At 38.5% G+C, this 72,089-nt stretch overlaps 3 protein-coding genes and 1 long non-coding RNA gene across 4 annotated transcripts in view; 3 read left to right on the top strand and 1 right to left on the bottom strand.

Annotated features, from left to right (window-relative positions):
* The window catches only part of LOC107819441 (glutathione S-transferase U17-like), a 4,561-nt gene extending 171 nt beyond the window's left edge, over positions 1 to 4,390 (top strand). Inside the window, exons 1-2 of the mRNA XM_016645551.2 lie at positions 1 to 200; positions 3,797 to 4,390. The exon at positions 1 to 200 is cut by the window's left edge and continues 171 nt beyond it. Coding sequence (XP_016501037.1) covers positions 1 to 200; positions 3,797 to 4,165 — 569 coding nt within the window. The 3' untranslated portion in view covers positions 4,166 to 4,390. The remainder of the gene's footprint in view (positions 201 to 3,796) is intronic.
* Positions 244 to 3,851, bottom strand: LOC142164248 (uncharacterized). The gene is made up of 3 exons (XR_012694958.1): positions 3,711 to 3,851; positions 1,854 to 1,921; positions 244 to 780 (listed from the first exon to the last, which is right to left on the bottom strand). It is a non-coding gene; the product is annotated as an uncharacterized LOC142164248 (long non-coding RNA).
* A 35,021-nt stretch (positions 4,391 to 39,411) lies between the features above and the next one.
* LOC107819439 (uncharacterized) lies at positions 39,412 to 46,236 on the top strand. The gene is made up of 4 exons (XM_016645548.2): positions 39,412 to 40,412; positions 43,420 to 44,031; positions 44,784 to 45,078; positions 45,818 to 46,236. Exons 1-3 carry the CDS (start codon positions 39,822 to 39,824, stop codon positions 45,075 to 45,077), a joined length of 1,497 nt encoding a protein of 498 aa, XP_016501034.2. The 5' UTR covers positions 39,412 to 39,821; the 3' UTR covers position 45,078; positions 45,818 to 46,236.
* An 11,734-nt stretch (positions 46,237 to 57,970) lies between these two features.
* LOC142164006 (uncharacterized) lies at positions 57,971 to 58,732 on the top strand. Its single transcript, XM_075221169.1, has one exon. The coding sequence runs from the start codon at positions 57,971 to 57,973 to the stop codon at positions 58,730 to 58,732; it is 762 nt and encodes a 253-aa protein (XP_075077270.1).
* Positions 58,733 to 72,089: the final 13,357 nt, after the last annotated feature.

The raw sequence follows: 72,089 nt of genomic DNA, 5'->3' as shown, positions 1-72,089 counted from the left end.
AAAGTGAGCTTCTCCTTCAATCCAACCCTGTCCACAAGAAAATTCCAGTTCTAATCCATGGTGACAATCCCATCTGTGAGTCGCTAGTCATTGTCCAATACATCGATGAGATCACATGGACAAATGGCCCTTCTATTCTCCCTCCTGATCCCCACGACCGTGCCATCGCCAGATTTTGGGCTGATTATGTTGATAACAAGGTACTCTTAAATTTACTTCCATGTTTGCAAATTCGGAATTTATACGTTATGAGTGTACCACTTCATATTGAAAGTGCAAGGGTTGAATTGCACTGGTTGTACTCAAAGTTGCCTCTTTTTCAATCGATTCAGTTGAATAAAAGCTCTTTCATAGTTAAAGAACCTTCTTAAATATCTTCATTTAGACGTTCTTTTCAAAAAGTTTGAAGATTATTGTTTTTACCCGTCACGACCCAAAATTACACATGTCGTGATGGCGCCTATTTCAATACTAGGCAAGCCGACAACCTCAATAAACTACAATTTCTTTTAAGTTTGTAAACATAATATTTAAATTCAATATAAAAATCTCACAAATACTAATATAAAACACTCCCAAAATCCGGTGTCATTGAGTACATGAGCATCTAAATGAAAACATAGTTTGAGGGATACAATCACTGTCTAGAAATGTAAGACAACACAAACAACTGAAAGGAAAGAGAGTCAAGGTCTGCGGACGTCAAGCAGCTACCTCGATAGTCTCCAACAGAATAAGCTTCAAAAAACTAGCAACCGCCGTGTCCGGAAGTACCCGGATCTGCACATGAGGAGCAAGGTGTAGTATGAGTACAACCAACTCAATAATTAACAAGACTAACCTTTGGGCTGAAAGTAGTGACGAGCTCAATAGGTACAGTCCAGTATAGAAATAACAATACAAAAATATAGGTATGCTTTCAAGTTCAATAGTTAAACTCAAAACAAGAAAAATAGATCAACTCTGAATGACATGAGGAATATGACATCTCTATGTCTACACGCCAATGTACATGCCATATGTGATACAACATAATAAAAATCTCGCGTATTTACACTCTCAGAGTACTCAATCACTCATTACTATACGAAAAAATTCAATCCAGGGAAGATCCATCTCTCATATAAGTAAATAAATAAGGCAACTACAAGCCATGGAAAGTCCATCCCAAATATAAACATCAATTGCGTTCGCTGTGGGGGGTGCAGACTCCGAAAGGGCTCCTTCAGCCCAAGCGCTATATAAAGCCAATATGGCCTACTGCGGCGTGCAGTCTGATCCCATAATAATAAAGTCTATAAGGCTTGTTGCGGCGTGTATCCCGATCCATATATATATATATATATATATATATATATATGGGTTGCTGCGGCGTGCAGCCCGATCCCATAACTATCCTCACAATCAGGCCCTCGGCCTCACTTAGTCATCAATCTCTCCAGTCTCTTGGGCTCAAAATGTCATGAAAATCAGCCCAAAAATGATAATATGATGTATCAATAAATAACAATAGAGACTGAGATATGATATGAAAGGAATGAACATGATTGAGTATGAAATTATAATTTAAAGCAATTAATTCAACAGCAACACGACCCTGTGGGTCCCAAAATATCGGCACGTAGCCTAATCATGATCTTTAATACGAGCCTCAGCTCAATTTCTCTAACACGTGGAGGATATGCGGATAATAACATGATTCTTTAATTTTTACAACTCCACATAATTTATTTAAGTAACAATTTCTATGGTGTACGCCCGTCACCTAGCATGTGCGTCACCTTCATACAATTCACAAAACACGTAATTCAGGAATTTATATCCTCAAAATCAAGTTTAGAAGTGTTACTTACCTCAAACCGTGCAATTCTTTATTCCAATAAGCCTTTTCCTCACGATTCGGCCTCCGAACGCCTCGAATCTTAGTCAAAAAGAATTCGATACAGTCAACACGATCGTATAGGAATCAATTCCATATGAAAATGCTAAATTTCACAATAAAATCCAAAATTCAACTCAAAATTCAACAGTGGGTCCCATGTCCCGGAACCCGTCAAAATTTACAAAATATGAACGACCATTCAACCACGAGTCCAACCATACAAAAATTACTAAATTTCGACTCCGATTCGGCCTTCAACCCTCAGATCAATTTTGGGAAAATTTCTATTCGAATCTCCCAAATCATGAAATAGGTGCTGAAAATAGTGTTAGATTCATGAATAACGGACCAAATCAAGTTAAGATTACTTATCCCAGTCTAATTTGTGAAGTATGCCTCTGAAAATCGTCCAAACCGAACTCCCCAACTTTGTTTATGTCAAAAATGGCAAAAACCCTCCGTTTATAGAGCCTTAATGTTTGTAGCACCACAAGTGGCATGGGGTACTGCCTGTGGCTCTGTTTCCAGAATCCCAAAAAATTCTCAGCGCCAGGGCTAATGCCCCATGCTACCCTGGACGCTGGCGAAGAGAAATCTTTTCGGACACGAAAATTGGCATAACTCTCATACGATGTCCGAATTCGACGATTCTTTTTGTTATGCCTCCGAAATTTCAATATGGATCTAATGCTTCAATCAAAATTGAATTTGGAGCCCATTTGCTTAATATGATATCAATTATTCTTGAAAAAATAACGTCGAAATATTCTAGAAATATCCAAATTAAATTCCCTTAACCATCCGAAATTCACCCGAGGCCCTCGGGACCTCAACCAAGTATACTAACAAGTCCTAAAACATCATACGAACTTAGTCGATGCCTCAAATTACATCAAACAACACAAAAAATACGAATCACACACCAATTGAATCTTAAATGAAATCTATCAAATCAAGTCTGATTGACTCCAAATTGTGCACGCAAGTCATAAATGACATAACATACCTATTCAAATTTTCAAAATCGGATTCCAGCCCCGATATCAAAAAATCAACTCCCGGTCAAACTTCAATCTTTCAATTTTCTATTTTTCGCCATTTCATGCCAAATTTAACTACGGACTTCAAAATAAATATCCGGATGCACTCCTAAGTCCGAGATCACCATACGGAGCTACTGGAACCATCAAAATTCCATTAAGGGGTCATTTACACATAATTCATCATTCGGTCAATTATTTTAACTTAAGCTTTAAATCTTGGAACTAAGTGTTCCAATTCATTCTGAAACCTCCCCGACAAGTCAAATAATTATAATTGAACACAGAATAAGCAGTAGATGAGAGAACGGGGGTATAATACTCAAAACGATCGGGCGGGTCATTACATTACCGAAATAAAGGATTTTTTGAAACACAAATAAATTTACGAACAAAAGTAAATAGAGTAAAGCAAAGAATAGAATTGACATGAGATATTTTTATACTGGTTCGAATAAAAAATTGTGTGCCTAGTCTGGTCTAGAAACAGTTTTTACACGGTCAAAAATATTGTGTGGTTTTCTCTCGAGCACCAAAAATCTATGTTAGCTCGAACTCTCCGAAATGTTATTGCGCATGCGTTGGATCTTCCAAAAATGCATGACTTTTGAAAGATCCGACACGCAGACAGCATTTTTGAAGAACCCGAGCAACATAGTCATAATCACAAGTGGATTTTGGCCTCGCTCACCAATAATGAATAGAGGGATGGTTTTAGCATCACTCACCACCCAAAGTAAACATATTAACGTGATTAAACGTAATAGCAACTATGTAATTAGTATTACCTGTGTAAGTCTCTTTTTTCTGTTGTGCGTTATTTCTTATAATTCAAATTACTTCACGCTAACAAAAAGAAATGCATGGTTATCAGTGGTTCCCTTTGATTTTGGAAGTAGGAGAGGCAGTAGAAAAGGATGCAAAGAAAGCAGTGCTACAGAAAATCATAGAAGGCCTATGCCTGTTAGAGGAAGCATTTGTCAAGTGTAGCAAAGGGAAAGATTTCTTTGGTGGAGACAGTATCGGTTATATTGACATTGCTTTGGGCTGCTTTTTAGGGTGGATAAGAGCAATGGAGATGATGTTGGGTGTGAATTTAATATATGAAGCCAAAACACCAGGCTTGGCAGGATGGGCTGAGAGATTCTTGTCAGAGAAAGCTGTTAAGAATGTCATTATGGAGCCAGAGAAACTTGTTGCAGTTTACTGCAGGCCCAAAAAACAAGCTGCTAGTGCTAACTAGAGTATGGTGTTTTTTTGGTTCTTTCCTTATTTGGCGTATCCAGAATTAGGTGTGTAGTTTTTTAGTTGAGAAGATGGATTTTGAAATATATATATATATCGACTTTATCTATGCTTGCCAAACCGCAAATGCGATGTTGGATCCGCCGTTGAAAATAAGGATTATCTAGAAATACCATCTTTGCTTTAGATAATCCATGTATACGTAGGAATTATCAACTTTTTGTTGCTTACTTCCTCTTTTTTGTCTTTGTAACCTTGCTAAACAGAAACTTGGTTGCTTGTCTTATCTAAGAAGAGTTTGAAACAGCCTAGAAAATGTAGAACTTCTGTAGATGCCTAACTGCCTATGGACCCTTTACTAATTAAGATCACAAGCTAAGTGGGGATTGGGGAAAGTTTCATTTTATCATCCATTGTTAATTATTACTAAGCGGGGCTGCAGGGGCAGTTTCAGAATTGGTTATGATAATGGGTTTAGAATTAGTATAGATGGATATTTCCAAAGTTTCAATTATACATACACAGCTCGTGCCAAAAACTCGCACATGTTGTTACCTTCCATATATAGATTTCGGAACCAAAAGTTCTTTTGGACTCAAACAACCAAAATGTGTGGAAAAAAAACTTAGTGACAATTTTATATATAACGCCCTTTTAAAGGGCGCTATACCTTAACGGCCGTTTGCCCAGTTAAGTATAGCGCCCTTTTAAAAGACGCTATATATAAAGCCTTTTTGAAAGACGCTATATATATTATGTGGGCCAACCAATAATTCTTCTGGGCTTAACTGACATAACAATAATTCAATTGGGTATAGCGCCCTTATTTAAAGCGCTATACCTAAAAAACTTATACCCCGGATTGGTTTTTGCCTTATTTAAAGAGGTTAAGGATTTTCTAAAAATCCATTCATAAATATTCTCAAGTCTTCTGAAATATTTCTTCATTAACTTGTTTTGCATTTTGTCATAATATCTGAAAAACGAAGAATAAGGGTTTCATTATATTGGGGAGGGGGATGGGGGAGGATGAGGTTGTGGTGGCGAATAACTCAGTAACCTATAGTTTATCTCCATAGTGTCATGTTAAGTTTCCACTTACAATGGAATAGGATACATTGGTATCATTGTTATGTAAAAGAATGAGTGTGAGCAAACGTTCGGTGAACCTTAAAGTAACCGGAAGATATCCGTATTCTGTCACTCGGCAAGAGGTTGCTTGCTATGCTGAGTTTAACATCGAGGACGATGAAACTCTGAGAGATTTTTTGAGGACTCCGGATGAATACCGGAAATTTCTTGTGATAAAAATGTTGGAAATATACGTCAAGGTTGAAGACATTCGCAATAATGAGGTTACGCAAAGAAGGGATATCCCTCAGTCATCGGGTGGTTATTTTGGAACAGTTTTAGCCGAACAGGTTCCGGCTGAAAGAGTTTGGCTTGATCTAAACTTATCTCCACGGGCGAATGAGGAGCGAGGAAACAATTTCTCTCCTAGTTTACATAATCCACAAGACGAGTGGTAAACTTCAATTTTCCTTTGTGTTATGATGTTTATTTTTGCTGTATTGAATTTGTATTAACACTCATATATTTCACAGGGGGTACCTGCCAAATATGAATTTTACAAGTTATGAACCAACGCCTAGTTAGAATATGCCTAGTTCTGGTGTGTTGGATCATGATGGTCCATCCGGGAGTCATCACCAACAGAATAATATTCATCATGGGATGTCAACACATTACCATTTGTAAGTGAAGTGATATAGCTATATGTAAAGTTTGGATCAATTTTTGTAACTCATTATTTTGTTAGTTGTGCAGTAAAAACAAGCAACTTGAAGGTCCTGTCCTTACTCAATTGCCAGAAGACGACATATTTAACCGGGATCTGGCAGATGCACAGAGTCAGGAAGAGAATAGTGATTATGACAATAATGCCGATAAGTCTGGAGATGACACACCCTTCATTGATGAGGGTGATGATGAGGAGGAAGAGAATGCTGAACCTGATTTGACGAGGGAGCATGCTCCACCCCCGTTAGACTAAGAGTGTACGAGTCCCACGTGCCGTTTCATTCAAGGGAGATTCCCTACCTTGATCACTTTGCCAAGTATGCCGGATGTGGATGCCCTCACAAGGGATATTGACGAAATTCGGACAACAATGTGGGATGAATCTAGAGTAACGGTGTTGTCAAAGGGCATGCTTTTTCCCGATAAAGCGCGCCTAACTAGGGCAGTGCTAATGTACAGCGTAAAAGAGTGTCGTGAGATCACGGTACGTGAGTCATCTCCAGATGTATACAAGGTAGTCTACCATAGATGGTTTACGGGTTGTAATTGGATGTTGCGTGCGAGGAAGAAGAAAACAAATATGTGGGTTGTGGGTAAATACATTGCCACCCACAATTATGAAATGGACATATTCAGTGGGAATCATTTTAACTTGATTGTTGACTTGATTTCTCTTGTCTTGATTCCACACATTGAAACATCCATAAGGTACAAGATCAAAAAGTGTATAACATCTGTCCACCAGAAATATGGGTGCACCATTACCAAAAGAAAGACATTTCTCGGGCGCAAATGTGCATTTGAATTGTTTATGGTAACCGGGATAAGTCTTTTGCATCTCTACCCAGGTACATGGCCGCATTGCAATACTTTAACCCCGGGACTGTTGTTGAATGGAAGCTTGAGCGGAGTCCGGGAATACTAAAACATATATTCAAATATGTGTTCTGGGCATTTAAACCAGCAATTGATGGTTTTCTGCATTGTCGGTCGGGAATATCCATAGACGGCACTCATGTCTAGGGAAAGTATGATATTAAGTTGTTGATCGTCGTTGCAGTATATGCTAATGGAAGTATATTTCCCTTATCTTTTGCTATTTGTACCAATGAAAGCCAAGAGACGTGGACACTATTTTTGAACCACTTGAAAGAGCACGTTATCAAACAACGTTCAGGTATTTGTATAATATCTTATTGGCATGGTGGTATTTTAAGTTCTATAGAGAATTTGCGTGCATAGCAGGAACCGTATGCCTACCACCATTACTGTGTGAGGCACCTGAAGTCCAATTTCCAGAAGGCATATCCCAATAAGGATTTGCACGATTTAATGTGGATGGCTGCAACAGATCACCAAGAGTGTAAATTCAGGAGGCGCATGGAATCTATCAGGCAGGAAGACGAGGGAGTCTATCGTTGGTTAATACGACATGAACTTGACAAGTGGACTTTGCATGTGGATGGTGGCAGAAGATGGGGAATTCTGACTACAAATGTATCCGAGTCTTTCAACGGGTTATTGAAGTCTGCACGTGGATTGCCTGTCACTACCATGGTGCGGATGTCATTCAAGCAGATGGCGAAGAGGTTTGTTGAAAGGGCTAGAGGTGCATCGTCATTGATGGAAATGGGTGTTGAATTTATGCCAAAACCAATGAAAACATTTGAGAAATACAGGCGGCGAGCACATTGGCATTCATATTTATAGTATTGCAAAGAGCGAAATATTTTTTAAGTTCGCACCGCTATCCATCAAAATCAGGGGATAATACACACACTGTAAATGAAGTCAGAAGGTTATGCTCTTGTGGGAAATAGTCCATCTACCACATGTCGTGCTCACATTCCATCAAGTGCTTTCAACATACAGGTTTAGGGGCAACCAACTACGTGGATAAAGAATATAGTGTTGCTGCATACTTAAACACTTATAGTGGGCAGTTGCAGCCAGTGGGTGCTGAGCATTATTGGCCTCCGGAACCATTTAAAATGGTATGTAACAAGGAGTATGTACGTCAACGACAAGTGCAAAAAACAAACGCGTATACGGAACCAAATGGATGTTGGTGATACCATTTATGCACGCAAATGTGGCATATGCTCACAAACAGGATACGACTGTCGTAAATGTCCTTCAGCTGGTTTGGGTGGCGGTGAAAGTTCATCTAATGTGCCCAATTAAAAAGGATACACGTAGTGTTTTGTTTCCGTAATTTATTGTGATAAGTGTATGTAATTGTTTATCTTGCAGAATGTATGAAATAAAATTATGTTTCCATTGCTGTTAAGTCTTATTGATATTTAGCATTAATACTTCAGTACAACAATCTAACATAAACCTATTTAAAAAAAACAATTGTCATTCACCATTATCGTCGTTGTCTGGCACAATTTCAATGCCACTGTCTTTATCTTCTTCGGCAACATCGTGTATGCACACATCGGAACCGAGGGCATCGTAATCTAGGCCCCAATTCACACACATTTCTTGTATTTCATCGCTATCATCAATAAGACCACTTTCTTGATTTCTACAATAATATGTGACTCCAACATCCAACGTCTGTGGTAGAAACTTAGGTAGTCCCTCCCACTCGATAACTATTGGGAAAACAGGATAATTATTGTCTCTATGCAATTTATCATTTTCTAACAAATCCCAGTACTGATCCTCCATTCCTCCCAGGAAGTTAAGATCATCCATTGCATGATGAGCAGCTAGTGCCTTTTCTATCTCTAGAATCTCCTTCATCAAATGTCGAATCACTTGCGGTTCATCTTTGTCTGTGTTTGTTTGGAAGGTTACAGACAGTGCTTGTGGCACAACAAGCCCATGCCAGTGACATAGTACTTCGTAATCATGCCGTTTTGAGTATAGGAGAACCCATTATAGTTTTTCGTCCCAAATTCGCATACATTCAGGCTTTGTAGAATGCGCGTCGCCCTCAATAATATGCCCTACAACTTTGAGATCAGTGTGTATGTTGATAGGCTTATTTTTCAAGGGACGTAGAACACCATACCACTTGTCATCAACCAAGTCAGTGTAGCAACCTAGGATATTTTTTTCAAGGTAGGGATCGATAGTGTTAAGACGTGTTCCATAGGGATCTGTTGAACTACCTTCACCCTATTGCCTCTTTTTGAACCACTTGTTAAATGTTAGTGGCATTTTTTAAATGGTCGTGCCCGCGATCAACAATGGAGCTGACGGGGTCACCTGCGAAGTTCGTGGAGTAAGCTGAAGTCTGAATGATGGCATATCACTATGAGCATGATCTGGCTCATGGAGGTCACCCGGCTGATCAACTCCAACATCCTCAACAGGTGCCTCAATGACCCCTTGTTGGGGACCACCTCCTCGCCGACCCCCACGACCTCGTGGGACACCCCTACCTCGTGAGACACCCCTACCTCATGGGATATTCCTACTTCTCTGGGCATGCCTGCCACGTCGACCACATTCCGACTCCATTAGTGGCCCACGATGGTACTACTCTGGTGCCACATACTCAGCCTTGTATGCTAAGCGCTCATCATCTTGGGCTCGCCTCAATGTCCGGGAAGCCAGATCGGTAACCTACCGTCCATACTTGTGCAAAGAGGTTGCTCCCTCGCCGGTGTGCTGCTGCATCTGCAGTCCCAACTGGTGGAACAGATGTAGGCCAATAGCCTGCACAACATGTAAAATATAAATTATAGAACACTAGGTTAACGTTATAAGTAAGTATACTAAATATAATACTAGTGCCTCGTGCCTCCCGGCGTATAGAACGTACCGACTGCCAGCGCGATAAACGGGATTCCAAATGAAAAGTCGGGTAACGATGCGGTACCAGCCCATATACTCATGCTCACCATCCGGCCGGTCAGGTGGAAGGGGGAGGAATCAGGATATGTCGCTGGTCCCAAGTATCGATCTGCGCCTCTAGCCATGCCATATATGTCTGGTCTACCCTGGAACGATCATTCTGCTGGTAATGTGTCATATGCCAAGCGGGCAGTGGCGGTACAAGCTACGAGCAACCAAACTGGAGAAGTATTCGCTCTGTGGCATCATGCTCCACAATATAGAGACACATCAATGGGACGGAAGAGCTTCACATAATTCGGCCGGTCGAGCAATAATCGGGCAAACCAGCTATTAGCTCATCACTGTATGGCCTCCAAATAGACTATTAAGTAAAAATAGGAAACATGAGTATACGCAACACATATAAAGCCAGGCCAAGTAAACTTATGTATACATTTACCTGTGCGCCCTCCAGCAAATCCAACAAATCCCTGCAATAGGGGAGATTATGTCGAGCCTCGTACTCCTGTCCATATCCTCGCCTATCAACCCACCTCCTAGCTAAAGGGAGAAACGGAGGTGGTGCATCCGGAGCTAAGGGTGGTAGAGGTGGCTGCAACTGCAGGAACTGCTCCCAGGACCAAACCTAATATACAACGTGGACGTAAAATTTAAGGTATATTTTTACTAGGTATGTTATAATAAAGAGAGTATTCGACTGTGTTTTCACCTGCAGCAGCGGCAAAAATCCTGCAACGTCTCGCTGGGTGCCCATGCTCACCCGGTACATCTATCTGTACAAGTAACTGAGAACAACAGCACCCCAGCTATAATGATGTAAATCATCTAGCCGCTCAAGATGATGAAGAAATCTCAAGCTGACTAGGTTCCCCGAAGTGTTCGGGAACAAAACCCCTCCAAACATAAGCAGCAGCAGCAACAACCTCGTGTACCAGTGAATATGAAGCTCCGGTGTATCATCTGTGATGTCAGCGTGCATCGCCTCCAAATGCTACTGGACGGGCATTAACTGTAGACGACTAGCCCCAATCAATGCAGTCTTATCCGGTGGCTGGAAACCGGTGAGCCGCTGTAACATCTCCAGGTACTACAAACCCGTATACTCTATAATGGCATTCGACAAAGCAACAGGGTGTCCATCAACGGGCTGCCCATACAGGATATCCACGTCCTAAAGCGTGATAGTGGTCTCGCCAGTGGGAAAATGGAATGTGTGCATCTTCGGTCGCCACCGCTCTATCAAAGCCGTGATCAACGACCAATCCAGCTGCAGCCGGCCGATCTCCACAATCCTATAAAAACACGTATCCTGGAGGCGTCTGACTATACGGGGATGGAGACGGTGGGCCTCAAGAAAGTCCCACATATCATCTACTCTCCTGGCGCGGAACGTCTGGGCCAGTAACTATCCCTCCCATATGTGGGAAGACCTATGCTCGGCCTGTAGCAACAGTAGCTTTAGCGAGGCAGGTCCGGGATGCAAAGATTGAACCTCCATGTCGACTACTGTAAATTGAACAATATTAATTACATTATTTTTCTTTTTCATTGCTTAAATATATTGCAATACCTTCAATATTATAATTTTATATGTTATTGTTACTATATTGTTAATTACGTTGATACATTTTCAATATTATAATTTTATATTTTATATGTTACTTTAATATGTTAGTTTTATTATTTTATATGTTTATTTGTTACTCACATATTTTTTACTATAATAAAATTAAATAATTAATTTCATAATTATACAAGATTTAATTATTAAATATTTACATATTGGTTCCGGGCTCGATATTTGAGGCCCAGTAGCACCAAGGTATCCTGAATTCTTGTGTTCATGATGAGAAAATATTTTCGATTTATCACTCAACAGGTCTGTTATTTTAAATGTTAGTGTATTATTGTATATGTTAGTTTTATTAGTTTATATGTTATTTTTATTATTTTATATTTTTGTTTATGACTCACTTATATTTTACTATAATAAAATTAAATAATTAATTTTCATAACTATACAGGATTTAATTATTAAATATTTATATAACAATACTTAGTTTGACAAATATTGTTGTTTTCTCATATTATTTTCTTACATTTGTTAGAGTTTGTGTTTGAACTATCAGCTTTTTTGACGTATTTTTGGGTATAAGAGATACTTAAATGATTAATTTCAATAACTACAAGGATACTACGCTAAAGGACACTACATTTTACTACGCTAAAAGTGTACTGCATTACAAATAGGAGCTCTACATTAGACCACAAGATACCACTACAGGGAATTAAAGTAACAATTTATCTATTTTACTAGTCTTTAAGCAAATAAATAATCTAAATCGGTTAAAAATAATAAATAAATTTAATAACAAAACAATCACGAAAATACATATACCACAGTAAAAATTAACTAATTAATATTTTCTTTAACAACTAATAATAATTTCTCTATTTCACTAAATTTTTTAGCACACTAATACTATAGTCCGGATAAAAAATAACAAATTACTCAAATCACAAAACAATCACAAAAAAATATAGAGCACATTAAAAACAACTAATATGCATTTTTTATACGAGTTTTAACAAAAACTAGGTCGGAATACCTCGATTTAAAATTTTTGAAAAATTGAAAATTTAGTGATTTGGAGTCGAAACAAGCAACCCACTCCGAGATAACGCCTTAGCTAGGACGTGAGACCGAGAATCTATACTTTTTGTGCGACCGGTGGGCTCCACTCGAGCTCATTTTGATTAAAAATGGGGGACAAGCATTTTTCGTCAACAATGGGGGGACGTTGTTTTATTTTTTAATGGGGAGGGGCGTTTTCTGTTCTGTGGGGAAGGGGAAAGGGACGACCTTTATATATGTATAGCACCCTTTATTAAGACGCTATACTATAGCGTCTTAATAAAGGGCGCTATACATTCCCGCTTTTTTGCGTTCAAATATAACGTCTTTTAAAAGGGCGTTATACTTAACTGGGCAAACGGCTGTTAAGGTATAGCGCCCTTTAAAAGGGCGTTATATATAAAAATATCACTAAATATTTTTTTCACATATTTTAATTCTTTGTGTCCAAAAGAACCACATTTTGGTTTCGGACTCTCAATATACATTCACCTATGCTACAAAAGAGTTGACTGATGGGAAAGTCGAGTCATTTTCTGGCAATGGGTTAAATCAAGGACTCGAGCAAAATGAAAAACTTAGTAGGTTTTTGGACATAAAAATTATAATTTTTTGAAAAAAAAAAGGTATTTGGAGTTAAGTTGAAAAATGATATTTGAAATTTGAAATTATGTTTGAACATGCAACATTTCACTTGAAAAAATATTACAGTTTTGTGAGCGGGAAAAGTTTTTTGAAAAAGTGATTCTTTGAAAAATTCATTTTAGAAAAATTTACAAAATTTTATGGACAAACATAATTTTGAAAAAAGAAAATTTTGAATTTTTTTTATGGACAAACAGGTCCTTAGTAACTGATGAAACCATAGCATGCAAATCAAATTAGTACTGGTGAAGGGAAATTTAATTTCTCTTCACTAATGTAGAGTTGACTATCAGTACAAATATCAGGGACTTATGTTATGTACTTTTACACAATTAGTGTAATTTAACTAATCGTTTAGATTACTTCCCTCCTGTAGTCACACATCTGATAATATATGCACTTACCTAAACACTACACCTTCCTTTATTCACTGCAAATTAACTTCCTCTTTTGCTCCCTTTTTGTCCTACCCTTCACAATGTGCCAAATAGGAAAGTGTTGTCCCATCATATATACGTACTTTTCAAATCCTTCTGGAGAATACATGACGGATTATTTCTTGTTTACCTTTTGGTGATACATTAGTTCAATCTGGAAAAGTAAAGATTAAAAAGAGCGACATTTGAATTATTTCTCTTGTGGGATTTCCCTTTCAAATTACTAGCAAATTTGGTCAAAGTAAAAGAATTTGTCAACACCCATCCTCCCCTTCCCCTATTTTGATGGACAAGCAACTTTTTGTGAATGAGAAAAAGCTATCAAATTGCTAAGAAATTGAAGGACTCATCTTGATGTTTTACGAATGAGAGGAAAAAAATATCAAACGAAGAGACAAAATTCAACAATAATGAAAGAAAACATTTACAAGGACTATTTGTAAACAACCATGATTTCTTTGCTACTGTATTTCTTTCAATAATGTTGTGACTTTGCTTTTTCTGAGCCGAGAGTCTATCGAAAATAGTTTCTCTACCTCCAGAAGGTAGGAGTAAGGATGCATACACACTATCATCCCAAAACCATACTTGTAAAATCACATTGGAGTTGTTGTTGTTGTTATTATTTGTACGCAACTCCTACAACTAGTCCAACAAAATTCTTTTTATCAACAGACGGGCCAAAATACCCAAAAGTATAAGCAATAAGTTTACAAAATATGGGAGCACAGCTAGACTACATAGAAAGACCAAAATATGATAAGTTTACCAAAAATAGCTAAGAACAAAACAAATTAAATATGTCAGCGCGACAAAATACAAAGGAATTATGGGTTCGGAGAGAGCACCTTGTTTTATTTTCTGTTTTTCGTGTTCATTTGATTTTCGGAAATTAAGTCTCATTTTAGAAATTAACTTTATTAAACAAGATAGGAAGTGTAAAATGAGGAATATGTAATTTGTGTCCTTACAATGATAACGGAACTCACTATTTATACCTACGTATAGGAAAGGAGATCCTAGGATTGTACCCTTCTTTAATGTCAATTATGAGGGTCATTGATAAAGATGTAACGGTGAGCATGAATGTCAAATTCCTTGTAATGGGCAACGTACTTAATGTTGTAGAATATTCTCCATTAAATGCTACTGGGTAAAGAGTATTTATTGCATTCTTATGAGCGTTATTCTTTCCGGTGACAGACGGGACCGTTGCCTTCGATTTTGGCTATCCCCCGTCTTAAGTTCCACGTGTCCCTCTTTTGGACGGCCACATAGCATAGCATATTTTATCCTATACAAATAGTCCCCCTGCTTTCCGGTGACATAACTTTGTGTCATCGGAAAGTTGGTAGAAACACTCTTTTGATGGGAATTACTATGATCCTCTCTGAAGGCTTCTAACGGTTGATTAGACGCACGTCTCTCTGCATTTAATGCCCCGAACACGCGTCATCCCACGGTTAAGCATAACTTTTTCCGATTATCGAGGTAATCATGGCCATGCATTTAGCCGCCAAAACTTTTACTTATACGCATCAACCTTCTTCCCTTATACTCCATAATTTTTCAAGCTTTCTAAAACTTTTCTTGCTATTAATAACCCTTTCTCTAACTCTTTTCAAACGAAAAAGCTTTTCTTTCATCCAAATGGCTTCTTCTTCAAAGAACGTTAGCTCTTCAAAGGGAAAGAACAAAACCGAGGATGCCGCTCCTCCAACGGTGGATTCCATCATTCCTAGAAGTCTTGTTACAACAAAAGACTTCGAAGAGAAATTCCCTTCGGCTCTCCTTCGCACATGGGATGTTGGCAGATATCCTTCTTCCAGTATTCCTGTTGTGAAGGAAGACTATCGCTGTCATGATTTGGATATTGTTGCTCCTGATCTATCGGAGCAAGTGACCCTACCCAAGAAGGGTTTTATATATTTTTACATGTATCCCTTTATTTTGGGTGCGTTCTCTTTGAGTGGAAAGCTTGACTCCATTATTGTGGAATTCTACCTCCGCTATCAAGTATGTTTGGCACAAGTAAGTTCTTTTGTATGGAGGACGATTGCCTGTCTTTGGCGCTTGTGCTAAGAGATGGGAGATGAGTTATTTTTAGCTCATGTGATGAATCTTTATTCCCCCAAAATCTTCCGCGGGGGAATGATAAATTTCAGGAAATGTGGTCACCATTCTATGTTATCTAGCATGGATGATGACGACGACCGTGAGAGGATGGAATGGTTCGTTGCAGTTGCCACAACGACATCATTCTGGAAACGACTTCATCCTTTCCAAAATGATGGAACCGCATTTGTAAGCGCCTTGTTTAATATTTCTTTTATTAGGTATTCTTCTATACCCGTATTAGTCGTCCATCTTTCTACTGTTTCAGCAACTCAATGGGTCCCACCGATGGTTGAAGGCTTGGACCAGTAGGTCCAGAAGATCTTAGATGTCATTACGCCTGAAACTCGCACGTGGAAAGAACTGGCCCTTAAATACGGGTGGAAGACCTAAAACCATGGTAACTCAAACTCACCTTGTTTCAGTTTTTTATGTGAAGAAATTGATTGACCCTTTCTATCTTTTCTCTAAAATCATGTCTACACGCGGGCTCTGTTGTTGTCCTTGAGGAGGATGCTTTGGCTGATCCTGATGATGCCGCGAGGCTGGTTCAGGAGGCACTTACTCGAACAGGTGTCTCCGGTCCTACTTCGGGCACAAGTGTTTCTTTACGGAGAGAAGACACGGTGATGATCGAAGACTATTGCCCCCGAGACGTCTCCGGTAGTTGTGGTGACTAGCTCTCCTCCCGGGCCGGTCAAAGAGACTCTATGATGATCGACGATGATAGAGAAGCTAGTGATGGGGGAGCTTCTCTATATAGAAAGCGACAATTCTCATCAAATCAATAGAATGATCAACCTGTCGAGTTAGTTACACCATCCGAGGACGATGTCTCGGTGCTCTGGGGGGAATACGATATGGTGGAAAATGCCAACTCCTGCTTCCATGTCCCAGTCACCGTGCCCGGTATTTTGGGGCTGAGTACCGGGTCCCTTCCGTCCTCGGCTGACAATCAACCAACAACCAGCACTACGTTTGATGCAGCTGCTTCTTACTCTTCAACTCAACTAGCTTCATCTCCATCTTCACCAATACCAGCAACTACTACATCATTTCCACCTTCATCAATTCTTCCATCATCTCCACCAGTCACACTTGACCACGAAGAAGGTGTTCATCTTCCCCAGTTCCCACTTCATGGGAATATGGGGCAAGATTATGCTGCCCCTTCTGAAGATCCAAAAAGGAAAAGGAATGTTACTCTTTCGGTCTCTACCGGATGCAACTTGCTATCCCTGCCGGTGGAGCTTGCTAATTATCTGAAGCCCAGAGAAAGATTGGGAAAAGATTTAGGCACTCTCGAGAGAGAGTTTGTTGGACAATGCCATGCACAACATCGCGGCGGTACATTCCTTTATTATTTCTTCTATTTTTTCCTGAACATATCCTGAGTTTTGCCTTTCTTGTTTTGTAGGCCAACTTTCTTGCTTCCAAGGGCCTTCAGAGGTTGATTCGCGAGAAGGAAAAAATTACCTCCGCACGGGATCAGCTTTTGGAAGAGCGGGAGCAAAGTGTCGCTTGCCTCTCATACTAGAAGCCAAAGCCACTGAGGTCGTTGTACTAGAGGCTCATTTACAGCAAAGCGAGCAAGAAGTGGAGACCCTTAGCCGGGAAATTGCCCCATTGAGGGTTCAATTTGAAGAGGCTAAGGCCAAATGGTTTGAAGTTCATAACGCCGTCCTTGCTGCATCCAATCGTGAGGCTACCTCTATTGAAAGATTGACTAACTTAGAGGCAGCCTTGAACTCCAAAACTGAAGAGCTTGCTGCTGCGGGGTGATAAGTGAGAATTTTGAATACTTATTAGCTCCTTTTTGCTTTCGTTTTAGTCCAAAAGCGCTTAATTCTGTTCCCGAAAACTGATAAAATGTGCTTAATTGCAGGAATATTGGAGGATGAGCTCCAAAGATGAAATCCACTTCAAGAAGGAGTAATTTGAACTTAAGGACAAAAATAGCACAAAAGCTCAAAGTGTGGTCCGCAGAATACCATCTGCGGCCGTAGGTCATAAAGCAATTCCATCAGAGAAGGTTGCAAGATGCGGACCGCACATGAAATTGTACGTCCGCAGAAACTGGGTAATGGCCAAAGTTCACAGAACCTGCATCTCAAATTCAACAAGAGTGCGGACCGCACAATTATTGTGCGGCCGCAAAAGAGCATGATGCAGCCGTAACTACATTTGTGTGAACCGCAGAAGAGCATGGTGCGGCCGCAGACATATTTGTGCTGTCCGCAGAATGAGAGAAGTGCGGTCGCAATTCAGAATTGTGAGGCCGAAAGTTTCCAATGTGTCAGGCTGAAGCAAAGTGCGGACCACACATGGAATTGTGAGGCCGCAGAACCTCCGAAAGGGCTTTTTTGTCCGAAAATTCCAGCACTGTATAAATAGAAGAGTTTCACTTTTTAGGTTAACTTTTGACATCAGCAACCACACTAGATGGTTTCTTTTGCTCTTTTTAGTAGTTTTTGCTATTTTGAGCTTTTTGAAAGAGAGACTTAGTTATTTCATGCCTATTTGACTTGGTCTCTACTTGAGAAAGAGAGACTTAGTCTAGGAAAACTTGGCTAGCAAGAAATTGGGTCAATCGAGAGATTGATAAGCCTAACTAAAGGGTTGAACCTAGAGATAATAAAACCCGACTTGAGCTTATTATCAATTGTTTTGTTCAATGGCCATTTGGACTTGAGAAAGCCAAATTGGGCAAAACTACTCTCTAACCGAGAGGTAGTGAGTGGGTACTTGAGTGTTGATAGCTATAATACACCTCGACCAATAAAATAAGCTTTAAAGTTTACAACCCATTAGGAAAACACCTAAGTGAAGGTCATAGCCCTATGGCTTTTATATCATTTAAAAAATAACCAAAAATAATTTCCTAGTTTCATTTTTTAAATCGCAATCGTAGTTTAATTTAGATTTTCAAACAAAACCAATTATTACGGAAGTGTAAATTTAGATATACAAACTCACGCGCTAAGATATATATTACTAACACTCATTCACATAGCTCCCTGCGGAATTCGACCCCAACTCTTGTTGGGTATTACTATTGCATCGACCGTTTTCATATCCTCAAATAGAGGAGTGAAATTGGACAAGATCATTTTTGGCGTCATTGTCGGAGAGCTAAAAACGGTGTTAGCTATATATTTAGGTGTGTTTTTAGAATATCTTTTTTTTCCTTCCTTGTTACTAACGTGTGAGTATTGTAGGTGCAATCATGGCAAACAATGAGCTCAAAAATATAGCAATGGGGGATGTGGACGTTGATGATGATGCAATGGATGACGTCCCTCTTGAACCTCAAGCCAATAGATGAGGCCGACCGCCTCAAAACAATGTACCCGTTCCACCCCAACCTCCACCATGAGCGGCTCCACACCGGGTATTTCCGAATGAAGGGTATGCAAGTGCTATAGTCATATCCCGTATTAGGGCGGGAAAATTTCACATAACCAATATTATGCTCACTTTGCTCGAGCAACGAGAGTTCTTCACCGGTGCACCGGGGCAAAATGCATATAAACACTTGAAGGGGTTCGTTGATACGTGTTGGGGAGAAAACAAACAAATGTCTCCGAGGATGCTTTGAGGCTAAGGCTTTTCCCTTCTCTCTACGGTTGAAAGCTTTAGATTGGTTGGAACGTTTGCCAAATCATTCCATTCGTACTTGGGATGAACTAGCGGAGAAATGTATTTCAAAGTACCTCTCCCGGGCACATGGCCATTCTTCGGGATAAAATTCTAGCATTCAAGCAAGAGCCCAATAAACCACTACACGGGATATGGGAAAGATATAGGACAATGGTGAAAGAGTGCCCCAATAATGATATGACGGAGAACATGATTCAACAAACTTTCTATCGGGGGATCAATACCACCAACCAATGTGTAGTGAATCAACTTGCTTGTGGGAACTTTATGACTATGCCTTATGCGGAGGCGTGCGATATTTTGGATGAGATGGCGGATACTTCATCGACGTGACAATCTAGAACCAATGTTCCACAAGGTGATCCAAATATGATTCTTCTTCATAAAGAGTTACATGACCATGTACAAGCCATAGCCGAGTTGACAACCACCATGAACAAATTGGCAAAGGCTCAACTTCAACAAGTGCAAAACCCGAGGCAAGTCAATGCTATGGAGGGAATCAATATGATGGTAAACAAGAGAAGAACAAGAAGTACACAAGTGTAACAAAGAGTAGACAATTTTGTGCAAGATGATAGTGGATTTGATCAAGGTGATTCTTTCCAAAATCTAGAAGAGAGGTCCAATATGTGAACAACTTTCAAGGGAAAAGAAACAACTTCCAAGGCCCTAGACAACAACAATGGAGACCTTCGAATAATCAAGGCAATTGGAATTCTAACAACCAATGTAATTGGAATAGTGGAAGCAATCAAAGCAATTGGAGTGGAACCAAGGGAATTGGAAAAATAATAATAACCAAGGCAATTGGGGAGGCAACAACCAAGGCGGGTAGAATAACAACCAAGAGAATTGGGGGTTGGGTTTTCAAAGCCCCCGATGTATCAACAACCAAGCAACCCACCTCCTTATCCTTTTGATGGTCCTAGTTCCTCCAACAATGAAATGGGTCATATTGAGAGCATGTTCAAGCAAATGATGGAGAAGAATGCCTATTTCGATGGCAAACTTGCTTCACACAACACATCAATCCGAAACTTAGAAGTGCAAATGGGTCAAATCTCTCAGGCTTTAAATTCTCATCCTAAGGGGGCACTACCAAGTAATACGGTGGTGAACCCGAAGGGTGGGAGCAATACGGGGCATGCCATGGCCGTTACTACAAGAAGTGGAAGAGGTGGGGATGTACCTACCTCAAGTCAAAGGAAACTTGTGAACGATGAGCAAGTGGTAGAAGAAGAGGAGACCCCGAACAATGTCGTGCAAGCAAATGATAAAGAGCGGATTGATATTGATGAGATGGTAGAAGAGACTCAAGAGGACGTGAACACGTCTAGGGATCATGTAATTGACATACCGGAACCAGTAGTGCAAAAAGCTAAGGCACCATTGTCTAAGCCACCTCCTCCCTATCCTAAAAGGCTTGCCAAGAAAAATGGCGAGAATCAATTCAAGAAGTTCATTGATATGATGGAGAGTCTCTCAATAAATGTGCCACTAGTTTAAGCCTTGGAGAAAATGCCCGTATATGCAAAGTTTAAGAAGGACTTGGTAATAAAGAAGATATCGATGAGATTTGAAAGTATCAAAGTCACTCACTAAGTGAGTGAAATTATGCATTCGATGGATCCTAAGTTAAAAGATCCATGTGCTTTTAAAATTCAGTGTACCATTGGAAGTGCCGAGTTTGCAAAAGCTCTGTGTGATCCTGGGGCCAGTATCAACTTGATTCCCTATTCAGTTTTCAAGACGTTAGGAATTGGGCAACCAAGGCCCACATCTATGAGATTACAAATGGCCGATCGTACAATAAAGAGACCTTTGGGGGTGATTGAGGATGTATTGGTTCGAGTTGACAAGTTTATTCTCCCGGCGAATTTTTTTATTCTTGATTGTGAAGTGGACTATGAGGTGCCGATTATTCTTGGTAGACATTTCCTTTCTACGGGGAAGGCGCTTCTTGATGTGGAAGCCGATAAACTCACTTTCCGGGTGGGTGATGAAAAGGTGGTGTTCCACGTGTGCAAATCTATGAGGCAACCGAATAGCAATGAAGTGTGTTCGTTCGTGGACTTGGTGACCAATGTGCTTATTGATGGTACAAGTGCCACGATTAATGTGTGTGACATGTTGGAGGCCGTTTTGCTCAATTTTGATGATGATGAGATGGATGGCTTCATGGAATGTGTTAATTCTTTGCAAGGGATGGGTTCGTACAATTATGCACCTCGAAAACTTTCCTTGAATCTTGAGAATAGGAAAACTCCTCCTACAAAGCCTTCAATTGAAAAGCCTCTTATATTGGAGTTGAAGCCATTACCTCCACATCTCAGGTATGAATTCCTTGGCCCTTGCTCTACTTTACCGGTTATTCTTTCATCTTGTTTGACTAACGTGCAGGTTGACTCTACATTGGCGGTGCTCCACAAGGGGAAGAAAGCTATTGGGTGGACTTTGGCGGATATTCGGGGAATAAGCCCTACATTTTGCATGCACAAGATTAACTTGGAGGAAGATGCCAAACCCTCCATTGAACATCAAAGGAGACTCAATGAAGTCATGCAAGACGTGGTAAAAAAGGAGATCCCCATTTTTGACAGTTCGTGGACTTCTCCTGTGCAATGTGTTCTGAAGAAGGGGGGCATAAATGTGGTCACCAATGATAAGAACGAGTTGATTCCAACAAGAATGGTGACCGGGTGGAAAATGTGTATGGACTATCGGAAGCTAAACAAAGTCATAAGGAAAGACCATTCTCCACTACCCTTTCTTGACCAAATGCTTGATAGGTTGGCCGGCCGGGCATTCTATTGCTTTCTAGATGGATATTCGGGCTACAATCAAATCCTTATTGCCTAGGAAGATGAAGAAAAAACAACTTTCACTTGTCCCTATGGCACTTTTGCTTTCAAGCAGATGTCATTTGGCTTATGCAATGCACCGGTAACTTTTCAACAGTGTATGATAGAGATCTTTACGGATATGGTAGATTACTACCTTGAAGTCTTCATGGATGACTTTTCGGTAGTCGGGGATTCATTTGATAATTGCTTGGAAAATTTGGATAAGGTATTGGCAAGGTGTGAAGAAACGAACTTGGTGTTGAATTGGGAGAAATGCCATTTCATGGTCGAGGAGGGTATTGTCCTTGGCCATAAGATTTCAAAGAAGGGAATAGAGGTCGACAAGGCAAAAATAGAGGTGATTTCCAAACTGCCACCTCCAACATCCGTAAAGGGCATGAGAAGTTTCTTGGGTTACGCGGGGTTCTACCGGCATTTCATAAAGGATTCCAAAGTGGTGAACCCCTTGTGCAAGCTTTTGGAGAAAGATGTTAAATTTCACTTAAATGATGATTGCATAAGAGCATTTGAATTGCTCAAGTTCAAGTTCACAACTACTCTCATTATCACCGCTCCTAATTGGAGCATTCCTTTTGAGCTCATGTGTGATGCTAGTAACGTAGCGGTTAGAGCAGTTTTGGGACAACGTATCAACAAGATTTTCCATCCGATCTACTATGCTAGTAAGACCATGAATGATGCCCAAGTCAATTACACCTTTACCGAAAAGGAGCTCCTAGCCATTATGTTTGCTATTGAGAAGTTTCACCCGTACTTGATGGGTGCAAAAGTGATTGTCCACATAGATCATGGGGCACTTCTTTATCTTATGAGCAAAAAATATTCCAAAGCCCGATTGATGCGATGGGTGCTTTTGTTGCAAAAGTTTGATATAGACATCCAAGACCGGAAAGGGAGTGAAAATCAAGTAATGGACCACTTGTCTCGTTTGGAGAAGGAGGGGGGCCGCATGATGGACTTGAAATCAATGACTCTTTCCCTGATGAGCAAATCTTGGCTATTTCAATGAAAGAGGTGCCATGGTTCGCGGATCTAGAAAAGTTTCTTGTAGAGGATTTTGTAGGAATATTTCCGTAGGTCACAAATTACGTGCTCACAAATGGTATCATCCCGGATGAATTCTCTTCAAACCAAAGGAAGAAGCTCAAACGGTATTGTCAAGACTATTATTGGGACGAACCGTACCTCTTTCGGATTTGCACAGATGGGGTAATTAGAAGATGTGTACCGGATGAAGAGCAAAATGTTATTCTTGAGGCTTGTCACTCTTCGCCTTATGGTGGTCACCATGGCGGAGCAAGAACGATGGCTAAAGTGCTAAGTTGCGATTTCTATTGGCCCACTCTCTACAAATATGCAAGTGATATGGTGAAAAGATGTGATGAATGCCAACGGGCCAGTGGAATCTCGAAGAAGAATGAAATGCCTCTCACTACCATTTTGGAGATTGATATCTTTGATGTGTGGGGTATTGACTTCATGGGTCCCTTTGTGAGTTCTTGTGGAAACACCTAAATCTTGGTCGCGGTTGATTATGTGTCTAAATGGGTTGAGGCCATTGCTCTACCCAACAATGAAGCGAGAAATATGGTGGCATTTTTGAAGAAGAATATTTTCACAATATTTGGTACCCCACGGGCTATCATAAGTGATGAGGGGTCGCATTTTTGCAACAAAACTTCCAAGTATGGTGTCACTCAAAAAGTCACGACTCCTATCATCCACAAGCAATCGGTCAAGTGGAAGTCGCCAACCGGGAGATAAAGAGTATCTTGTCTAAAGCAGTGAATGCTAACCGGACGGATTAGTCAAAGAAGCTTGATGATGCACTATGGGTTATCAGACTGCTTTCAAAACTCCTATCGTGATGTCTCCATACCGGTTGGTGTTTGGAAAAGCTTGTCATCTTCTGGTGGAACTCGAGCACAAAGCCATGTGGGCTTTAAAGAAGTTAAATCTTGATTGGGATGAAGCCGCTAACTTGTGGGTTGAACAATTGAATCAATTAGATGAGTTTTGGTACCATGCATATGCAAGTTCGTCCGTGTATAAAGAGAGAATGAAGCACCTTCATGACAAATACATTCGAAACAAGTAGTTCAAGATGGGAGATCTTGTTTTGTTGTTCAACTCACGATTGAAGATGTTTACCGGAAAACTGATATCCAAATGGAGTGGTCCCTTTGAAATTGTGAGTGTGACACCTTTTGGTGCATTAGACTTGAAGAACAAAAATGATGAGGTATTCCAAGTCAATGGTCACCGGGTGAAGCATTATTTGGGACAAGCTAATGATGGCCATGTGGTGGCAGTGATTCATTTGAAGTGATGGTAATCTGTGTCGTGTCGCGACGTTAAATCAGGCGCTTGTTGGGAGGTAACCCATGTTTCTTTTTTGTTCTTTTCTTCTTCTTTAGATAGGTCTTATTTTGTGCTAACTGGATTTGAAGTGTGTTGCAGAAATGAATGTGCTTTACAGGAAATGTGCTCGGAAAAATTAGCTAAGTAAGGAAAAAGGGCGGACCGCACAATTTTGAATGCTACAGAAGAAGGCAATTGCGGCCGCACAATTCTTGTGTGAACCGCACAAATTGAGATGGAAAAATGCAAACTCTCTAAAGTTTGTTTGTCTGAGAAACAGCCAAAGTGTGGCCGCACAAAAAATTCTGCGGTCCGCACCAAAATCTGTGGCCGCATAGCTAAGTATGCGGACCGTAGATCATCAAAGGAAAGTGAACCTCCAGGTAGCAGAGTGCGGACCGCAGAAGGATTTCTATGGCTGCACTTGTCTCGTTGTTCATTAGCCAGATCCTTTTTGTATAAATAGTAATTCTAAGGCTACTGTACAAACTTTTCATTCTCTGAGCAGTTAAAAGGGCTAAAACTGTTCACACATCTGTTCACTCATCTAACACCTAGATACACATCTGTGATCATTCTTTAGTACTGCTTCATCACTGGTATGTTCAAATCATTTCTAGGATTCTTTACTTTTCTTAGTTTAGTTTACAATTTGTTAGTTATTTTAGACCATTTGTCATTAGAAGTCAATTTTCTATCCATGTGGGGTGTAAATTATGTGGGTCAACTCCTAATTGCTATTTGGGGAATAAGTATCCTGATTATCATGTTTAATTGTTATTACCAAGTCCAATTTGTACATAAATTGAAACCCTTAAACAATCTGCCCGACCTAATTTTGAAATCTATGACATCACAAGAAATTATGTGGTCTGCAGAAGTGTTGACTAGGGCAGTTGGTAAGGCAATAATGTGTGAACCGCACTTACAATTGTGCATACCACAGTAATCTCATCGCGGCTGCAGAAAAGTGTGCGGCCACAGATCAGGCCAATCTCTGTCTTCAGAGAGTTGCCATTTTGAGGTACTCATAGTGCGGCCGCACTTGCAATTGTGCGAACCGCACTTCAGATGAGCGGTCGCACTCAAAATTGTACGGACCGCAGTTTCATCTGTACAGCCGTAAGTCCAAATTGTGCGGTCCACACAACCCAGGCTGCAGCCGCACTTGCAATTATGAGGACCGCACTTCCCTTCACTGCAAACATATTTTGTTCTGTGAATGTCCATTTATCTGCACTTGAACTAGAACTGACTCCTGCTGCTATTTGTTACAGAAAATGGTTAGATCACGGGGTCGTGGTGATACATCAAAGGGGAGGGGTGAACCTTCCAGAGGAAGAGGAAAAAGCAATTTACCCCTCGTCCTCCAAAGGGTAATCAGTAAGAAAGCCACAACAGGCTGGGAAAGACAGCCCGAGCCTTCCGAGTCTAGTTCATATGTCCCATCTCGGGAAGCGTCGGAGGGTGACTCATTGCAAGAGCAGCCTGTTGTTCAATCACAGCCACATGGCAGATACCAACTTAGAGACGAGCCTTCCTCATCTGAGAGAACTTCCGAGGGTTCGGAAGATGACAGTCAGGCTTCAGAGCCCTCATCCACACATGCCCCCGACGCAGCTGCTACTACAGTGGATGTTGATGATATTCCGGATGATGGCCGAGGGGGTGATACCAGAGTTTTCGGCCTTGATAGGTCAAAAAATAAAGAGATTTGGGATGATAGGTTTGTTAGTCTGGCTGTTTTCACAAGATTTTGAGAGTGGTGGCCAGTGAGATCACCCACTCTTGACAAATACAACTCGGTAGTGTTGAGACAGTTCCGGGAGTGGAAGGGGTAGATGTGGTTCACCAAAAGTGTGGTAGCAAGGAATACTTGGTCCGAGAATTTTACGCCAATGTGGCGCACATAAAGAAAGGGACCAAGGTAACAAAAGTGAGAAATCTAAAGGTGAGATTCGATCAGAGCACACTGAACACATATTTAAGGTTTGAGGATGTGGAGCATGTGCAATACCTGGAAAAGTTAGCACTGGGAGATGCAGTTCGACCATGGCTAACTGAGATTCTTGCAGCTCTGGGGCCGCCTCTAGCATGGATCACAACAGGGGTTCCCATTCAGTGGAACACCCTAAATTTTGAGGCAAATGGATGGCAAACATTCGTGTGTAGCAGACTTGACCCGTGCCAAAATAAAACAAATCTTCCAATTCTGCGGGCAGTGCTAGTCACCTCTATCATGGCCGGGTACCCAATCAATGTGGGTGTCGTGATGTCGGCAAGCATGTATGTGGTCGCCAGGCAAGGTGACACCTCCTACCCGTATCCCAACACTATCACTAAGTACCTTACGGATGCGGGGGTGGAGCCGAGGTATTTTGATACCAAGGTGCGGGCGAAGAAGCCTTTCTCATGGTATTCTTTGATGGGTGGTGGAAACCCAAAGAAAAAAGGTCAATCCTCTACTACTGCAGGCCAGTCTGATGAGCCCACTGGGGTAGCTACTGAGACAATTGGCATGCCATCTACTTCAGTAGAGCCTTCTGATGGTGAAGCAGCTATGCCTCCACCTCCTTCTTCGGGCCCTTCAACATCAGTGCCTTCCACATCGGCTTTGAAGCCGGTGCCTATGCCCGCTCATCTACTATCTGAGTTGCGAGTCTCCCAAACACTGGCGAGCCTTAACAACTGGATGTCGGCAGCCACTGCTAAGCTGTTTGACATATCCAGTGTTTTTGCAGGACAGTCATCCACTCCAGCACCCCAGATTGAGGATGCATTGAAGAAGATCTTGGAGAACTAGACCAACATCATGTATACCTTGGTAGCACATGGAACAGTGATTAAGGGAGCTGAGGAAGCAGGTAAAGAAAATGAAGAAATCCTAGGCATCCAGGAAATCAGTTGACAGGCTAAGGAGAGAGGTAACCAAGATAGAAGCAGTTGGTGATCTTCCATTTGATATGCTCATAGGGTCAGACCCACCAGCACTAGCAGATCCAGCAGCACCATCAGCTCCAGTGGTACCAACTGTCCAGTCTGAAGAGTCAGACCTGGCTGCCGACACTGCTGAGGTAGTGCGCCAGATGTTTACCAACCCAGTTACTCCCAGACCCGATGATATGAGATCCAGTTAGAGGAGACTGAGGGCGGTGACGCTGCTATGGATACGGAGATGTCCAAGTCCACACAGGGAGTCTTTGTGACTCTTGCCCTTCTTTATTCTTGTTTTGATTAAGCATTGAGGACAATGCTTATTTTTATTCGAGGGCTGGAGTTATTTGCTATTTGGATGACTTTTAGACATTTGGTTTGTAATAACTGATAATATTTTATTCTTTCCCTTTTTTCTGTATATATACTCTCTTTGTTCTCTCTTGATGTATATATTCTCTCTTTTCCTCTCTCATTATGTATATTCATTATACTTTCAGTAGTTTGCTTTTTAGCTTCTTTATTATGTTTTCTTATTAGTCTATGTTTAATCTAGTAGCTTCTTTTTATGTTTTAGTGAACAAAAAGCCTTTGGTTTTCTTAATTCCACGGTACTTTCCAAAGGTAATTTTTGTGTGAACCGGGTGACTCTTCCCAACGATGGATGGCGTGACAACCTTCTTAAGGGATTGAGTCTGTTTTTGGTGTTTAGATAAGAATAGTAGTAATAATGAATAAAAAGACCTAATTGAGTCAGGCTCGAAGAGTCAAACATGCTTCACTTGGTACCAACACACTTAACTACGTGCTTATGGTTAAAAATAAGTTTTTTGGAAAGAAATAGCTCTAGTTAGCGACCTTGTGACTCTTGTGTTGACTTAGGCAATCATCGAGTGGTTTAGTCGAACCATAGTGATTTTCAATCTTAAATATGGTCGTTGTGGGCCCTCGACTCTATCCGCTTTAACAATCCAGCTGCGTAAGAAGTGAGATATTGTTAGTGAAAGTCCAAGTACCCGTGCAAATGGTCTAAAACTTGTCCCGATTGTGTTTCTAGGCGAAATTTTAAGTTTTGCTTGCCTTGAGAAGTGATTTTAGGCTCTCCTTGACCCGTTTGAAATTTTCTATGGCCCACCAAAGTTGTTGTCCCTAGTCAACCCAGTTGAGCCTAAAACCTTTCTCATTTGATTACCACGCTACAAGCCTTTACCTGTTTTGTTGTGACTCTCTCTTGGCACCCGGGCTTTCCTTAACACTCTTGTGAAACAATTGGCTAAAAACGTAAGTTTGGGAGAGAGACGAGGAGTTTGAAAAAAAAAGTATAAAGGCAAAAGAGAAAATAATTGAAGAGAAGGAAAGGCAAGAAAAAGAAAGAACAAAAAAGAAAAATGCAAAAAGAAAGTGAATAAGTTGAAAAGTTGAAGGGATTCAAAGAAAAGTAATGATGCAAAGCATGGAAAAAGCGAAGAAGAAGAAAATGAATAACATGGCCAAGAAAGAGTGATGTTAAGTCTCTCTAGTTTCTCTAAGGAAAAGAAAATGCTTCAAAGAGTTGGCAAATGCATGAGCCGATTAAAAAAAATGGAGTGCTTAAGAAAAGATGAACCTGTTCTATCATAGCTTATCCAACCTTATTCCAAAAGCCCTACGTGACATAAAGCCGAGCAAGCTTACATTAGTGGTGATTCACATGAGGGGCAAGACTATTGTACTTAAAGCCGTACTTGCGACATTCTTTTGAGAGAGATGGGTGAACCTTTCACAAACCTGTGAATTGAGTGCTATATTCTTAAGTGAGATAGGCAAAAGGAGAGTAGAGGAGGAGGAGTTTGGGATCCACAATGACCTACATATAAGAGCGAGTTTCCTTGATGAATAAAGTCAACTCTTGATGCTCAAGTATCACATTAGCACTATTCATGCTTAAACGTTTAACTTGTTGCCTTGTTGATAATTCATAAGTGTCGTGGTTAATTGTTGGTCCCAATTGATGTGTGATTGATTCACCTTTGATTATCAGGAATGGCTCTTAACTTGTGGAGGTGAGAATCATCTTATTTGCCTAAGGACAAGCAAAAGCTTAAGTTTGGGGAGTTGAAAAGTGGGGATTTTGACTAATTATTAGCTCCTTTTTACTTTCGTTTTAGTCCATAAGTGCTTAATTGTGTTCCCGAAAACTGATAAAATATGCTTAATTGCAGGAATGTTGGAAGATGAGCTCCAAAGATAAAATCCACTTCCAAGAAGGAGTAATCTGAACTTAAAGACAAAACCAGCACAAAAGCTCAAAGTGCGGTCCGCAGAATACTATTTGCGGCCGCAGGTCATGAAGCAATTCCTTCAGAGAAGGTTGCTAGATGCGGACCGCAAATGAAATTGTGCGGCCACGGAAACTAGGTAAAATCCAAAGTTCAGAGAACCTGCATCTCAAGTTTAACAAGAGTGCAGACCGCACAATTATTGTGCGGCCACAACCACATTTGTGTGGACCGCAGAAGAGCATGGCGCGGCCGCAGACATATTTTGCTGTCCATAGAAAGAGAGAAGTGCAGCCGCAGTTCAGAATTGTGCGGCCGCAAGTTTCCAATCTTGTTAGGCTGAAGCAAAGTGCAGACCGCACATGGAATTGTGCGGCCGCAGAACCCCCAAAAGAGCATTTTTGTCCAAAAATTTTAGCACTATATAAATAGAAGAGTTTCACTTTTTTTAGTTAACATTTGACATCAGCAGCCACACTAGACGGTTTCTTTTGCTCTTTTTAGTAGTTTTTGCTATTTTGAGCTTTTTGAATAGTGATTTCATCATTTTAATTATCGATATGGGTTTAATTATCACTTCTTCTTTTTCTTCCAATTCAAGCATGAGTAGCTAGATTTTCACTAGGGTTGTGACCGAACCCTAGTGTGTAAACTTAATGGGTATTTGATTTATTACTTGTTTATGGTTGAGTGTTGATTATCTAGTCTAGTTCTTGATTTTATGTGAAGAATTAATGGTTGCAAATATTATTTCATGCCTATTTGACTTGGTCTCTACTTGAGAAAGAGAGACATAGTCTAGAAAAACTTGGCTAGCAAGAAATTGGGACAATCGAGAGATTGATAAGCCCAATTAAAGGGTTGAACCTAGAGATAGTAAAACCCGACTTGAGTTTTTTATCAACTGTTTTGTTCAATACCCATTTGGACTTGAGAAAGCCAAATTGGGCAAAACCACTCTCTAACCAAGAGGTAGTGAGTGGGTACTTGAGTGTTGATAGCTACAATACACCTCGACCAATAAAACAAGCTTTAAAGTTTATAACCCATTAGGCAAACACCTAGGTGAAGGTCATAGCCCTATGCCTTTTATATCATTTGAAAAAACAACCAAAAACATTTTCCTAGTTTTATTTTTTAAATCGCAATCATAGTTTAATTTAGATTTTCAAACAAAATCAATTATTGCGGAAGTGCAAATTTAGATATACAAACTCACACGCTAAGATATATACTATAACACCCATTCACATAACTCCCTGCGGAATTCGACCCGACTCGTATTGGGTATTACTATTGCATCGACCATTTTTATATCCTCAAATAGAGGAGTGAAATTGGACAAGATCAGGGGGAAAAACATGCCCAACTAGAAGAGAAGTATAGGATAACTATCGAGCATAATAGACTCTTTAGTTCAACTTTCCACGACCTTGATGTTAGCCTCAGATCCGTTAGATCCGCTTGAGAAAGCCTTTCTGCCGAGGTAACCCAACTCAAAGAAGAACTTAAGCGCCGAGCGGCTTCCCTCGTCGTTGAGAAAACTTACGCTATGTACAGCATGAGGAGAAAACCCTTAGAAGATTCCAAAAGCTGGTATCATTGTCTTTGATGCTGAAATTGCTAAGGCTCGTGAGTTTGAGTTGGCTGCTAAAAACGGTCTCCCGAGAGAGCCTGCTGCTTCCGGTTCTTCCGGTTCAAACTTCGGGAACTGAAGAGGAAGTGGAAGACGAAAATGTTGAAGGCCAAACTGGTGAATGCCAAAATGTTAAGCCATTAGCAGATCTATCCACTTCCCCGGGGGGCGCATACACTTCTCTTCCTCCGGGTTCCAGAGATGCTGCAGTTTAGCTTCTTCTTCTTTTTCCAATTCTTGTATCTATGCCACTTTGGCATGTTATTGTAAATAAAAAATATTTTTGCTCAAGTATTGTTTGAGTCTTTCCTTCGTTTGAACATTTATGCAAGTTTTAGTATTTACATTATCTTCTTTTTGCTTAAGATTTTTGTGCAAGTTTTACTATTTGCATCTTATTATGTGAAGCCTTGGATGTATTTTTCCTGAAAGCATTTTTATTCCGGGCATGAGTTCTTCTGAAATCAACCCTTTAACATGAGGGCTTCTATAAGTATTTGCGCAAATTCATTTTTTTGCGTCCTTTCATGTACGGCTTCGGGTGTATCTTTCCCCGAAGGCATTTTGTTTTCGGGCATAAATTCTCCCGAAACCAACCCTTTAACATGAGGATTTTTATAAGAGAGGGCCCCTTATGTTTAGGATGCTCTTGAAGAGGACGTCTGTTGTTCATTACAACACTAGCATTTGAAGTACTTGTTTAACTTTCAAATGACAAAGTTAATTTATCGTTCACACAAGAAATAAGATAAAAACAAAAGGACTTCATTTTATTCCTTCTATTTTCAAAAAATACATAAGCATTTGTTATGCTGAAAAAAGAAATTGCTATTACTTGTGGGTAACTTGTACAACTTGTTTCTACAGGGTTGGTCGCGCAGTCCCCGGTCCCGATGATACAACTATATTTCCGATTTTCGCTTTCCGGTTGATATGGCAGTCATTGTTACTGTATCCTCATATCGTTCCCTCAGTGTTCAAATGTGAAGAATGTGAATTGGAGCACTGGAAGCCTTGTACCTTCGAGGATCTCACTAATGAATTGCTAGATAATCCTTAACTCGGTAACATACTTTACGTCCCTCAAAAATTCATATTGTCGACGAAGGACTATCTAACAACCCTCTAGTGGTTTGTACTTATGAACGGTCGATTAACCTTTGTTCGATAGCAAACTTAACTTTCCGGTGAGAATTTTTCTATAGAGCAAAAGATTATCTAACCGTCCTAGAGTGGATCTTTGCTTGTGCGCCTTGTTATTAATTGTTGCTGTTGGAGCTTTCTTCATAGTATGCTTTCTGTTGCTGCCTCGTTAAAAACCTTGCTAGAAAAACCTAATTGGGACAAAAACTGGACGAAGGGAAAAAAAGTGCAGCACATGCTTTCAGTTCAGGTGATGTTCGTCAGCAATAATATCTTTTGAAGTGTGTCACTTTCCAGTTGCTTGGCAACTTTTCTCCATCTTGCTTCTCCAATTCATATGAACCTTTCCCGGTGACAACTGAAACCCGGTAGGGGCCTTCCCATGTTGAACCTAACTTCTATGCGTTAAGCTCCCGAGTGCTTTGAGTTACTTTCCTTAGGACCAAGTCTCCTACTTTGAAATAACGGAGGTTGGCTCTTTGATTGTAATACTTCTCCATTCTCTACTTTTGGGCTGCCATTCTTACATGCGCCAAGTCCCTGCGCTCAGCGAGTAGCTCCAAATTGACTAACATTGCTTCATTGTTTGATTCTTCATCTTCTTGGAAATATCTCAAGATGGGTTCCCCTACTTCCACCGGGATTAAAGCTTTTGCCTCGTACACAAGGGAAAAGGGAGTTTCTCCTGTGCTCGATTTGGTCGTTGTTCGGTACGCCCATAAAACTCCGGTTAATTCCTCGAGCCAATTACCTTTAGCCTCTTCCAACCTTTTCTTGAGGTTTTATATAATCACTTTGTTCGTTGACTCCGCTTGACCATTTGCGTTCGGATTGTAGGGTAAAGATGTGATCCTTTTTATTTTTAAATTTTCGAGGAACTATTTGACTTTTGCACCGATAAATTATGGCCCATTATCCCATGATGTCTCTTTTGATATTCCGAACCTACAAATTATATTTTCCCATAGGAAATCCACCACTTCGCGCTCGCCGATCTTCTGATAAGAACTAGTTTCCACCCACTTAGAAAAATAGTCAGTCAAAATCAAATGAAATCTTACCTTTCCGGGGGCCGGCGGCAATGGCCCAACGATGTCCATCCCCCATTTCATGAACGGCCATTGGGACAGAACCCGGTTGATGTACCAGTGGTGTGTAGCATTGACACTTATCACACTTTCGTACAAAGTCTTTGGCAATTTGTTCCATGCGGGGCCAATAATATCCTTCCCTTACCAATTTCAGCACTAAGGAATCTACGCCTGGATGATTGCCGCATATCCCTTCGTGAACTTCTCACATAACATAGTTAGCTTCGGATTTCCCCAAGCATTGGGCCAGCGGGCCTTGGAAAGATTTTCTATACAGTTGGCCTCTCTTGAAGCTATATCGTGCTGCTTTCGCGCGCAGCGCCTGGTATGTTTTGGGAGTCTTCGGGAAACTTCATGTGCTCGAGATAATCGATGATTTCATTCCTCCAATCCCAGACCAAATTAGTCGCATTTACCTCATAGTAGCTATATGTATCTAAGACCAAGTTCATCAGTTGTACTACCATCCCGGACTCCGATCCTTTTATTTCTGTCGATGATCCATGGTTAGTCAATGCGTCTTCTTCTGCGTTATCTTCCCTCGGGATATGAGTAATCGACCACTCCCAAAATTGCGCCAATAGAGCCTGGACCTTTACCACGTATTGTTGTATGTGCTCCTCTTTGGTTTCAAAGATCCCGTAGACCTGATTTACCACAAGCTATGAGTCACATTTGATTTCGATGACCTTGGAATCAAGTCCCCGGGCCAGTTCGAGCCCTGGAATCAAAACCTCATACTCTGCTTCATTATTAGTTAAAGGGACAGTTCTGATGACTTGCCTTACGGTTTCCCCCAAAGGCGTGATTAATACTATACCAAGCCCAGACTCTTTTACATTGGAAGCTTCGTCCATAAATAAGGTCCAAACCCCCGATGTTGATTCCGACACCATTACTTCCTCTTGGTTACCAGAGGCAGTAATCCCGGACTGAAATTGGCGACAAATTCAGCCAAGACTTGTGACTTAATTGTAGTTCTTGGTTTATATTCTATGTCAAACTCACTCATTTCCATAGCCCATTTGGCCAATCTACCCGAGAGCTCGGGTTTGTGAAGGATGTTCCGCAAAGGGAAATTAGTCACCACGGCTATCGGGTGACATTGGAATTAGGGCCTCAGCTTCCGAGCGGCGACTATGAGACCTAAGGCCAGTTTCTCCAAATGTGGGTAGCGAGTTTCTGATCCCATTAAAATTTTACTAACGTAATAAATGGGAGATTGCATACCTTCGTCCTCACAGACTAAAACTGCACTTACTGCGACTTCCGAGACCGCGAGGTAGACTAACAGTGTTTCACCTTCTTTTGGTTTCGAAAGCAACGGAGGGCTTGACAAGTACCTTTTCAAATCTCTCAAAGCCTGCTCAAAGCTGCCAATCTCCTCGTGAGCCTTTGGACTTACTTCAGGATTGACAGTTGGTCTGGGATGTCTTTGATGGCCTTGATCTTATCGGGGTTTACCTCAATTTCCCTTTGCGATACCAGAAATCCCAGAAACTTACCAGAGCTGACCCCAAACGCGCATTTCTCGGGGTTAAGTTTCATATTTTGCTTTCTTAGGATGTCAAAAGTTTCTTGCAGATGTTTAAGATGATCACCTGCATTTAAAGACTTGACGAGCATATCGTCTATATAAACTTCCATAATTTTTCCTATTTGTTTTTCAAACATCTTGTTCACGAGCCGTTAATAAGTGGCTCCGGCGTTTGTCAACCCGAAGGGCATCCCATTATAGAAATATGTACCGAAATTTGTTATAAAGGAAGTCTTTTCCTGATCCACCGGGTTTATCTTAATTTGAGTGTACCCGGAATAAGCATCGAGGAAACTCATTAACTCGTGCCCGGCGTAGCATCAATAATTTGATCGATGTTTGGCAGTGGTAAAGAGTCTTTCGGTCACACCTTATTAAAATCTTTATAATCTACACACATGCTAAATTTATTATTCTTCTTAGGAACTACTACTACACTAGCTAGCCAGTCTGGATACTTTACCTCTCGGATTGAACCGATATTAATTAAGCGAGTTACCTCTTCCTTGGTGAATTTATTCATGGCTTTGGCAATAGAGAGTTTATTTTGTCTTACCGGAGGTATGTTGGGAACCAAATTTAACTTGTGTATGGCTACCTCCGTCGGGATACCTATCATATCCACATGCGACCATGCAAAATAATCGACATTAAATTTAAGAAATTTAATAAAGCCAGACCTAAGCTCGGGGTGCAGTCTTGTCCCCAAGTGGAATTTCCTTTCTAAGAACTCTTCGAACAATGCAACTTGATCAAGCTCTTCCACTGTGGATTTCATTGCCTCCATCTCTTCTGGAACCTGGATATACCTTGGCACTTGATAAAATTCTGACGTTTCTGTCCCTAATCTAACTTCATCTAGTTTGGGAGCGGGCACCGGTTCCTATAATTGTTATGCCGTGTGTTCCTTTCCTTTGCTACTGGAGATCGAAATTGCATTCATCTCCCCTGCTACCGGGTGGTCACCCCTTATCTGTTTAACTCTTTCGGGCATCGAAAACTTTAGCAGTTGATGATATGTTGATGGTACAGCTTTCATCTCGTGCAACCATGGCCTTTCCAGAATAATGTTATATCCCATATCACTATTTACCACTTCAAAAAGAGTTGTTTTCATTATTCCTTCAGCGTTTGTGGGTAACAAAATCTCTCCTCAGGTTGTCATGCTCGCGAGATTGAATCCGACGAAGAGTTTTGTGTCCAGAATGATGCTTCTGGTGAGTTTAGCTTGCTCCAATACTCTCCATTATATGATATTGGCGGAACTTCCTAGATCCACTATAACACGTTTAATCTTAAAATATAGCACATTTAAAGAAATTACCAGTGCATCATTGTGCGGCAGCAGCAATCCATCTGCGTCCTCCTTCGTGAAAGTGATATTGTCTTTGGCGACTTCCCGGAGCCTTTTGCTATGGTTTATTGGTACTTTTGTCTTTTTTGCTGCCGAAAAGGTGACCCCGTTGATCTCATTCCCCCCGAAGATCATGTTGATCATTTAGTGCAGGGGATCTTCTCCTACTTTCGAGGGTTTCGCGTTGTCCCGATTACGACCATATTTGTTCTTAGCTCGGTCACTCAAGAATTCTTTGAGATGACCATTCTTCAACAGTGTTGCCACTTCTTCCCGGAGGTGTCGGCAGTCCCCTGTCTGGTGGCTATTCGTCTCGTGCTATTCACACCACAAGGTGGGATCCTTCTGGCTAGGATCAGATCTCATTGGTTTCAGGAACCGTGCTCATTTGATGTTTCTCATGGCTGACACCAACTCTACTACACTGACGTCAAAATTCTTTTTTGATTTTTCTCTGTTCTACTCCTGTCTTTTTATCGACGATGGAAAGCCAACCTGGTCATCTTCGATCCTTATCTTTGATTTGTACCGGTTGTGAACATCCGCTCAAGTCGTTGCTTGAAACTCAAGCAGGCTTTCCTTCAATTTCCGGGAAGCGTCTGAACTTCTCGGATTCAGTCCCTTAGTGAATGCTTCAGCCGCTCATTCATCCGGGACAGCCGGGAGCACCATTCTCTCCTTCTGGAATCGGGTAACGAACTCTCGTAGCAACTCGGTCTCTCCTTGCGCAATCCTAAATATGTCAGCCTTTCGGGACTGTACTTTTCTGGCCCCGGCATAAGCCTTAATAAAAGAGTCCGCGAGCATCTCAAAGGAGTTTATGGAATGCTCGAGTAACAGTGAATACCACGTCAAGGCTCCCCTTGTGAGAGTCTCTCCAAATTTCTTCAGCAAAACAGATTCAATTTCATGAGGAGCTAAATCATTTCCCTTCACCGCCATTGTATAGGTGGTAATATGCTCATGAGGGTCCGAAGTTCCGTCATACATTGGCAAATCAGGCATTTTAAACCGCTTCGGGATTAATTCCGATGAAGCACTTGGCTTGTATGGCAACTGAGTATACTTCTTTGAGTCCGGACCTTTCAGCACCAGTGGTGTGCTAGAGATTTGGTCCATGCGGGCGGTCACTTCCCTCATAAACCGTAAGATTTCATTCTTGAAGGGATCATTTTCATTATTGGGGCCGGATCCTCCCCCATCCCCATCCCCATCAGAGCCAACTTCGCCCATCGGGGTGTTGTTATCGACCCTCTACGTTGTTTAATTCGCGGGAGCACCGGGAGGAACCAGATCTCCTCTATTCGCATTATTTTAAGCCTCGACAGTGCCTGCTTCAACTCCGTCATAACCTTATTCTGTCGCGTGAGGTGTCCTAGAATGATCGCATGTTGTTCTTGTAGGACCCTTACAGCGTCAATGACATGTTCCTCCTCAACATCATCGAAAGTTGTCTCCCGAACATGTCGAGGATATTGCCTGTCATGCACCGGCGTGTCGTCATTCCCTTCGTTGTGGGTTTTTTTGATTGAGTCCTCGAAATGAGGTTGATCCCCTCGAACCACGGGATTGTGCTTGTTGTTAACACCGTTATCTGCCATTTCTTATAATTTTTCTAAGACAAAATAATCAAAACTCGTTAGTAGAAAAGGCAAGGATCAACTTAATTGCACGACTGTCTAGGCCCCACGGTGGGCGCCAAACTGTTTACCCGTAAAACGGTACAGTTGAATTTATACGTGATTTCTAGACAAGTGAATTAATTCGATCTTGAAATAATAATATAATTGAAGAAATATATAACACTTAGCCTTGATAGGAAGACGAAATGATAGAAATAAAGACTCTGGTAGTGAAGATTCGGGGCGCAACAGTAATAAGAACAAGAACAGAAAATAAGAAGGTAAAATTGAATAGAGCTTTGAGTAGATTGTAGTATCAGTTTTGCCAGAACATTCGTGTCCTTACAATGATAACAAAATTCACTATTTATAGCTATGTCTAGGAAATGAGGTCCTAGGATCGTGCCCTTCTTTAATGTCAATTATGATGGCCATTGATGTTGATTTAACGGTGAGCATAAATGTCAAATTCCTTGTAACAGGAAACGTACTTAATGCTGTGGAATATTATCCATTAAATACTACCGGGCGAAGAGTATTTATTGCATCCTTATGAGTGTTATTCTTTTCGGTGTCAGACGGGACCGTTGCCTTCGATTTTGGCTATCCCCATCTTAAGTTCCACGTGTCCTTCTTTTGGGTGGCCACATAGCATTAGCATATTTTACCCTATACAAAATCTATGCACGAGCTTATGCAAACAGAGTTAAAGGCGGTAGATAGCCTGGTTCCTATATATAAGTCATGATTAACAAGAATTTATAATCGAACTTCGACAAATTGAAATGGAAGGGGTATAATTTTGTGCAAATATTTTCCTATGACGCAACATCATATTCCAATCAAATAAGCACTATCACTAATACTCCATCCGTTCTAATTTATGTGAACATGTTTGACTGGACATGAAGTTTAAGAAAAAAATGAAGATTTTTGGAATTTGTGGTCCTAAACAAGTCAAAAAGGGGTCCAGAGTATTTGTGTGATTATAAAAGTTTCTCATTAATGGTAGAATTGGAAGTTTAAGCTAAATTATTTTCAAAATTATAAAAAAATCATTCTTTTTGAAACGGACCAAAAAGAAAATAGGTTCACGTAGAACGGAGGGAGTACTAATTGACGTAGAATTTCGTAGAAGTTTCAGCTTATATATGAATGAAAGGCAAATATGGGGAAAATTATAGGCCTTAATTGAACGCGTTAACAATCACATCAATTTTTCGCCTGCTTTTTACTACGTGATGTTGACAACGATAGCCTCCTTGTAATTTCATCGTTAACATAATTCAACAATTTCTTTTCTATATAATCTTCCTTCTGTTGATTAAAAAAAAGTCTCCCTTCCATTGATGAAAAATTGATACAAAAAGACCAAGTCTTCCTTCCACTGCTTCTGATTCTTTCTTTTCACACTCCACAATTTCCACCCTTTTGGCGCCCTCACACATGACCTATGATCCACATACAAAAGTAACAAACACCAAACCAATTTTCTACTATAATATATATTTAACAATCACACGCCACAAATTTTAATCACATGATATTCTATAAAAGTCCAATGATTGTCTTCTTCTAGCTATCTTAATCACTTTTCCAGCAATACAAGAAACTATAAAACAAATATTATCTTTCCCCTTATAAGTTACATCACTTAATTTATTTAGTAGATCTCACTTTGCTTTATTCATTTTTCTCTTCCATACACACCATCACCATTTTATTAACAAACTTTAATTACTTATGGATATATTCCGCAAAGCCAAGGCTGTTAGATTCAAGAGTCATCTAGACAAGTACCTAGTAGCCGATGATGATCAAGAAAACACTCGTCAGAGCCGCAACGGTTCGTCGAAAAAATCACGGTGGCTAGTGGAACTTGTCGAAGGAAATAGCCACCTTATCCGACTCAAGAGTTGTCATGGCAAGTACCTCATAGCTTCTGATGATTCATTTCTTCTTGGCATGACGGGAAACAAGGTTACTCAGACATCACCTGAAAATACGAACGACTTGAGAATTGAATGGGAACCAATAAGAGATGGATTTCAAGTGAAATTAAAGGCTTTTGGTGGAAGATTTTTACGTGCAAATGGAGGGACACCACCTTGGAGAAATTCTGTCACACATGATAGTCCTCACACTGCGTCTACGCATAACTGGATTTTATGGAATGTGGAGACTGTTGATATACCGGAAAATGAAATGTTGTCAGATTATTTATCGATGGTTTCGAGCTTTTCGTCGGTTTCCGATGAACTTTCCGGCTTGGAAATGGGATCTCCGGTCACGAGTACACGTTCAAGCTTCTCTTCCTCGCCAAAGATAGCAAAGGTATGTTTCTTAATTATATCGACTTAAGATTTTTTTTTCTTCTTCTTCTTTTTTCCTTTAGAGTAAAAAAGATTTTTAGAAGTCAACAAAAGTTACTACAATCTTTCGTAAATCAGTTATGTAGAGTTTATGAGTTACGTACAATCGTGGTTTATTAGCAAGAATAAATTAGGAACAAAATAAAGCTCTTTTTTCTTCTCCAACATGACAAGTAACCGTAAGGATAACGTGTAATATGAAGACAATTTGCGTGTGGCCCAACGATAGAAAATAAAAGAGGGAACAACATTAACACGTGAAGGTGTCTCCCTCCAGTTTATAATCAACAATTTTATTTACTTTTTTTTATTTTGGTTCAAAATAAGTGTCTATTTACATAATCAATAAGTAATTAATTTTATTTTTCAAAATTTGCCCTTATTTACATATTCAAGTGTGTCAAGGTAACAATTAATTAAAGTTAATTTAGTAAATACATCTTTTTTTCTCTAGGAGTTCGTATTTTCTTAATGAGTATGCCAAAGGTAAATTGGTCACTCATTGTGAACCAAAAGAGTATATACAATGTTAAAACATAAAATACTATAGCAAGATAATCAGAAATCTTTCGGTACTAGCATACGAAGGTGTCTTATTACTTGCATTAAATGCGTTCTTACAATATTAGAATATAAAATTCTACACAAAAATAATTAGAAATCCAATTACTACTTCATCCGGTTCACAATAAGTGATTTTTCGGATGTTTTCACACATATTAAGAAATTTACATTTTCACATTAATTAGCAATGAAATTGACCATATTAACATTTATTATCTCTTCACATAATCACTCCTAACACATACTCCAACATTATTTACTCCAAGGGCAATGTAGGAAAAAAATAATTAATTCATTCTTGAAATCTGAAAAAAATTACTTATTTAAAATGATAAAAAAATAATAATTAAAAAATCATTTATTGTGGACAGAATGGAATAACATATTATCACAAATTTATTTAAATTTAATGTCAAAATCTAACTCACGAGGTCAAGAATTGAAGATGTTTGTAAGTTGTTCAGGCCTCTCTTATCCCAATGTAAACCTATGATTCTCACATGTATTGGTCCGTCCTTTCAGCGTAATTGAAAAGGAATAGGGGTAGTCCCAAACACGAAATAACTAGCAACAATTTAAAGTTATGAGTAAGATTGAAAGTGCAACAATGATCTTTTTTAGGTGTTGTTTGGTTTGAAGATAAGTTATATTGAAATTAGTTATATTGGGATTAGTTATGCTGAAACTAGTTATGATAAGATTAGTCATTTTAGTGATATTTCTTATTAACTGTTTGGTATGTTGTGTTAATCCTCAAATTGTCAATTTTATTGATTTATCCTAGAATTACTATTCCACTCTCTAGTAGGTGTAAGTTATAATGATACTATTTTTAATCCTAGATAACTTATTCTAGAATTAATAACCAAATAACGGATTAGGTGATACTAAATTTTTATCTCAAAATTATTTTTGTCTATTCATCATACCAAACGAACCGTCGTAGAATGGACTTATATAATTAGATATGTGATAAGTAAGTAATAGAGTATGTTCTTCTCATTTCTGAAAGAGAAACTCAAAATTCTACAAGAAAAACGAATTAACCCAAGAACCGAACATATCCCTTTCTAATAGCTCGTTTGACAAAAAAAAGCACTTTTGGCCAAGCTTTTGAAAAAAAAAAAAATGTTTTTGAGGAGAAGTAGAAGCAGAAAAAAATACTTTCTCTCCAAAAATACTTTTTGAGAAGCACTTTTAAGAAAAATACATTTACAAAAAATATTCAAAAGCTTGACCAAACACTAATTACTGCTCAAAAGTACTTTTCAAATTAATTAGATAAACACAAACTGCTTACCAAAAATACTTCTCAAAATAAGCTGATTTTAGCTATTAAAGTCTACTTTTTTCACGGCCATCATATAGATCTCTTGGCTAGACTGTAGAGATCTAGAAGGTTCTAATTGCAAGCGAGCTTCCTAATTCCTCTCCTTTATCCTTGCATCTATTTAAAAAATATGAAATCCACTAGAAGCATGGGGCCGGTTTGGTTCTTCCATTAATACAATTTTTTTGGTTTTTTCTACCATTAATATAAAAAATTTAACGTGTAAATTAAATAATACGTAGTATGTCTACAGTAGACCACAGCATTTATGTAGAACAGGGCTGACCTATTTCATGAGTTGGAAGGTCAAACCTTTGACTATGAGTCAGCAGGGCTGCTAGATCTTATCCTTGAAAGTAATTATCATTAGAAACCTTGGTCGTTTAAAACAAAGCTTGTTTTTGTTCAACTACCTTTTCCCCAAGTTTTTTCTCATTCAGCAAAGATGGCTCAACAGTAAGGGACGTTTATATCAGCGTTTATATAATCTGAGTTGAAATTTTTCAAAAAGTGTTTTTTTTTGTAAAAGAAAATAATATTAAGGTTCCATTTGTTTGGAGTTTACAAAAAAACTTTGCAAAGCTCAGTTTAAGTTTTTAAAAGTAACTTTTTCTTTAAATAAAAATACACTCAATTTTTTAAATCTTTCAAAAATAAATTGAGGAGTTGGCCAATGGGGTCATATTCACATGATTCATATGCTGAAGTAATGGGTCCAGTTATTTATGTGACAAGGCCCCTAAACAGAAACATGACAGCTGAAAAAGTCTATATTTACTCACATGATAAACCTTAATTTAATCACGCGGTTGGATTATCCGTGTCGCAATTGCTTAACTGCCAATTTTCTTGGCTGGCGCCGCCTGTCAACTCTCATACCCTTGAATTATTCAAACACCAGTCTTTTATACTATATCAACTTGCTCAATAAATAAGACTATAAATACTGAAAAATATTATAACATCAACCCAATTGTCAACATTTCCAACTCTCTTAATAATCCTCTAATCTTCATATCGTATTCCAGAAATATTTGTTCAACTACTAACCTTGTTTCTATAAAACTTTAAACAGAGTAGTACTCCTGTGATAAAAAAAACAGCAATGGACCTCTTTTACAAGGCTAAAGCAGTACGCCTAAGAAGCTACCACGACAAGTACTTAACAGCAGAAGAAGATGAAGAAACAGTAATCCAAGATCGTGATGGTGCTTCCAAGAATGCAACATGGACAGTAGAATTCATCAACGATACTGCTGAAAAAAATACCATACGACTCAAGAGTCGTTATGGCAAGTACCTCACTGCTTCTAACCAGCGATTTCTCTTAGGAATGACGGGGAGAAAAGTGTTACAAACTCTGCCAAAAAGACTTGATTCTTCAGTTGAATGGGAACCCATTAGAGAAGGGAATCAAGTGAAGCTTAAGACAAGATATGGTCAGTTCTTGAGAGCTAATGATAATATTCCACCTTGGAGAAATTCAGTTACACATAATATACCTCATCGTACTTCAACTCAAGATTGGGTTTTGTGGGATGTTGATGTGGTCGAAATCTTGGTTCATTCTCCTGCTCCTAAGCCTCCTCCACCATTGATTCCTCACGAGGAATCGTTTGCTGCTTCTGAATCTAGTTCACCATCAATTGTTTCCTCAGCATCCCCGGCCAGCTTTTCTAGACAAGAGGTATTGTTATTTATCTCCAACTTTTGATGTTGAAGTTCATGGATATTTTGGTGGTTATGGTCGGGGCGGTGTCACGCTGGTTACGGGTTCGGTCTAACCCAGTATCTTTGGTCCAAACTGTATTTATCTTAAAATTCATTAACTATTATAAATTATTAATTTATAACACATTATTAACTTTTGTAACCAACTTTTTGCAACATTTTGAGTTTCATTCACCATTTTGAAACCTGGTTATCGATCTGAGATCGATGACTTAATTTAAAAAAGATGTTGAGAGATCTCCTTGGCTCACAAAGTGGCTTTAAGTGATAGGGAATTTTAATCTAAAGACAACATAGGAGATAGGGGAGTCAAAAGAAAGTCAGGATATGAAAAAAGCATCATTTCGGATCAAATGGACTTTTGTTATAAATGGCGGAATTTGACAGTTTACAACTTAGAGTAATTTTCAAAAATCAGAATATCAATTTTTCGCGAAATGAACTAATTTAGTCCAATCTAGCTCTGAAAACTAAGTCAAATTGACTCTTTATAAGTGAAAGTGCCATACAAGTTGGTATATATGGAGTTTCTACAATACTACTACTAGGCCTACTAAATTAGTTAAGGTCGGTTATATAAATCTTCGGTATTCATTTCGTTACATTGGCACATATATATTTCATTCCAACACTCAATAATTTATCTTTTCATAGAATTAGGGAATCTCTATTTTGTTATGGTATTGAAGCCTCCTTTTTTCTTGGCAGTCAGGAGAGTTTTTGGCTAGTTCATTGATGAAGTTTGGTGATGGGAGGTTGATTTATTATCATATTGCCGATGAATATGGAGAAATCAATGAGGGAGTGGAGGGGCTTTGCATACCTTTCAAGGGAAACAGTGTTGAGGAGCTGAGGAAGACATTGGAGGAAGAAACGGGGCTTGAGGACATTACTGTGTGTACTAAGAGTCCTTTGAATGGGAAGCTTTACCCTCTTCGTCTGCAGCTTCCTCCCAACAATGCAAATATGGATGTCATTGTTGTACCATCTGGCCTCATCTAAAGTGAGCTTTTTAACTTGTATTGACTTGGTTCCAATTTGTGAAATTTATAATCTTTACCTAGTTGAGGATTTGTTTCTATCTCTGTCTACTGTGCATCATGTTGGGAAAGGCTAAAGTTTAGGGGTTTGAGATTCTTGAGTGAAAAATATTATCTTTGAATCTGCATCTTGACAGCTGCTATTATCATTTAGTTACTGAGTTAAATATATGTAAGCCATTCAAGCAACCTGATTTCTTTGGAGTTTGGAGATGTTTTGTTATAGAGAATGCTAGTTTTTGGATTAACCGGGCGTATTAGGCATGTCAATATGCCTTCTGTTGTGACATGGATGTTACTAAGCTTAAGCTATTATGCAACATTACCTTGTAAATTGGTAAGATCAAGATCAAGTTTTATGATAGACGTTTTTTTCTGTTCACTTAAAGATTAACATTTTTTTGCATCTGATTTCATTCTTAACGAGTCTTCTTCCTTCTACTCTTCTTCTTAAGAGCAGCTGTTTGTACGGCCTTCTTTCCCCTATACATGCTATTAGTGCTGTTGAATTCAGAACTTGTTGAAACTTAATTAGTATAGTAGGATTCAGAATATTTGTTCACTCTGACAAATATTCATGCTGCTTGTACAGTGAACTGCAATTCTATGTGTGCTCATCAATCTGGTTAATTAGCTTTAATGCTGGTCATATTACCATTGATATTTCGACGTATCTCTAAACTTCTTGTTTTCGTGTATCAGTAGCAGGAGATTTTGCAAATACAAGGATGCCAATGTAGAGCAATTTGGAGGCACTACAATTGGTGCAACAGAACATCATATTTCTAGCATTTCGGTCAATGTGTGGGACAACCTATTCAGCCCTCAGTGTTTATAAAGCATGTACATATATTGTTTTGTGAAGAGAGTTGAAAGATAGTTGTCACTAGAGTAGGTAGTTTGGCAGATATATAGTTATATACCATATCTTAGCACTAAATAATGAAAAATGAAGGAGAATAGGTGGAAGAAGGGAGATTCTTTTAATTTTTTCCCCCTTCTCAGAGGGGGTGGAATTGTTTATTGAACTGAATTTTGTAGCTAGAGTTATATATCGTTTGGAGACTAGTTTGGCTGTAAATTCTTTATCATTGAGATCGAAATTTACCACTTTCTCTGGATTGTCCTCCAAAAGACTGCAAAAACCTTGAAAAGCAACATATGGAACATGGGCTTGCATACAGTTTGGCTAACTTGGTTCCCCTTCTCTAATAAGATCGTGACGAGAAGTGATCTTTTATTGGACTTCGACGATTAACTTCAACTTGTTTGAAATGTTGTTGCATGTCGTTTCATATCGTATTTTATTGTATTATTTGATGAATATAACGGTTTGATAGATTGTATCGTTTGTCGTTATTTCATGATGTCACGCACCAACAATATGAAAAATAAATTTACAACATTACTAAGAAAAAATAGAATATGGAGTAGAATTATTATATAAAAAAGTACGGCAAACGATAAAATATAATTATTTAATTAAAGGAGAGGCAAGATGAAAGAGAAAAGCAAGGAAACAACGCTACCGCACCAAATCCGTACGTTTTTCGTCATTATATAACAATGGACTTAACGATATGATACAATAAAATTTAAGTAACAATCAAAACAAACATTATATTTAAAGTAACAATACGATACAACACAATAGGTAACAACCATCCAAAAAAGTTGTAAAGCTACCTTAGAAGCAAAAAAAGACTAAAATTAGTCATTCAAAGATTATATATTGATGGGATTTTTACCTTCCTATAATACATATGAAACTTTATTACCCTTCCTAATCAAGTTTTAACTTAATTACATGGTTATATACAATTTACCAATTATATACAAATTAGTTTTAAATGAGTATCCTTTATATTAGGAATTGAATATAGAATCAGTCATTTCTCATCCTTATTCTCTCTCCCTCTTGCGCTCTCTCTCTCTCTCCTGCGCTCTCTCTCTCTCTCCGTCTCTCTGTCTCTCATTCTCTGTTCTTTCCCCAATTTTTCTTCCTCCGATGTCCTCTATTTTTTATTCTTTCATGTTATATATATTTTTAATGGAATTCATCAATGGATTTCAATCGTTTTACTATAGAGTTTTAACTTAACAATTTCCTTTCATGTTGTATAATTGATATTCAAATTGAAATTGTCAATCAATAAATTTTGAAGGTGTTTGACTCTCCACCATTGACAGCCATTAAAAAGCTTTGAAACTTGGAATTCGAATTTGGGTTTTCAAAAACCATTATTTGTTTGGATTGGGTGTTGTTGCAAACAATTGGAAATATTATTTGGAGTTTATATCTCAATTTTGAGGGTGTTTTGTGAATATTAGACTTGATTTTGGCTGAATTTCAGATTGAAACTCTAAGAAGAATAACACATGACATACAATATACTTATGAAATTGTAGTAAAGTTGCATTATAATTGTATGTAAATTGTATTTTGTTGAACTTATATTTTTTTTTTATTTGAATGTTGTACGAAAGTTGAAAAATAGTTGTATAATGTATGAATCGTTGTATAAAATTTGTATTTAAGTTGTCAATACTATCTTTTATATAAAGTTGTTGTTATGTATCAAAATTGTATTGAGAGAGAAAGTTTTGATTGGAATTTTAGAGAGGAAGAAGCACACACTACATACAATATACAAATCAGATACAAAATATATAAAATATACAAAAGTGACGAGCGCAAAACACACACTTAAATTATGCTCGCTAGTCAAAGATAGTATAGTATAATATCGTGTACACATGGATTGTATTTAAACAGTATTATCGTAGTTTGTAGCTAAAATGCTATCCATGAGGATCAACAATGGAGATATATATGAATTCTAACTACAAATAACTAAGAATCTAAAGCTATTGACTAATGACAATAGCAACAAAGGTAAGCAAGGAAGTTATCAATAGGAGAAAATATGGGCTGATAGGATAGGTGCTAGATAATTGTTCGGGATCTAACTCTAGATAATTCACTTCTAATGTTCAAGTGAGTCTCTCGAATTAACTTAATTATCAGTATATTTGTTTAATAGAAACTCCTCTCTCGATTAAGTCTCAATCTCACAATATGAACCAATTTAAGCTCGGTGAAGATATGCAAGAATTCATAATGGATTGGTCTTTAGGAGAACCTCTTTCGATTATCCTCCTAACTAGGTTTAATTAAGGATTCAACTGGCCTCTTTCGATTACTTCGAAGAATTTATGAACTCAACCAACAATATAGTGCAAATATATCACAAGTTATGCCTCTCTCGATTACAAGAACAAGTGAACATAGATGCAACAATTTAATCTTCCCAAAACGATTCAAATACATAAAAATAAAGTTACAATCCACAAACAACCATCAATACACCAAATTCATCAAAACTCAAAAGATTCTACTCCATAGACATGGAGAAGTTCTTCACAAATAAAATAAAAGTATAGGAAAACATAAATAGGTTAATAATAAGGTTCTACTCCATCAAAACCCAAAAGGTTCTACTCCATCAAATTGTATAATGTTAATTTTAAGTATGATGTAATCATTATAGTGCCGATTTAAATAAGTTTCTTTAATTTGTGATAGATTAGTGTATTGGGTAAGTGAACCAATCAAGTGAAGCAGAATACTTTACTGGCCCCGCACGATAGTTATTAACCTAGTAAAATCTTTGGACAAATTTTGATACATATCAACAACTTTATGTAAAAAGATAATATTGATAACTTAAATACAAATTTTATACAACTATTCATACATTATACAATTATTTTTTAACTTTCATACAACATTCAAATAAAAATATATATATATATAACTACAACAGAGTACAATTTACATACAATTATAATACAACTTTACCACGATTTCGTAAGTATATAGTAGTATGCCATGTGTTCTTCTTCTTCTTCTTCTTCTTCTTCTTCTTCTTCTTCTTTTTTGAGTTTCAATCTGAAATTCAACCAAAATCAAGTCTGATCTTCACCAAACACCCTCAAAATTGAGATATAAACTCCAAACAATATTTTCAATTGTTTGCAACAACACCCAATCCAAACGAATAATAATTTTTGAAAATCCAAATTCGAATTCAAAGCTTTATGATAGATTAGTGTTTGAATCTTCAATTCCTACGACCTTCTTACTAGGTGCTGAAATCATCTATTGAAAAAACTATCAAACTGCAGGATAATCTGATTTTCAAGAGAGCACAATACAAACCGAAGTGTCACAAGTTTGAATTCAATAACATTCTTGCACTGTTAAAGTTTCATACATAGTGGGTAGCAATGTAAAAAAAAAAAAAGGGCAAAAAAGTGACCAACCGGAGGTTATTTCAATAGGTTGATTGGCAGAAGATAACTTTTAGGCTTACCTTATTGAGAGAGACGGTGAGAGAGAGTGATGAAGAAAGAAAGAAAAATTGATGAGAGAGGCGACGATGAGGAAAAAGAAGAGGAGAGAAAGAAGGAAAAGAACGTAACTAAATCTCCTAATTTAAGACACTAATAATATATTGTATATAATTTGTAAGTAATTCTTGTTTATCGGAGTTTTTCTTGGCAAAGGGACATTGTTCCATATCGGAGGAAGAAAAGGCTTTTGATGGGTATATATATAATTGCTCTTCTTCTAGTTCTTAAAGAGGTAAGTAGTAGGCAAGCCTCGCGCCGTCGTCGTCGTCGCTCGCTCGGCTTCGGCTTCGGCTTTGGATTAATTCAATCCGAAATAACCCATGACCCGCGACCCAGTTCGATCAGGCCCGTTTTCTTTCCCGGTTATTTTAAATATATTTTTCCGCAATATTTCAAACAACCCTGTTTCTTCGGATTCGGATTCGGATTTGGATTTTGATTTGGATTTGGTCAAAGATCGATTGATTGATTAATCTTTTTGGACAAAATTCCTTTCAATTATTTAATTAATTAATTAAATAATTAACGAAAAATTCAATCCAGAATAACCCATGACCCGTGATCCGGTTCGGTCAGGCCCATTTTATTTTCCAGATTATTTTAAATATATTTTTCCGCAATATTTCAAACAACCCTGTTTCCAACATCCATGGCTGTTTCTGAAAGGTTGCAAACCTTTTCAGAAATAATGCCAGCAACTCTATAAATAGAGTTTGAATCCCAGAATCTTTCCTTATGAAATTTTCTGAGCTTCTTCTTCTTCTTCTTCTGCACAAAAACAAAATTCCAGTGTGTTTTATAGCCTTCGAGTGGCTTGCTGTTCACCGGCGTTTTGGTACCAACACTCCGATGAGTTAAATCGTTCTATCCTGGGAGGATATATTCCAGCACCTCGGGTACTTGAGGGAAATAATTTCCTTAAGGACACACTGTGTATTCAGTGAGCTCGATTTATTCCTATACTATTTTTTTTTCCAGAATCTATTTCGTTAAACAAGTATTACTAACTTTCTGTTTTTGTTTTTCCAGAAAGTTTAATTATTTATTACAGCAATACAGAAGATAACATTCTTAAGGAAATTAATTTTATTACATTCTGTATATTGTTTGTGGAGATTAAAACCTGTGTGATTTTCTACTCCTTCTGAATTTTACTATTCTGATTTGAAGATATAAAAAACTTCATCAGAGTATTGAAATTCATAAAACGATTTGAAGAACATAAAAACTTCATCGTTTTTCTGTGAAACAGTATATAAAAACTTCGGTTTTATTTATTATACATACTGTTTTTGTTAATAACAGTATTGTTTACTGTTCTGATTTTGCCATTAATTGAACTCTTCTGTTGTTTACAGTGAGAAATGACAATTGATAATGGAAATTCTTCTGCGACTATTGCGGCAACGACGATAGCCTCGTCAAGTCGGACTGCTGTTTCACCGGCAGAGAAACCGGGGAAATTTTCCGAAGCCAACTTCAAAGGATGGCAGCAAAGGGTGTTCTTCTGGCTTACCACACTTGGTATGCAGAAATTCACTAGTGAAGAACTTCCAGTGCCTGCTGCGGACATGCCGAACAACGAGAAATTCATGATTGTTGAGGCGTGGAAGCAGGCAGATTTTCTTTGCAAAAGCTATATCTTAAGCGCTTTAGAGGATGACTTGTACAATGTATACAGTGCGATGAATACTTCAAAAGAATTATGGGATGCACTTGAGAAGAAGTACAAGACTGAAGATGCATGCTTGAAGAAGTTCGTGGTTGCCAAGTTTCTAGACTATAAAATGATAGACAGTAAAACTGTTGGAACCCAAGTTCAGGAGCTTCAACTTATTTTTCATGACCTTATTGCTGAAGGTATGGTCGTGAATGAAGCATTTCAAGTGGCTGCAATGATTGAAAAATTGCCTCCTTCGTGGAGAGATTTCAAGAACTATCTTAAGCACAAGCGCAAAGAAATAAAGTTGGAAGATCTTGTGATTCGTCTCAAGATTGAGGAAGACAACAAAACAGCCGAAAAGAATTCTCGTGGAAATTCAACGATCATGGGAGCTAATATCATTGAGGAGACTGCTCCAAAAAGTAAGAAGAGAAAGAGTCCTTCTGGACAGACTAAGGAGCAGAACAAAAAGAAATTCAAGGGCGGCTGCTACAATTGTGGAAAAATCGGTCACAAAGCCCCTGATTGTCGTCTCCCGAAAAAGTATAAGAAGAAGGGACAGGCCAACATAGTGGAGAAGAATGATGACATTGATGATCTGTGTGCAATGCTTTCGGAATGCAACCTAGTTGAAAATCCGAAAGAGTGGTGGATTGACTCTGGAGCCACTCGACATGTTTGTGCTATCAAGGAAGCATTTGCGACTTACTCTACTGTTGGTCCCGAAGAAGAGCTTTCCATGGGAAATACTGCAACAGCCAAGATTGAAGGTTATGGGAAGATATTCCTAAAGATGACTTCCGGCAAGGTGTTAACGCTCAACAACGTTCTTCATGTTCCTACTATTAGGAAGAATTTAGTTTCTACTTCTTTGCTTTTTAAGAACGGATTCAAATGTGTATTTATTTCTGATAAAGTTGTTGTAAGCAAGAATGAAATATATGTTGGAAAGGGCTACCTCACAGAGGGCCTCTTTAAACTAAATGTAATGGTTGTTGACAGTATGAATAAAATTGCAGCTTCTTCTTATTTATTGGAGTCAAATGATTTATGGCATATTCGTTTAGGACATGTCAATTACAAAACCTTGCGGAAGTTAATTAATTTAGAAGTGTTGCCTAAATTCGAGTATAATAAATCAAAATGTCAAATATGTGTTGAGTCTAAGTTTGTAAAACATCCTTATAAGTCTATTGAAAGGAATTCAAATCCTTTAGACTTAATTCATACTGACATTTGTGATACGAAGTCAACACCATCTCGAGGTGGGAAAAAGTATTTTATTACTTTTATTGACGACTGCACTCGATATTGTTATGTTTATTTGCTTAATAGTAAGGATGAAGCAATTGAAGCATTTAAGCAATACAAGAATGAAGTGGAGAATCAATTGAATAAAAAGATCAAAATGATTAGAAGTGATAGGGGTGGAGAATATGAATTTCTATTTGCAGAAATATGTTCGGAATATGGAATTATCCATCAAATTACTGCACCTTACACACCTCAATCCAATGGAATTGCGGAAAGGAAAAATTGGACATTAAAGAAATGATGAATTCTTTATTAATAAGTTCCGGATCACCGTAGAGTTTGTGGGGCGAAGCTATCCTTACAGCTAACCGAATACTCAACAGAGTACCCCACAGCAAAACGCAATCTATTCCATATGAAAAATGGAAAGGAAGAAAACCCAACTTGAAATATTTCAAAGTGTGGGGGTGTCTAGCAAAGGTACAAGTTCCTTTACCTAAAAGGGTTAAAATCGGACCAAAAACTGTTGATTGCATTTTTATTGTATATGCTACAAACAGTAAAGCATGTCGGTTTTTGGTTCATAAATCCGATAATCCCGAAATTCACGTTAATACGGTAATGGAATCAGATAATGCTGAATTCTTTGAAAGCATCTATCCGTATAAAACTGAATGTGAGTCGTTAAGTGAAAGACCTAAACGACCTCGGGAAGAACCAAAGAAAAATACTCCAAGTATAGAAGATCCAAGGCGTAGCAAACGTCAAAGAACATCTACTTCCTTTGGACCAGATTTTGTGACATTCTTGCTTGAAAATGAGCCTTAAACTTTTAAAGCAGCTATGTCATCTTCTGATTCAGCGTTTTGGAAAGAGGCAGTCAATAGTGAGATTCAATCAATTTTGGATAACCATACATGGGAATTGGTAGATCTTCCTCTGGAAAATAAGCCTTTAGGTTCGAAATGGATCTTTAAACAGAAAGTGAAAGCTGATGGCACTATTGACAAATATAAGGCAAGACTTGTTGCCAAAGGTTATAGACAAAAAGAAGACCTTGATTACTTTGACACTTACTCGCCAGTAACGAGGATAACATCTATTAGGGTGTTAGTGGCACTAGCGGCTGTGTATGGTCTTGAAATCCATCAAATGGATGTTAAAACAGCTTTCTTAAATGGAGAATTAGAGAAAGAGATTTACATGGAACAACCTGAGGGTTTTGTGGTAACTGGTAAAGAAAAGAAAGTGTGCAAACTTGTTAAGTCGCTTTATGGACTTAAACAAGCACTCAAACAATGGCATGCCAAATTTGACCAACAATGTTGGCAAGTGGGTTTAAAATCAATGAGTGCGACAAATGTATTTACATTAAAAACACTCCAGGTTATGAAGTCATTGTTTGTTTATATGTTGATGACATGTTGATAATGAGCAAAAACATGGCAGATATAAATGCTACTAAGCGCATGTTGGCTAGCAAATTCGATATGAAAGACTTAGGAGTTGCTGATGTGATCTTAGAAATCGGAATTCACAAGACTCCACAAGTTCTAGCATTATCACAGTCTCACTACATTGAAAAGGTACTTGACAAGTTCAAGTATTTGAATTTAAAAATTGCCAAGACTTCAATTGACGTGAGTTATGCACTTCAAAAGAATGAAGATGAAAGTGACTCACAACTGGATTATGCAAGAGTATTGGGAAGTTTGATGTATACCATAAATTGTACACGACCAGATATAGTATGTGCTATTAGTAAACTGAGTCGGTTTACAATTAATCCCAATCACATACATTGGATGGCAATGAAATGAGTTTTGGGGTATCTCAAACATACCCAAAATTATGCTTTGCATTATAACAAATATCCCTCCGTGATCGAGGGATATAGTGATGCAAATTGGATCACTGGATCATCTGAAGTTAAATCCACGAGTGGATATGTTTTCACAATTGGGGGTGGAGCAGTGTCTTGGAAATCATCCAAACAAACGTGCATTGCCCGTTCTACAATGGAATCTGAATTCATAGCTTTAGATAAGGCCGGTGAAGAAGTTGAATGGCTTCGGAATTTCTTGAAAGATATCCATTTTGGCCCAAACCTTTGGCACCTATTTGTATACACTGTGGTAGTCAAGCGGCAATAGGCAGGGTAGGGAGCGTTATGTATAACGGAAAATCTCGTCATATACGACGGAGACACAATACCATTAGACAACTACTCTCTAGTGGTGTTATCACAATTGACTATATAAAGTCAAGAGATAATGTGTCGGATCCACTTACAAAAGGCCTATCTAGAGAGACAGTTGAAAGATCATCAAAGGGAATGGGGTTAAGGTCTAGGACAAGTCATCATGACGGTAACTCTACCTAGCATACTGGAGATCCCACGAGCTAGGTTCAAAGAGATCAAACAAAGTTATGAATGGCGGTTCAACATTGTCAAATAACTCTACCCATTCTCGTGATGAAGACAATATTTAGAAATTGAGGTAAAGCATTAAGGTTTTTTGATGAGTCAACAAAGCTTAAAGGTTTTTTAATGATTTGCTAAGTCTGGCAGGATATGACTAGATAGAGTATCTATAGGATTACACGTTTAGAAATCACCTATGTGAGTATGAAGTGTAAGCCGCTTCAAGGGGAATGAAAGTAAAGGCCCATTCTCTAAGCACTCATGAAATCAGGCGGTGTTCATGGCTGAAACGAACACAACCGTGAGAACCATAGATGGTTAAGGATTGATTATGTGACTTATGTTGTCTAGGTATACAACAAAGCTCGACGGTTCAAAGATATCAAATTTACCGATTGACCGAGTATATCTGATATAAGTTCACTATGGAAATTTTAAAGGGAAACCTACTTATCCAGATGCAATTAATTCTTGCATGTAAAACACACACGCGTCCGTGCATTTCTTTATTTTATAGCCATTTCCCATTCATGTGGGGGATTGTTGGGATTTTAAGCTTGTGTAGCTTAAAGAGAGTGAATGAGAAATGGAGGAAAAATAAAATATTTGAGTTTTCCTTGGCAAAGGGACATTGTCCCATATCGGAGGAAGAAAAGGCTTTTGATGTGTATATATATAATTGTTCTTCTTTTAGTTCTTAAAGAGTTAAGAAGAAGGCAAGCCTCGCGCCGTCGTCACCGTCGCTCACTCGGCTTCGGCTTCGGATTCAGATTCGGTCAAAGATTGATTGATTGATTAATCTTTTTGGATAAAATTCCTTTTAATTATTTAATTAATTAATTAATTAACGAAAAATTCAATCCGGAATAACTAATGACCCGCGACCCGGTTCGGTCAGACCCGTTTTCTTTCCCGTACTATTTTAAATACATTTTCCCGCAATATTTCAAACAACCCTGTTTCCAACAGCCATGGCTGTTTCTGAAAGGTTGCAAACATTTTCAGAAACAATGCCAGCAACTCTATAAATAGAGTTTGAATCCCAGAATCTTTCCTTACGAAATTTTCTGAGCTTCTTCTTCTTCTTCTTCTTCTTCACAAAAAAAAAATCCCAGTGTGTTTTACAGCCTTCGAGTGGCTCGCTGTTCACCGGCATTTTGGTACCAACACTCCGGTGAGTTAAATCGTTCTATCCTGGGAGGATATATTCCAGCACCTCGGGTACTTGAGGGGAATAATTTCCTTAAGGACACACTGTGTATTCAATGGGCTTGATTTATTCCTATACTGTTTTTTTTTCCAGAATCTATTTCGTTAAACAAGTATTACTAACTTTTTATTTTTGTTTTTCAAGAAAGTTTAATTGTTTATAACAGCAATACATGAGATAACACAAAATTGGATAGCTCACCCTCTTGTTTATTTGATGTAATGATCTCTAATTTACCAAATTGTCACCGCGGTTTGTTAAATCATAACAGCTAGCACAGGCAACAGCCAGTTGTAAAAGGATATGCTTGAGATGGTTTTGTCCAAGTACAGCAACTCACACACGAAATATCAGCAAGAACATACGCTTAATTGATTTTTATTATAGGATTATGATTAACTAACATGCATTCTCAAATAAAATATGTCCATTAAATACATTTTTGTTAGAGAAAAGAGCGAAATATACTATCTACTTTCGGATATTGTCTACATTTAACATTGTTATAATATCCGACCAAACTAACCCTACTATTATATTATCCGGTCATATTTACCCCTACCATCAGCAAACTTTTAAAAATTACCCCTTGATCTGTTAGGTAATCCAAAATATGCCAATTTTCTATTATTTAAGTCACATGTTCATCTTGCTTCACTATTTTCAGAAATTACTATAGATGTAATGCTAAAGGTACTAGACTATATAAATTACTCATGGATATTTTTAACGAAAAAGGGTCAAATTAGCCTCCGGTTAAAATCCTTTTAAAATTACCCGAGTATCCGTCTATACATAACTTTACCATTATACAATTAATCATATTTACCCCTAATTTTAACAGAGAGATCTACGTGACATCACATGAACTGAAAGCCCACCCCCATTTTCATACCCGGTTCGTTTACAAACTCACCCACCCATTAACTAGACCCATTCCCCTCTAAAATCTCTTTCTTTTTCCACTTTTTAATTATTATTATTATTATTTACTTTCTTTTCATCCTTCCCCTCTCTTTCTTCTTCATCAAAAGCTAGTTTAGAAGTTTGAAGTTTTATAGGTTCAAATGGCCACTCGTTTAAAAACAATTCTATCTCGTGAAATTACTTCAAACCTAGTTAAACAACAAGAAGTATATTTAGAGAGAGAAATAGTGATACATATAGAGAGAGAAATCAATGACGGGGTTGGATAGTCACGAGGGGGTGGGTGCAGAAATGTGGAGAATATTTCAAAGGGACCTACTACTACTAGTGCTGCTGAAATGCAAAACAAGGCAGATGTCTTTGGTGGATTTTATTTTAGCTGCTTTAAGAAAATCAACGGTGTCTTGTCGTGTATCCCCACGCCCTCCCACATTATTCATCCAATTCTATCCAAAACCAAACATATGGAAAATGCGGGACCCACACCAACCTCGATCATATGTAGCATGCCTGGTCTCTGTTGAGATGGATGTAAAGTGACTAGATACTTGTAAAGTGGTTAGTGTTTAGTTAGTTAATTTGTAAAGTGATTATTTTAGCTATTCATCTAGGCAACTTTGTATATATACTCAATACATATATCAATAAAGTAGTTAGTTCATTTCATATATTTTTTCTCTCTCTTCGTCATGTACTCTCTTTATCTCTCTCACCTCCATTGTTGCTCGACTCAAGCTTGAGTGAAGTCAGGTCGTATGTAATCAACATGGTATTAGAGATCGGTCATTCCATTACATCATCTCCCAATCGTCTACTTCTCTTTTTTGTTCGTTATCTTTTTTATTTTGCCCTAATCTGATCGATTCCTACGGCCAGTCTCATTTTGCCCTAATTCGAGCGTCTAAACATAGGCTTCTTCTTCTAATAGCATAATACTAGCATAAACAGTTTCAATTACTCATGGTTGTGGACGATTTGAGTAAGGTAGCCAATACAACATTGAATGTCGGAGTTCAAGGAAATTCCGAAATCGATCGAAGCGATCATTTGTATTTGCACCCGTCGGATAATCCCGGTGTTATGCTTGTGTCTGTTCCTTTCATTGGAATTGGTTATCGATCATGGAGGCTTAGTGTATTACGAGGATTGTCGGTTAAAAATAAACTAGAGTTTATAAATGGTGAATGCAAGCGTCCAGACCCTCACTCACCCATATTCCGTCAGTGGGAGCGATGTGATGATATGGTGACTTCTTGGATCCTCAATTCTCTTTCGAAGGACATTGCGGATAGTGTTGAATATGCGAATGATGTTGTGGAGTTATGGATTGAGCTAGAAGATCGATATGAGCAAACAAATGGAGCTAGACTATATCAAATCCAAAAGGAAATAAATAATACATCTCAAGGAACCCTTGATATCACCAGCTACTACACTAAACTGAAAAATCTTTGGGAAGAATTAAGCACTTTGAGTAAAAGGTCCCAGTGCAGCTGTAATTGTACTTGTGGTGCCAAGAAAAACTTCTACAAAGCTGAACAGGATAAACGACTAATACAATTCCTCATGGGTTTGAACGAAACATACACTATAATTCGAGGAAGCATCCTCATGATGAACCCATTATCAACACTGGCTCAAGCTTTTTCCTTGTTGATACAAGATAAGAAACAGAGGGAAATAAACCAAACACCCAACTGTTTATCGAGTCCACTTCATTGAATGTCACTGGCTCTAGATCCAACACCTATAGGACCAATTACTCATCCAACAATGGCAACCACAATTGATATGGAAGGGGAAGGCCTATGTGTGACTACTGCAAGAAACCAGGGCATACTTAGGACATGTGTTACAAATTACATGGTTACTGTAAATGCCCAATTTTTGGTTTTCTTTTACATTATATATTAAATGATTATTTTATGTGTGTTTGTAGATTTTTAGAATTAGATTTTAGTTTAATTAGTTTGTTAAGGGGTTTACGAGACTGGGCTTTCCATTTTAAAGACGAAATTGGCCCAAATTTGGACAAAAATCAGCGGCCCAGACCCAGTCCAGACCATTGGTCTGAGAGACACCCAAAACGACGTCGTTTTGGCTAAGCTACTGAAATGCAATCTCAGCTGTTCAAGCTCTCATGATCCAACGGCTCAAGATTAATCTCCCACTCAGGTATTTAAACCCCTAAATGCCCGAAAATTTGCCCCATTTCCCCTTTTCCCTTTCTTTCTCTTCTCTTTCCTCACTCTCTCAAACTCTCTGTATCTATGTCGCCCCTCACGATGGATCGGCCGGCCGGAAATCGCCACCACTGGCCGGCCGTCATCCAAACCCCATAAACCTTACACCAACCTCTTCTTATATTTATCCTCTTTCCCAATTTGAGACAGAAATCTTCTAAAACCCCTCTAAATTCCATGAAATCGAAACCCTAGATAGTCGTTGCTTATTTCCCTCTTCAATTTCACGACGAACCGGCCAATATACCCCCACAAAACCTACATAAACTTGTAGATCTCAAAGAGATCTACACTTTCTCTATAGATTCACCCCGAAAAGCCTCGCCACCACTGACCTCCACCCCTACTTCCGCGACCACCCCCACTGCCGACCTCGGCCACCACCACCATTGTTGCCCCTAAACCAACTTAGCCCTCTGTTTTAAGATACTTTCGACCTAAGGAAACCCGTTTCATTTTAGTATGAAATCGAATTATTTGATTAGCGTCTACCAAAATGAAACGAGCGTTCCAAGGTCGGACAACCATTGTTCGGGGTCCTTGACACCTCCTCGCTGCTCAAGTTAGAATCGAATCCCTCTGTTGTGGTAATTTTCTACTTCCCCTTTTTCGTTTCTGTTTTTTTTTTCCTTCTATGACTAGGCTTAGTATTAGTTTAATTTTATATTTCTCGGTTAGTAGTTAATTGATTGCTCGTTTTGATCATTATTATAGGTCTTAATCATTCTGTGTAGGCATTTGTTTATTAGTTTGAGTAGCAGATATTTGTTTATTGATTATGGAGATGATTTATATATTAATATGATTTGGGTTATGTTTACTTAAGTGTTATTAGATTCAGTTTAGTTAAGTGTTCAAATTAGTCATAGTTGTTTAATAAAATAATTAATTTGTATGTGGTATGCTAAGTTGATGGTTTCAATTAGTTAGTTTGGATAATACATTTGCTTTGTTTGATTTTTAGTTATTAAGTTCTGCGTTTACCTTAGTTGATTAATAGTTCAAATTCTAAGTCTAGTTATGTATTTTTCTAACTTAGTTTGGTTTGAATCATATTATTGGTGCTAATTCTGTAAAAAAACGCTTACGGGTAGTTATTGTCACGCCCCGACCTGGGGAAGCGCGACCAGCGCTCAACCGAGATACCTCGGTCAAGCAAGCCTTTATAATACCTTCTACCCAACTCACCCATGGATAAGGAGAAGGATGCATTTCATTAAATAGACAGTAAGAGGTCATGTGAAAATACTAGTTCATTTTCATTAGTTACGAGATTAACAAGTCTCCAAAATATTACATTGTACAATCATAGTTAAAGGGGAACAGCTGATACGATTACATCATTTTTAATTTAACCTTCCCAAAAATAGATACAACTCACACTATGTCTACGGAGTCTCTAACAAGAACAAAAAAGTATTATGACAGTGCGGGCAACAAGGCCCCGGCTATACCTCAAAACGCTATGTACAAAGGATAAAAGATATAGGACCTCGAAATAAAGTGGGGCTCACCAAATCAGCTGAGAAGAGGGTGTGCTGCTATCACTGATCAATACCACCCGCTATGGAACTACCTGCATCCATTAAAGATGCAGCGCCTCCGACAAAAGGGACGTTAGTACATATGGAATAGTACTAGTATGTAAAACTAAACACCCTCTTAATAGAGCGAGCAACAGTAAACGGAGAATAAAACATGAAATCAATAAGAGACACAAACAGTATCAAGGTGTCAAGTTAGGGGAAAAGTAAACTTGAAATAGGTTTTAGTAATTTAATTTGGGAGATCTTTAGCACTGATACACTACATTATTTTAGCACGAAGTCCGATCTCAGCCCGACCAACTAAGTCGTCTCACCCCGAGATATACATTCACAATACCACCATGTGCGCGGCATGGAATCCGATCTCAACCTGATCGGCTAAGCCGTCTCACCACAATGTCGTGTGGGTCGACATCACATCACATCTCGCTAGCAATAATCTCATCCCATTTAAGGGAAAACATCTCAACACACCAATTTCATCCCATATAAGGGAAAACAGTCTCATCACATTAACACGGGGATTTATCCCTCAATCACTCCTATACCGGCACGTGTAGTTTCAGGGTTAGGTTGTTCCAACCTACCCTTCCTCGGTGGATAAAACATAATCCCAAGACATTTATTGTTAAAAGTATTTACCACTCAATTCATATTCTTTTACATGTCATTCATTTTATTGGCATCATTGGCCATAACGCAATATCATTCTTGACATATTGGTCGTACTTCATAATTCATGCTTACTATTTCACTTTCAAACCTCACCATGGATAATAATCAACAAGGACTTTCAAACTATGATTATTAAATACATACATGAGCAAATTAGGGTCTTAGGCACCTGTGATTTGTTATACAATTTGGTGTGAACACTTTCATTAAGACTTGACTTGAAGTCACAATATTTTACTACATACTCATACTTCAAATACTCTCCCGAAGAATAGCACAATATGATAAGAATATTTCGGAACACATTTTGAACATTTTCATATATATATATATATATATATATATATATATATATATATATATATATATATACATTATCCGACACCAAACTTATTTAGAAACGTCAATTCATAATGGGCTACTCGGTACTTACAAGATCATCGTGGGAATTCAATTCTAAGAGAGAAGTTTAGCCAACATACCTTGCCTCGAGTTTTTTAAATTACTACAATATTCCAAAAATCTTAGCCACTTCGATCTATTTAGAGATATAGCAAAATTGAACATAAATTAGGAAGGAGTTCATAGTTCCAACTCACTTGAGCATTTTATCAAACACTAGGTGTGTATTAAGGTTTCAAGGTCCTCCTATGGTGAATTCTTTCACCCCACTACCCAAAGTTCAACCAAAAAAGCTCAACAATCTTTTCACTACCCTTTATGGTACATGCATGTAAAATAAACAACTCCACACCCAAGAATTATTTGGCTTATTACCTATTTTCAATTAAAATCTTGAAATTTAGGGATATGGAGTAGAACCTTACCTATAGGATGAAGACCTAGTGAATTCTTCTTGCAAATTCTTCAACTTTGAGCAAGAATTAATGGATGATGAGCTTAGGAACTTTCCCTCTCACTCTATGGCACTCCCTCTCTCTAGAATATATATTTTTCCTTTTAAAATGATCCCCAAGATTATTTTATAAGAATGGGGTCGGGTTCAGAAATTAGAAAAAAATGAAGCCCCAACGCAGGTCTGCGATCGCATATGCTACTGCATAACGCTTCTGCAGTCCGCAAAATGGACCGCATAATGGCCCTTCGGAACTGGTCACCCCTGCCTCACTCTGCGACCGGTCGGCAGTCCGCAGACCTATTCTGCGGTTGCATAATGCGTCGCAGAACGTTCCTCCGAAATTATTTTTTGAATTGGATCTGCGAGGGGTTATGCGGCACGCAAAGTGATTATGCGGTCGCATAATGGTCCTAAAAGTTTGCCCAGATTTGTACCTCGATCTGCGGAAGATATGCGGTCCGCAGATAAGTTCTACGACTGCAAAATGAACCGCAGAAAATGTGTTATATTTCCAAAAACTTTCTTCAACTCCCCAACGTACTGTTCAACCCAAAAAGTCCGCACTGCCCTACAATTGCCAACACATAAGCCTACTTCGGCACCACGAAATTTCGGGTCTTAGGTAAAATTTTACGAGGCCTTAAAGTTATGTAGAGTGTATAGTTATTTTCTTTCACTGTTTGAATCATGCTAAGAGTACAACTACTCTTCTTATGTCTGAATTTAGTGAAAAGGACTGTCATTTCTCCTATTTGGACAATCCTTAGATAGTAATTGGTGAGACAAAGTAAGTCCTTTGGACAGATTTTTGGTGAACCAAAATCTGTCTAAAGGTACTTGCTTTTCCTACTTAAAGGAGCCTCCTCTCACTCACTTAGACATTAGATACACATACTGAAAAATCTCTACACTCTAAAAAAAGACACAACTAAAGAAAGCAAAAAAGGATCAGTTGAACATCAAAGTTATCTAAAAAAACTGAAAGGTTTGTGAGTTTGATTCTTGAAGTGCAAAACTTTTAAGTAAAACAAAGGGATCTTGTAAGCATTTTCTGGAGTTGCTAGTTTCAACTGCTTTGCAGGTTATTCTGGTTCATTTTCTTGAGTTCGAAAGTCTGCTGGTTGTTGGCTGTCTTTTTTTGTTACTGCTCATATTAACTGTTGTTCAGTTGTGTTCTGGAAAGAGTTGATTTGTTGAAGTTTTCTTCTTTCTGTTGTCCATGTAACTTTCAAACCATATAAACTACTAAAATGAAGTTGGAATGAAAGATAATGATGCTGAAAAATATTAGTAGTATCATTCGTTTATTATAATTTATTTTTATATACTATTAAATGTTGGATAATATTATGACTATATGTTAGTAATTAAACTGTGACAAGCATCTTTAATCTTGCGTCAAAGTTTTGGATATAATATCGTTTGGCCATAATTTGCCTAGTTGTGTGAAAGGAGTATGTATTAAACATTGAACCCATGTAAGTAAGATCTAGCCTTGAGTTATTTTTTTTTATATTTAGTTTTATGTTTGTCCCTTTGTTGTTGCAAAGTTAAACTCTTTCATTGATTAAAGTCAAAATAACTTTGCTTATTTTCTTAAAAGGGTTATTTTAGTAAGGTGGTTAAGTTGTAAATAGAAAGTGATTATTTCTGCAAATTTATTTTGTAAATAACTGCCTATGGGTTGCAAATGGCAACATAAGGCCAGATCTGTAATGTGGCTCTAAAAGGCCACAGTCTGCAGACTTGAAATACAAGAGCACATGAGCCTTTTTGATTTTGTCTTGGAACTGAGCATGTTGGTTTTATCAACCCAATAATGGGCTGCCTCATTTTAATATCACCACAAGCCCACATTTTATTAGTTTAAAACAATGTAAGTTAGTAAGAAAAAAAAGCTTCCTACACTACTCTATCTTTTAAACTAGTGAGCATAATAACCGCAATGCCATTTCAGTTAGCCATACACTACTCATTTTTAATATGTAAATATTTTTCTTAAATTATAAAATGAAACATCAATCTACAAATAAAAAAATGCTTTTCTTCTTTAACTAATTCCATAACATAGTTTCTAAAGTTAGTCAATTCATTTTTTTTTGGATAACAATAGTAATAGTCTAGTTAAGTTTCAAAAAATAAAATGAAAGATTTTAAAAAAAAAATATTGACGTCACCTTTTTTAGTCCATTATATAAATTCAACAAAATTTGATGCTTTATTTATAATATCATACCTAGTATTATCCCACACCAGTGGAATCTAAAAAATTTGATGCTTTATTTATTCATAAAAAAGATTCAATCACCTAATGACGGTAGCTCAAAAGTATTCTGTTTTAATAAAGATAATTAATTTCGTCTTAACTGATGTCAGGAAGACTTGTTTTGGAACAAAGACATAAATAAAATGGAAAGGTCGTGAGGACACGTCTTGTCCCTAATTATTTCAAATAATTCAAAGTTGTTGTTTAATTAACTTTGAGTGGACTTCAATTTTAGGTGTGGCACATGAACTAAGGTCGGGAATACTCGTCATAGTTAGTGTAGACTAGGGTCGGGGATACTCGTCCTAGTTTGTTTTTTAACAATAAAAATGGACATAGAAAAAACATAAAAACCTAATAATGCACTGTTTATCGAAAATTAATTCAAGCCAAGTTTAAGTCAATGAAGCGATCGTGCTAGAACCATAGAATTCGGGGAATGCCTTACACCTTCTCCCCGGTCAACAGAATTTCTTACCCGGATTTATTTTTGCAGACCAATAATAATAGAGTCAAACCTTCCTTTGACTAGGGACTCAAATAAAAAGTGACTTGGAACACCCAAAAATCACTTCCAAGTGGCGACTCTGAACAATAAAATAATCCCTATTTCAAATTGTTACTTTAATTGAAAAAACTCTTTAACCCACAATCCACCATACACAATATCTTTTGGGGGTAAAAAGGGGTGTGACAGCTCTGGTGACTCTGCTGGGGAACTTCAAGAATTCGAGCTTGTACATATTGATTTTATTGGCTTTATTAATTTTTTAAATATAACTGTGATCTATTTGGACCTAATGTGCTACATGCCTGCATTTTACCGCTTTGATATTGTTGAACTGTATTATATATTGTCTTCTTGCGCTCCCCCTCTGAGTCTTCTGAATATAATCCAGGGAATCGCGGATATGCACCCCATTCTGTTTTGAGATTAAGCTTGTAGGCCAGGCTCCCGGTGAAGGATTATTAGCCACCCATGTTTAAGAACGGGGAGGGTCCAGTAGTTAAGCTGGAAAAGTGTTGCTCCCAGTACGCTACCCCTTCCCAACTCGAGTTGTCCGCTCGTTTTATGGCCAGTCTAGATACACCTCATTCCTTAGATTTTTAAAGCTAGAAGAACAAGCCACATGCCCGGTTATCCCTAGTATGATCGTTTTATTGCATCATGTGCATTTGATTTAGCGAAACTCGGCACAGGGGCTGGGTCCGTATAAGACAGGTATCCTTTTTGAGACCATCATATTCACTTATGTGCTACTTGCTGCATCATTTAGAAGGCTTGCTTGCATTGTTGACCGGCTTTAGAAAATTAGTTGAGCGGAACTGAAAAAGAAAAATCATTCCCCCAGTTTTGTACAACTAATCCCTTTTTAATAAAAAAAGAAAAAAATATTGAATTAATCCGGCATGAGCTGTCCAAAAAAAATCATAAATGGTCTAAATCTATCAAGTCTTGGTTCAAACTACACGGGTGTGATTCTCACAAATCCAGTGGGGTGCGTAGGTAATCTTCATCGGGTTCGGCCTCATTTCTGCAAGAGTTTTCGAAATCGATGTGTCCATAATATTTTTCAAAATTTATTAATAATAATAAATCTACAGTTTTGTCGTTTTTTATCTTTTTTATTATTTTGTCTTTGCGTCCGGTCATATTTTTTCAATACATGCTTAATATCTTCTTTGGAAGTACCAAAGGACCGTTCCCGAATAAATAGCCAACTTATCCTCTTCTAGGGTAGCTTTTACCATTTTGCCTCTATGTTTGACCGTTTTGCCGAGAAAACCTTAAAACCTTCTTTGGGAGTACCGAAGGGTTGTTTTCGTAAAAATAGCTAATTTAACTATTTTTGTCATTTTATACCATTTTTGGTTGTTTTGCCGAGATAGCCTTAAAATCTTCCTCGAAAGTGTCAAAGGGCTATTTTCGTTATAATGGCTACTTTGTTCTTTTTGAACGCTTTTTACCTTTTTGTCCCTATTTTCGGTCCTTTTTGCCAAAACGGCCTCAAACCTTTCTGCATAACTGTCAAAGGGATGTTTTCGTAAATATAGCTAATATTTTACCATTTTCCCCCTATGTTGAACCATTTTTGCCGAAAAAGCCTTAAAACCTTCCTCGAAAGTGTCGACGGGCTATTTCCGTAAAAAATGGCTACTTTGCTCGTTTTTAACACCTTTTACCATTTCGTCTTTATTTTTGATCGTTTTTGCAGGGACAACCTTTAAACCTTCCCCGAAAGTGTCGAAGGGTCGCTCGCCATTTAAGATTGTCGACAAAGTGCCTAGTTTATTGAGGCGATGGTAGAACAACATGGATGGGTTTGAGCAAGGAAAGATCAAGGATTATTTAAAAAACTTGGTAAACATTATGGATATTGAGCGCAAACGAGAACTCATCGAGGCTTTTGTTTATTTCTAGGACCTGAAGAAAAATGTGTTTCGTCTCAATAGGTTTAAAATGACTCCTACCTTGGAGGAATTAGCTGAATATATAGATTTGGGGCATAAGAGTCGAACAAAGAGATTTTTGGCTCTCAGGGATGTCACTGCTACCAAGTTCCTTGAGCATATGAGGATCAGCCACACCGAGATAGCACATGTGGCACAAGGACAAATCCGCCTAGATTTATTGTATGACAGGTACGGACATGAAGGGGAATTCTCAGAATATGGGACGAAGCTTGTTAATAAACAGAACCAACACACATGGAGATACCATGTACATAAAGCATTCATTGTAGCTTTCTTGGGGTGCATGGTCTTCCCGAGAAAGGATCGGAAGATCAACATTCACTTATCTGGAATAGGCACTTCCATGATGAAAAGAAATGATTCCTCGATTCTTCCTATGGTGTTAGCAGATATCTTTCGTGCCTTGACTAGGTGATGGGAAGGAAAAGGTTTCTTTGAAGGTTGCAACCTCCTGCTCCAGATGTGGTTCATGGATCATCATTTTCGTCGTCCTTATCAGGTAGACCACCGTACTTGTTGGGGTAATCATGTTTGCCAGTATAATTCTAGATTGAACAGTGAGCTAGAGGTTCGCAGTTTTCCAGAAAGTGTCCAAGATTGGAGGGAGTATCTTCACTCCTTAACAGATGATCATATTACATGAAATTATCCTTGGTTCTCCGTATGTCAGCTATAAGTCATCTTGTCGTCAATTTCTGATCTTGATGGGGCTTCGGGATTATCAGCCATATGCTCTATGAGAGTTCTATGTTAGTTGGGTTACAAACAGATAGTGCCCCCGGTAGAGACTATGGAAAACGTTATCTGGGAAGCAAGATCAGAGGATCCCATTCGTGAAGCTTATGCTCAACGTGTTTGGAATGGCACTAAGATACTCGAGTATGGCACCATGATGGCAGATCAAGAGCGGGGTGAATTGAATCCTTCTTATCCTGAGTGGTTCTATAATCAAGATGCTCTCACAGATAGACCAGGGACAGTCGTGAAGAGCGCCGCAGAGTGGGAGTATGAGATTCGAAACTGAGTTGGGCTGGCAGCGGAAGAGATGAAAAGAGATTATGAATCTGCCTTTGGAGGATTGCAAGAAGAGCTCAGCATTGTTAAAGTAGACAGTGATCTTTTGTATAATGCTTTTGAGAAAGAGGAAGCTCACTGGGCACGAGAGAATAAAGAACTCAAAGCCCAAATTTGGAAGAAGAACATAGTCACAACCGCTCAGCAAAAAAAAGAAAAAGAAGCCCACTTCAGGGTAGTTTGTGATCATGAGCGCATGAGTTATGCTCCACTAATCCAAGGTCTAAGGGATCAGTTAGAGGGAGTTGAATCAAGTAAGGAGCACCATATTGCCGAGTTTGAAATAAAAAGACATCACTATCTAAAGGTGATCAATCGGTTAGAGGGGAGTCACTAGAAGTTCGGTGCCAGAGAGATATGGCCTTGGAGCGCGAGCATGATGTGTTAGATCTAGCTGAAACTCAAGGACAGCGAAATCAAGAGTTGCATTTGGCTCAGGAGCACACTAAGGGAAAGATCCTCGAGGTAGCCACATATACCTCCCGAGCTTGAAGGAGTTGATAGGGAATGACGCTCGAGCAGTTTGCAGAAGTATCATTGAACGTCGCCCGTCACATATCTGCACACTTAGAGAGGATATATCGTGATGTTGGGGGTCAGCCACAGGAATAAGTGTCATGACTACAGTGATGTCATTGGATTCTTCCGCAAAGATCAGAGTCTTCTTTTACTTGGTAGTCCATTTGATTGTTCATTTGTTGTCATTGAGTTTGTAAGAGTCTTTTGGTGTGTTGAGTTTTGTTGTTTTGCTTTTTATCTTAAAAAGTCTGTTTGAGTCGAGTCTGGTGTTGTTTAGATGTTTGTCTTTATGTAATATTTGTTTTTGGGTCTTGTATAAAAAAAAGTTGAAAATCAATGAAAAAGATATTGTTTTAGATAAAATTCGAAAGAAAATGAACCAAAAAGATTTTTGTTTTTGTAAATATTTTTTAAAAAAAAATTGGTTATGTCCTTGAACTACGTAATGATCTGATTTATGCGGTGTCATGTTACGTAAGCAGCCCCCAAAAGGTTCAATCAAAATATTTTTCAACGACTCTGAAATGAGGGATCAAAATGAGGCGAGTGAAAAGAAAAACGAAAAAAAAAGAAGAAGAAAATAAGAGCGCCAATAAGCAGCAACCTTATAAGCCGGAATGAAACATGAAGCCTTCCAAAAGCATGTTGGAAATGGTGATAATGTTAGGAACGTGGCATATTACGTGTGAATCATATATGTAAGATGCCTAACCCTAACACGTTTGTTGTCTCTTATATAGTAAGCTTAAGGTGGTTGGTTTGTAGTGAAACTAGAAACACGGCATTACTTCGAGTTGGTCAGTGACAACCCCCAGGGTCAGCCAGTTGAGCAAGAGATGAAGAAAGTAAGAAGATTAAAACAACAACTGTTTGATGTGTATCAGGCGTGAGTCTCCAGTCAGCCTCCGCCTAAGTTACCTCATAAGGAACTTCCACCGTATCCCTGGCTACTCAACCACTGCTCCATGCAAGGAAAGATCAAATTCTACCACCATGGTATGTGCCAAACTACAACTTCCATTCTGCCGTTGGTACCTCTAATGTGCGACCTCCAGCCGTACCGATCAGGAACACCCCTATTGTCGTGTCTGGCATACTGGTATATACAATCCCGCCACCACCTTCAAAATTCCTCGGCGCAGGAAAACATTGATGAAATTTGCCATGGCCTCAGCTAGATGTTTTCTGAAGTGAACATGATCCAGCTTGGTGAAGGTACTAGTCGTGCCGATATGCAACTAATTGGCCCAGACACCATGCTCAACAACTGGGAGCAACTCCTCTCCCCACAAGGAATGAGTCTTGGTAGTTTGCTTTTGCATCTTCTTTTTTGTATTTTGGGTTACGTTCAGGGTTGTAATCCAAACATCTCAGTATGATTGTGTTGTTTTGATGTTAACCCTTATATCCTTTCAAATTCAATGAAATGCAGTTCAGTTTTATATTAAGTTTTGTATATTTTCCTTTTCCTAATTCCTATCATTTTGTTTCCATTTCAGATTTGTTAATGCCGGCTTTAATAATATGACATGCATGCGGAATTCACGCTCAGATCTTAAAAAGCTATCTAATTTCGAAATAATGCATCAAGAGGATGAATATAATGAAGATGAGGCTGTTGAGGAAATAATAAGAGAGTTGGAACAATTTAAAAATAAGCCTAAGCCCAACCTCAACGAAACTGAGTCAATTAATATCGGAAGTCATGAAGAAGTTAGAGAAACAAAGATAAGCATTCACGCTGAACAAAAACCCAAAGATGTCATGATTCAACTTTTATTTGAATGCAGAGATGTGTTTGCTTGGTCTTATGACGACAAGCTGGGTTTAAGTGTTGATCTAGTGGTTCATAAGCTTCCCAAGTATGTTGATTTTCCACTAGTCCAACAAATGCAACGAAAATTTAAAACAGATATGAGTGATAAAATCAAAGAGGAAATAATGAAGCAACTGAGAGCCAATGTGGCCAGAGCCGTCCGATACACCACCTGGGTGGCAAATGTTGTGCATGTGCCAAAGAAGGGTGGAAAAACTAGAGTCTGTGTTGACTACAGAGACATGAACAAAGCAAGTCCAAAGGATAATTTTCCTTTACCAAACATCCACATTCTTGTAGATAATTGTGCAAAGCATGAGATACAATCTTTCGTGGATTGCTATGCTGGGTACCACCAGATTCTAATGGATGAGGATGATGCAGAAAAGACCGCTTTCACCACTCCATGGGGAACATATTGTTATAGGGTCATGCCATTCGATTTGAAGAATGCAAGGGAAAAAAACATGAGGGCCACGACCACCATATTTTATGACATAATGCACAAAGAGATTGAAGTATATGTCGATGATGTCATCATAAAGTCAAAGACACAAGCTGATCATGTGCGTGATTTGAGAAAGTTCTTCGAACGACTGCGAAGGTATGACTTTAAGCTCAATCCATCCAAGTGCGCATTTGGGGTACCATCTGGGAAGCTCCTCGATTTTATAGTCAGCCAGAGAGGCATCGAATTGGATCCATCTAAGATAAAGTCCATTCGAGATCTGCCGCCCCCGAAGAACAAACCTGAAGTCATGAGTTTGCTCGGGAAATTGAACTACATGAGTAGGTTTATTGCTCGGCTCACAACCACATGTGAGCCCATCTTTAAGTTGCTGAAAAAGTATGTTGTTATCAAGTGGGCAGACGATTGCCAAAAAGATTTTGATAGGATCAAAGATTATCTGTCAAAACCCCATGTACTGGTCCCACCTAAACCTGGTAGGCCTTTGTTTTTATATTTATCGGTGATGGAAAATTCCTTTGGATGCGTTCTGCGACAACATGACGCGACAGGCAAAAAGGAATAAGTAATCTTTTATCTGAGCAAGAAGTTCACCAATTATGAGGTTAAGTGCACCCTTTTAGAAAGGACATGTTGTTCCTTGACTTGGGTCGCTCAGACGCCGAGAAAATATCTTTTTGGCCTACATTACTTATCTCATATCCAGAATGGATCCTTTGAAGTACATCTTCAAAAAGCCAATGCCCACTGGCAGGCTCGCAAAATAGCAAATTCTGCTCACAGAGTTCGACATCATCTATGTCACTCACACAGCAATGAAAGCACAGGCTTTGGAAGAGAATCTAGTTGATGATGATAACAAGCCACTGAGAACATACGTCCTCGATGAAGAGATCAACTCGATAGAGGAAGTAGTTCCGGACGACAGCCATGTATGGAAAACGTATTTTGACGTGGCTGTCAATATCAAAGGAGTTGGGATCGGGGCAATCCTCATCTCATCTATTGGATAGCATTACCCTGCAACGACCCGACTTCCTTTCTTCTATACCAATATTACGGCAGAATACAAAGCTTGTATTATGGGTTTAAAAATGGCCCTCGATCTAGATGTGCATGAACTATTGATTATGGGA

This window comes from Nicotiana tabacum, chromosome 9 (assembly GCF_000715075.1).
Source record: "Nicotiana tabacum cultivar K326 chromosome 9, ASM71507v2, whole genome shotgun sequence".
NCBI classification, from domain to species: Eukaryota; Viridiplantae; Streptophyta; class Magnoliopsida; order Solanales; family Solanaceae; genus Nicotiana; species Nicotiana tabacum.
This window is presented reverse-complemented; position numbering and strand designations above follow the sequence as displayed.

Excerpts from the sequence above, each read along its gene's own strand:
- LOC142164006 (XM_075221169.1), top strand. The coding sequence starts at position 57,971 with ATGGTTGTGGACGATTTGAGTAAGGTAGCCAATACAACATTGAATGTC.
- LOC107819439 (XM_016645548.2), top strand. The coding sequence starts at position 39,822 with ATGGATATATTCCGCAAAGCCAAGGCTGTTAGATTCAAGAGTCATCTA. Across the intron at positions 40,413-43,419 it reads CCTCGCCAAAGATAGCAAAG|AGTAGTACTCCTGTGATAAA; the intron begins GTATGTTTCTTA and ends AACTTTAAACAG. Across the intron at positions 44,032-44,783 it reads CCAGCTTTTCTAGACAAGAG|TCAGGAGAGTTTTTGGCTAG; the intron begins GTATTGTTATTT and ends TTTTCTTGGCAG.